At 41.4% G+C, this 60,948-nt stretch overlaps 1 protein-coding gene across 1 annotated transcript; it reads left to right on the top strand.

Moving 5' to 3' along the window:
* Positions 1 to 21,521: 21,521 nt before the first annotated feature.
* On the top strand, positions 21,522 to 60,730 carry EFCAB2 (EF-hand calcium binding domain 2). Its single transcript, XM_038396621.2, has 7 exons — positions 21,522 to 21,666; positions 40,426 to 40,510; positions 49,119 to 49,191; positions 54,807 to 54,886; positions 56,502 to 56,544; positions 56,651 to 56,717; positions 59,811 to 60,730. Exons 1-7 carry the CDS (start codon positions 21,615 to 21,617, stop codon positions 59,924 to 59,926), a joined length of 516 nt encoding a protein of 171 aa, XP_038252549.1. The 5' UTR covers positions 21,522 to 21,614; the 3' UTR covers positions 59,927 to 60,730.
* The last annotated feature ends 218 nt before the right edge of the window (positions 60,731 to 60,948 follow it).

The following is a 60,948-nucleotide window of genomic DNA, read 5'->3' on the forward strand; positions in this document are numbered from 1 at the left end:
GACTGCTGCTGCACATTGAGTAGATGTTTTCAGACAACTATCCACAATGACTCCAAGATCTCTTTCTCACATGGTAACAGCTAATTTAGACCATATCATTTTGTATGTATAGCTGGGATTATGTTTTCCAATGTGCATTACTTTGCATTTATCAACATTGAATTTCATCTGCCATTTTGTTGCCCAGTCACCCAGTTCTGGGAGATCCTTTTGTAGCTCTTTGCAGTCTGCTTAGGACTTAACCATCTTGAGTAGTTTTGTGTCATCTGCAAATTTTGCAACCTCACTGTTTACCCCTTTTTCCAGATCATCTATGGAAAAGTTGAGCAGCACTGGTCCCAGTACAGATCCTGGGAGACCCTGGAATTTACCTCTCTCCACTGTGAAAACTGACTATTTATTCCTATCCTTGTTTCCTATCTTTTAACCAATTACTGATCCATGAAAGGAGCTTCCCTCTTATCCCATGACAGCTTACTTTGCTTAACAGCCTTTGGTGTGGGACCTTGTCAAAGGTTTTTTTGAAAGTCCAGTATACTATATCAGTTGGATCACCCTTGTCCACATGCTTATTGATCCCCTCAGAGAATTCTAATAGATTGGTGAGTCATAATTTCCATTTACAAAAGCTGTGTTGACTCTTCCCCAACATACCATGTGTGACAACCTCTCCCCATATTCACCATTTTATAAGGTGATGATATATTTTGTACAAAGTATGTCTTGTTAGGAATCATTTGCAAAGGTATACTCTGCTGAACATTATTGTCCTGGTAAAATATGAGTGGCAAGATGGTATGTAAAGTTACAAGACTCTACATTGTTATAATATGCTCCAAGGTTAAGAAAAGCAGGCCAAACCAGTTTTTCAGGGACTGGCAGCTGAGCCAGGTGTTAAATGGCTATCACCTGTTTAAGCAGCCATTTTCCTGCAGGGGGCAGGGGTACACAAAAAATTTACACTCCATCACAGGGATGGTTTAAGCCGCACATCCACAAGAGACTGTTTTGTCACCATGAGGATGTTTCTAGCACAAGAAATAGAGTTATAAAGAGGGAGGAAAACGCTTGATTTCACTCTCCTCCTTCATCTGTGTTCATGACATCAACAACTCTTAAAGAACTAAACTTGTGGGCGAGGGAGTCCAGGCTGGGAGGCTTTTCAGCCAGTACAGATTGCTGTAAATGTATGGTGAGACAAAACCTTTTTGCTTTTAAGTTCACTTAGTTAAGTTAGGTATTAGCAAGTCTTCCACATAAATATGTTAAAACAGTGGTGAGCTCAAGAAAGGTTATTAACAGATTCCCAGGGACCTCCCTGAGGATCTGGGTCCCCAAATACAAGAGCCAGCAAGCAATGAAAATGTGCCAGTAGCAGAAAAGCTTCCTCCTCTTTTACGCTAGCAAGCAAGAACTTACTGACCTACTACTATGACATGGTGTTCTCCATCCAGCCAGGGTGAACACATCTTATGAAAACGACAAATCCAAACCAGCCCAGAAGTAAACCCAGAGCATGAGACTTATGTTATTGAGTTGCTCTGCAAAACCATGGAACAGAAGGTACAGGCCATGTTAGATCTTGGAATCATTGTGGAGTGCAAGAGCCCCTGGTGTTGCCTGGTGGTTCTGGTTCCCATATCTCAGGGGGGCCACTCAATTTTTGTGTGGACTTCAAGAAGCTTAACTCAGTATCACATTTGATGCCTACCCAATGCTATACATTGATGAACTCTTAGGCCACCTTGGGAAAGCTAAGTCTATAACCACATTTGATTTAACAAAAGGGCACTGGCAAATACCCCTGGATCCAGATTCCAAAGGAAAGACAGCACTTGCCTCATATCTTGGGCTTTTCAATTTACAGCCATTCCCCTTGGATTGCACAGGGCCCCATCCACATTCCATATACTTATGGACTATGTCCTATGCCACCACAGCCAGTTCGCAGCAGCCTATTTGGATGACATTTTTGTACAATTTGGCAGTTGTATCTGCTACACCTGGCCTCTGTGTTGCAATCACTGAAGGAGGCAGGACTCACTGCTAATCCAAAAAAAGGTATGTTTGGGATGCAGGAAATCCAGTGTCTCATCGGGAATTGGCTGGGTTCAACCACGGCAAGATTACACAGGAAGATCTCCAGTTCCCACCACCAAGAAACAGGTACAGGCTTTCCTGGGTCTACCCAGTTATTAGCAAAGTGTTGTGCCTCACTTCATGCCACGTATAGCATCATTGACAAACCTCATGAAGGCCAATGTACCCCAAGCAGTCCAGTGGATAACTGAGTATAACAATGCTTTTGACTAATAAAGGATATCCTCAGTCAACAACCTGTGCTATGGTGTCGGGATTTTTCACTCCTGTTTTATACTACAAATGGATGCCTCCACCGTTGGACTGGGAGCATACTGTCACAAAACTTTCAGAGGTTGGAACAGCCAATACTATACCTAAGATGGAAGCTGCAGCCACAACAGATCCAGTATTTTATCACTGAGAAAGAGCACTGGCCAACAAATGAGCTGGGGGGCATGAGGCTATTATCTGTTAGGGGTGCCTTTGATCTAGTAACAGACTATGCACCCCTTAAATGGTTGCAGATGAAGGACATTAACTCTCACATTACTCAGTGGTATCTGGCTGCCACACTTCCCTCTTCTATTTTCTCTTGCTTTCTAGGCAAGTTGATCCAAACTGTGTGCCTTAGCTACATGACCATCCTTCCTTTAAATTATGCTTTCAATTTCTTTGGTTGATTTAGTACAAACTACCAATAACTGTAAATGCATCTTTAGAGACTGAGATGAAACAAACACCAGTGCCAGATGATACTTAGGTACCACCGGATCATTTATACAGCAGGCAAAATAAAGTGTTGATTTCATTATATATAGTTTAATAACCAGCCACACACAGCTAAACAAACTGCAAACCCTGAACAGTAAGAAAAAAAATTAATGGCTATCATATACTGTAAACAAAAACATATTTATATAGGCAACCCATCAGTGATAGTAAATCATGGTGCACTTAAAATAAAACTGGAAGAAGTGTTTAATCTCTGTGGGTGACCAATCTTTAATCCAAGGTGAATTATTAGATTTGTATTTCAACACTGCAAAAGCTTAAATATCAATTTAAAACGTGTATGTGCATTGATTACTCGTTTACCTCCTGCCTGTATAACACACATGATCACAATATTCCTATATATACCTAGTTCTGTAAATATTTGCATACAGGAGTAATTTACTCATTCAACTAGTCTCACTGAAGTCAATAGAACTGCTCATGTGTTTTCAGGGATTGAGCACAATTTGATCACCAGAGACAGTAGAAATCTGTGACAGAATCCCTGACCTACCCTAATTTTATGGAATTACTGTATAAATTCTCTAGAGATTTTGTTTTTATTTCTATTCTGTTTGGCACTAGTCAAATATTTTAATGAGATACAATTCTGAGTCACAAAAGGTGACTAATTCATATAGCTTTATTAGGGCATTAAAGTGAACTATTTCTGCTAGGACAACTTTTATAATATGTCTGGAGTGTCCATTAGCAGCAGTTTATTTCATCTCCATCTCTGAGGCAACTCCGACACTATGGGTGTTACAGTGGCACAACTGTGGTGCAGTAGCTATGCTGCTGTAAAGCTGTGGTGTAGATGCTTCCTATTGGGAGGGAAGTGTTTTTTTCTTAGCTGGAGGAATGCCATCTCTCTGAGTGATAGTAGCTAAATTGATGGAAGCACTCTTCCATTAACCTAGCTTAGCTGTTATCAAACTATGGGTCAGGACCCCAAAGTGGGTTGTGACCCCATTTTAATGGGGTCACCAGAGCCTGTGTTAGACTTGTTGGGGTCTTGAGTTGAAGCCGAAGCCCGAGGGCTTTGGCCTGGGGCAGCAGGGCTCGGGCTCTGACCCCTCTTCTCCCTCCCTGCTGGGGTCATTAGTAATTTTTGTTGTCAGAAGGGGGTCACAGTGCAATGAAGTTTGAGAAATGCTGACCTAGCTGCAGAGGTTAGGTTGGAATAGCTACAACACTCAGGGGTGTAAATTTTTCATAGCTCTGAGCACTGTTACTATGTAGACTAGGTTAAAGCCTGGTCTACCTTATAATAGCTATACTGGTAAACCTTTTTCTGAAGTGACTGGCTTTTATTCCAGAATAGCATGTCAATACATAGAGCTATTCTGGACTAGCTATTGCAGAATAGTTTATTTTGAAATAGCTGTTCTGGTCAATTTCCTCATGTAGGCAAGCCTTAAAATTGTTTGAATATGCAAAGGAATATCAGATAGAATAGTCTACCCTTTGCATACTTAAAGGTTGTTCCTACACAATGCTCTGCCAAATGAAAAGACTGCCAGGACATTGGAAAAGCAAGTTAAAAACTAATAAGTTAACAAGTGGATTCATCCCAAAATGGTTTATAATTTTAACCTTTAAATAGAAGTAGTAAAAATTAGCTTCTAAAAACTCTATTGAGATGAATGAGGAAGTCCACACTTCACTTATCCTGTGCTATTCAAGTCAGTCTGAGTTTTTTCATTGATTTTAATGGAAACAAGATTGAGCCTGTCCCAAATCCCATTGTAATCCTCACATTGATTTCAATAGGCATTGGATCAGACCCTCAAACCGAAATCCTGTACCATTAAAGTCAATGGGTCTTACAGATTGACTTCAGTGAAACCAGGAATTCTCTTTGTACTATTGTTTCAGTCTGTCTGCAGAATCAAAAGAACATTGCTGCATAAAATTACATTCTGGAAAAATATCTTGCAAAAACAGATGGTCTAGCTTTAAAACAAAATATGAAAACCTAACTTCTGAGGAAAACGGTAAAATCCATGGGAAGAGCTTACATCTATGGCTTTTCTTGTGCCCAGATTTGTTAGGGTCCAGATGATCACTGTAGTAGGGTGGACACCCGCTTGGGCCCAGAGGGGATTAAGATAGCCCTGGGAGAGGGCTGAGGCAGGGGAAGGGCTGGGCTGATCAGAAGAGTAGCCACAGCTGTGGGCCATGCCCCAAACAGACCAAGCGAGCATTATAAAAGCCAGGAGCAGAAGCACACTCTCAAGCTCTGAGAGGGAGGGACCTGGCTACAGAGACCTGCATAGAGGACCTAGTTGGGAGCAGGGCTGGGAAAGGCCCAGGCTGCAGGCCTAGTGAGGTCTACGAGATATGGGGGTTGCAGGGGCAGCCATGGGAGGTAGAGGCAGCAGGTCCAAACCCAACCTTGCTGGTGATGAGTGGCTCATACTGCAGTCTGCCCCAGGGCACGGGGGATAGCTGGTGACTGGCAGGAGCCTATGACTGAGGTGAGGTAGGGATAGTGGGTGTGGGAGGTTCTCCTGGGAGGGGAGACCCAGAACTGTGGGGTACTGCCAGTAGACAGTACCCAGTGAAAGGGGCACTGGGTCCTGGGAAGGACATGGGAGCCAGCAGCAAGGCAAGACATGACACCGGCCTGAAGAGGGTGCTCTGGAGGCTGGAATGCTAATTCCCAAGTACAACCAGCAGGAGGCACCGCTAGCGAGTCTGTGCTCTGTGACAATCACCAATATAGTGAATGCAGCGATGTTAATAAGAGGCCTAATAAAGAACAAAAAAAATCCTTCTTCCACATGCCATGAGATTCTCGATAATTGTATACATGTTAGAGTGATATTCATGTTATGTAAAAAGCAAGTGACTTTTTTTTTTTAAAACTATTTACCCTAAAGTACCTACCTTTAAAAGTGAGAAGAATTTTCACTGTTCTAATCCAGAGTTAGGGGCACCTCTGACCCTTTCGGTGGTCTCTCTTTAACTGCATGCCCTTCCAGGCTTCAAGCTTTTTTCTCCTTGGTGTGGAAACTCGTGAGTCTACCATTTGCAGACTGTGTGTACCAACTGTGATTGCTCAGCAGACCTGGCTGTGTTCAAGCTCTGCAAATCTTCCCTTTGGAAACTGTGACCAGTGTGTGAATACAGGGACTTAAAAGAATCTTTTGTTGTTTAATCTAACAGTAGGAAGAAAGCATAAGAATGAAGGGTTTAACAACAGTTCACACGTATCTTATCTGACTTCCTAAAGCTGTCCTAGATAACTCCACCTCTGGGATTGGGGCACAGTCTGCACTCCTGCAGTCTCTGCCTCTCTCCATGACATGCTTTAATGGTTGGCTCTTTATCCATATCTAAATTCTTTGTCTTTCCCTGTGTCTCTTAAACTTGGTGACACTGCTTTATGTGCCCCAATCAGGGGTGAAGGATAGATTTAAAAGCGGTTGGCTTTTTTGCTTTGCTCTTTAATTATCAGTAAGTGAGTGACTATCAGAAGTGTGTTCACTTTCCTTTCCACATGCAGCCTAACCTATGCCTGATCCAATCTCTTGTGTTCATGGAGCAAACAATCAACAGGTGATCATGTAACATTCATCAAATATTACAGACCTCTTCCAGCCCTTTACAGTCCCATCTCATTATGGTTGCTTAATCGACAACCCAATGTGGATTACTTTGGCTATCCATCTATCTTTCTGTATCTATCAATTTGTATTCTTATATGGCCCGCTTCACTGTAGTATCTGAGTTCCTCCCACATATTAAAAAGCCACACATTCAATAACAATATATCTTTGTCTGTTTCTTCCTTCCAAGTCTGTACAAGTAATAGTTTGATTAGTTTATAGGATTTGTTTTCTTTTGTTTATCAGAGTTGGATTATGTTTGTGACTGGTGTGAGTGTGAAGAAGTTACTGAAGGAAAACTATGCTGAAGGAATGAGCTTTGCATTTAGTTATGACTCACTTGTAAAAATAAGTTCCATTGTCTAAGTCCAGCTCCTGTGAAAGTTCTACCTGCCTCAGTCATGAGCTTCCTCTGTGGGCTGACAGTTTCATTGTTTTGGTAGAATAGAGGAGTTATAGGAGGTCATAGAAGGAGAAGCAATCATTCAGATAGTTAGGCTTTGATTATTATTACAGGAAACTTCATTCTATATTCAATGGGGTGCCAATATAGAAAGTGGAGGACTGGTGAAGTGCTCATAACAGCCTATGTTGCTAAGCAGATGGGCTCTTGCATTTTGTTCCAGTTGAAGTGTTCTCAAGGGCTTAGTTTTCAGATATAGTGAATTACAATAATCATGTCTTAAAGGATGGGGCATAGTCATCTGGATAGTTGCAGGTTGAAGAGGAGGTTTTTGCTGCTATGACTACTTGGAATAGAGTTCAAAAGGACCCTAAGGCTGAGGAACCTCAGTAGTGGCCCTTGACAGTGAGGGATGTTAGTGAGGGGGCAAGTTCATTCAAGTGCTTCCCTCTGCCTATTACTATCACCCTGTTTTGTCTAGGTCCAGCTTTTGCCATCTGGGCTGCTTTTATCCAAGTGCTGATTGTGATAGGCATAGAGAAATCTGGGAGATAATGATGTTCATGTTTAATATGAAGGAGAGGGAATGGTGTTCTCAGCGTACTGCTGACACTTCAGCCCATGTTGTCTCACCAACTCTCCCAGTGTCTTCATGTAGACATCTAAGAATATTGGGGAAAGGATTGAGTCTTGTGGGACTCACTGAGACATTTGAAGGTAGAGGAATACTTACCCATAACTCCTCTCCTGGCTCTGTCTGAAGCAAAGGATCTGAGATTTTTGTGGGAGGGGGGGAAGAAAGAGAGAATGAGTCCTTGTGGCACCTTAGACTAAAATTTATTTGGGCATAAGCTTTCTTGGGCTAAAACCCACTTCATCAGATGCATGGAGTGGAAAACACAGTAGGGTGGTATAAATACACAGCATATGAAAAGATGGGAGTTCCCTTACCAAGTGGGTGGTCACTGCTAATGAGCCAATTCAATTAAGATGGAAATGGGCTAGTCTCAACAGCTGACAAGAAGGGGGAAGAGAAGTATTCAGAAATCAATAGGCTCAAGTGCTGCTGAAAGTTCCAGCAGTATAAGTATGGATATATATTTAACTTGGCACATGGCGGGAGGAAGTTCTCCAGCAGGGCTGTTTCTGTACCATTCCCTCACCAGAAGCCTGATTGAGAGGGAACTGGAATTCTGACAGCTTACAGGTAGCACTGTAGTGGTGTGTTTTTTTCCCCCCTAGTTTCTAGTTAACTTGCTTGGAAAAAGGAAGCTAGATAATCTGTAGTTTGGAAGGACTAATGTAAAATTTCTTTAATATTGCTTCTATAAAGAATGAGAGAGGTATGTTTTTTCTGAATACCATACATACCACCATCTGCTTGATATTATTCTGTGAGCCTGGGTGAAGTTACATCAAAGGAGGCTGTTGGGGGAAGCAAATAGGAAACAAAACAATGATAGTGAGCATATCAAGGATTGTTAGGAAAATGAAGAGGGATCTATTAACTGGGAAAAGCCCACCTACCCGGCTTCAGCCAGACTATCAGGTTTATTTTTCCCAGGTCTTTGCCTAAGATCAAATGGACACTAACCCACTAAAGCACTATTATAAATTAGTATAAGGGCCCTACTGTCGATCAAACCCTAACTCTGCCCCTTAAGCCCCACCCCTTGACCCTGCCCCTTTCACCAGAAGGCCCACCCCATGGGGTATTACGTCCAGGGTCAAGGCTGCCACATGACAGGAAGCAAGTTGTCATGTGACCCCTCTAACTCCTCACCCCACCTACCACCAATCAGGATGGGTTTTGTCCCGCTAGGTCTGCCCCCAAGAGGAGATTTGACCAATCAGGGTGAGTTCCAGGGTGGGGTGATCCACCCAGAAATGATTCGTGTGACCCCTCTAACAACTCCTCCCACCAACCTCTACTAATCAGGCCACCCCGAGAGCAGATTTGACCAAAATAGAGCAGGTTCTGGGATGGGGTGAACTGCCCAGAAGAGGGGCGTGTGACCCCTCTGCCAATCAGAGTGCAGCACCATCACCCCACAAGTCCCAGCGTCTGGCAGAAGAGGCCATCTTTTACCAAGAGCACGTGTTTTAGAAGTTGTGGAAACATGGACTCCTTCACCACTCCTGTGAGAACTTCGGACTTTGTTTTAGCCCCAAGCACCTTTGGACTTGTGTGGAGAAAGCGCTACATCAGTGAGTTCTGAGGAGGACCCTTTGGCCCAACAGTTAGTGAAGACAGTGGAAACCGACCCCGAAACCCAGCTGCTTGTGAGGCACCCCGATGAGCGTGATGGCTTCTTGTTGTCCACCCCCCTAGAGGTAGAAAGGGATCATGGCTTGGGGGAGTTACGGGCGGACAAGGTGAACGGAAAAGACGTTGCTCAGGTAAATAAATGTTTAAGAAGTGACTGTCAGGAGGGGGGTGGGGGTGAGGGTGTGTAATGGGGTTAGGAACCAGGGATTGTGTAAATCAAACCAAGCAGGGGGGTGCTTACACTGTTTCTTTTCTGAAAAAAAAAAAAACAAAACAACTCGACAGCTCGATGATGCCTTTCTAGAGGCCTTTGAGAACTTACATTTACTCCCACAGGGCTACGATGTGTATCATGCATCAGCTGTTTTTGAACATGTCTGAGACACAGATCTCAAGACGAAAAGGACAAAATGGAAGAATGAACAAGCACGGACTCCCTCATGTTAGGAGTCATGGCGTCCACTTTTACAAGCAGCTGTAGATGAATCTTTGTCAGAGAAACACTTAAAATTTTTCAGGCACGGTTTCTCTCTCAGGCCTGGACTAGGGATGTCTGGCTTGAGTGAAACTTGCCAAAAATATGTAAGAGAAAGAATCAAGTTCAGGTAAGACCCAGACATAGGCTTTTTGTTGTTTGGTTTTTCTCTGCTTGCTTGTATCTTTAGGTGAATAAAACAAATCATTCTTTTGAAGAAGCATTTTTAAGTCACTTTAATCAGCTGCCAGTAACAGGTCCTGGAGAAAAAGCTGTTTAGAGGTGCCAAACACAGTTGGGTCTTTTGTATTACTAAAATGGGTAGAGATTTTAGCGTGAATGTGGTAGGGCTGTGTGGTTCCACCCAGAGACAGGTCAAGTAGTAGCACCTCTCACAAGAGGGGGGCACTTGAGACGGACTAAAAAAAATCCAATATTCAGCTTGCCCTTTACCTGTGACAACTTGTTTAGGGGTGAATGGTAAATTCCCTATAAAAAGGAGGTATTGACGGCCTGCTAGTAGAGGTCCTAGGTGTTCGTTCTTTTACCATCCAGAAATTGCAGGGGTCAGTGTGAATGGAATAAATCCTCAAAAAGAGGGTATTCTTGGTGGATCAAAAAGGTGATCCCATGAAGTAAGTGCCATTGATGCTCTTCTGTCTTATCCTTCGTTGCATTTGCACAATGAGAATGTGAGGGGGGGGGGGGGAGAACCTCAAGCTTATTTAGCTCTTGATCCTTCCATTTTGGGTTACGACTAAATAGAGGCCATTTGTGAATGCCTAAAGTAAAGCAGCAATGAGCCATGTAGCTATGGAGAAATTAAGGGCTTGTTCTGAGAGTCTAGTGGAAAGCATAGCTTCTCCCACCTCTCAAAAAATCACTTATGCTCTGGTTGGGAAGAGGGAGAAATCTTCCCATCCCAAGTTTGACAACCAGTTCAGCCCTGAGCATGTGACCAAACTTTCATGGTTAAACCTCTAGTCCCATTTAAGCTCTGAGATACTATTGGTAACTAAGTTGTTCTAAATTGTTCATTTCCATGCCCTCCTCCCTTAACTCCTAGAGGGTAGATTTTGACAGTATATCTGGAGACAGAGGATTCCAAATGTTTGGACTTTGAGAATAAAAACCCTTTACTTATGGTACTTTAGTGAAATTGATTGGTTCCACATATCAGATCTCTCAAAGAGCTGGAACCCAAACTATTTCAAGTGAGCTGGGTTCTAATTTGGATTGCAAATCAACAGAATCATAAGTAGGTGACATTGGATTACAGAGCCAAATTCTATTCTCAGTTACACCTGAGAAAAGGAAAAAGCAATGAAGTTTCAATATAGCTAATAGCAGAATTTGGCCTGTAGACTATTATTTTAAAGTGGTGATGCATGAGCCCAAAAGAACCCAGCTTGACCTTCAGATCCTAGAAGGAGTTTGCAGAATTGGCAACTAGAAACGCATCCATTTACTTGTGAACGGAGTTTTTCTTGGTATGTATCACTGAGACAACGAACATGGCATTTCCATGATACCTATTTTAGAGTCCTTTTTCCACAACAGATTGGCTCTTTAAGCACTTGAAGCCTATTGTCATAAAGGCCCCAAACTCATGAAAGCATCTGATATGCTCTCCTCAGGACACCCAGAAGCATAAGCCACTGTGCGCTCTCTCTCTCTGCCTCAGCAAGAATGAGCTCTGCTGGGGCTTAAACTGTGTGTCAGCTCTCTGCCACACCAGTCTGTCTCCCTCAACAGCCAATTCCTCAAGGCACCACTCATCTGTTACCTGTAAGGCCAGGTTTATTCAGTGAACCCTTCTGCCAGAGTTCCCCAGAGACATCTCACCGGACATGCAAAATTATGTTCACTGACTCTAAAGAGACAGTACTCGTACCAGCCTGTTGGTCTAGCTGAGGATTCACCTTTTACTTCAAAGTTACAGCACTGAGATATTCTTCATAGTAAAACTAAGTTTATTAAGAGCATAGCTTTAAGTGATAGTTAGCAAAGTCAGAATTACAAACCATGTTTTCTAGTGTCCAAGACTCACTTTATCAAGCTACAATCTTTGCCTAAACAGCTCTCTCATTTGTCAAGTTACCAGCATTTCTAGCCCTTCTGTCAGGAGGATCCAGTGCTCTGAGAACTAGAGGGTGCTGTTGTCTTTATCCCCCAAGTAATAGATAATTTTTTGCTCCGCTTATATTTGCCAGAGTCCATTGCCTTTGCTTAAAGAGCTAGGAAAACCTCCTGTGGGTTCAGACTCTGGTATGTCCCTCAGTGTTCTCACCAAGTTGCTACCTCTGCTGTTAACTTGTTGCTTTGCTTGCCTTATATACAAATGTACTTTCATTGTCTGAGTTATGAACCTTGACCCAGACAGGTAAATCCACATTCCTTTGCCCAAGACAGGCTTATTTATCAACTCTCTCCACAACATATTTTAGGAACGTATTTCCAGCACACAACTCTTTATACACAACCTATAAACACACCAAGCAATGATATTTTTGACCAGCATGTCACTAGTTCTTATACCCTATAAGACACTGTTTGGACTAAATATTCTGACAGTGTTGAGTGTGCCCTTTGCCAGCTGGCATAAAAGGACTTAGGGTTACAGCATCCCAGGTCAGGACATAAGTATGTGCTTAAGCCCTATTAGGGCTTAAGCACGTTAAAGATTTCCCAGAATGGAACCCAGAGTAGGCAAATGCCATTTGCCAAGTTTAGTGGTTCCTTTCTATGCTTTCCTAGAATTTGTATATTAAATATGAAGGTAAAGTATCTATGCTCAGTGTAGTATTACTAGAGGGGATTCACCATGACCTTGTACAACTGTATAATTTGTCTTGTTTATAATTTAATGCAGGCCCCGTCATACCATTATTGGCCTTTGCTGCAATTGAATAGTGTGTTCCCACCTTCCATGTTACTGCTAACTAGAATCCCTAAATCCATTTCATAGTTAGTAATTTCCAATATTTTATCCAGCAATGTAGAGGTTGCCTTTTTATTTGTAGTTGCAGAATACAATTGTTCATGTTAAAATTGACCATCCATTTCATAGATCCTAAAACTGTCAATTAAGGTATAAACTATTTCCAATTTTTATGCCATGAACAGCTTTCTCCATACTGTAGCCACACCATAATTAATGAAGGAGAATGGAAAGAGCATGGAGAAGGGTGCCAGAAATGCAGTGAGTGAACTAAGCCAATGGTAGTTGTACTTAATTTCTCCTGCTGAGATATTCCCTGTTCACATGGATTATTCTGAAGGGTAGCAATGAATTTTAGACTGAAAGAGCATAAAATGGTTTTACAATCCCATTTTGTGTATTTCCTCCTCACAAGGCTAGCCTTTTTCAATGGACCTGGATCCACAAGTTGATCTTTTCCCCTTCAGCTATTAAGACTCAAGCTGTTTGCTTCCCAAATCTGTGTGATCACTAACTTGTCTTCCAGGAATGAAGAATGTAGTACAAACTCCCTAGTTCGTTTTGGTTTTTAGGAGGTAGAGTAGGTGTAAATTCTAACATGTAAAGACAATACACATATTTAAAAAAAAAAAAACACATCAGCCTTCTAATGTGTCTGGCTTAACTGAGGATCTAAATAGGTAAGCCAGTTCTGCACAGAATATAGGTATTTAATTTTATTATTGCCTCTTGTAGTGGTTACTAATTCACTTTCTCCATGAGGGAGAACACAGATTTTTTTTTCTTGCCCTTACCTGCGTGGATTTTTTAAAATTGTAATTGTTCCATCAGAGGGAGGTTCCAAAGTCAATGTCTTCTATGACAAACATTCAGAACAAAGTTTGGGCTTAGATACAGCAGCCATTCTATTGTATAGAGGTTTTTATACTATTCTTGTCACCATTGCAACTGAGTGCCTTCTAGTAGGGCATTAAGCAGTGTGAATAACTGTCACGTGTTGGTGGTTCTCTTCTTCTCTTCCTAGGGGAAGGAGAACATGCAGTGGTGTGTTGTTTTAGTAAGATAGCAACATGTATATTAAAAAACACAGAAAAGCTATCTGTTTGTTATAGAAGGCAAGGTCAAAAATGTACTTTGCACTTGGAGTGGAAGGTGATGAGGTTTGTGATGGTCATTAGTTCCTCAGGGAGATCATTCACCATATTCTTGGACTGGCCCCCGCAAAAGTTTTATCTCCTGCACAGATGAGTTTTAGCCTTGTTATGGAGCACTCCATTGTGCCAGAGGAGCAAAACTGTGGACCATGATCATCTTGGACCTTTTAGACAGTATTAAAAACCCTGGACGCAAGCAATGGAGCACTTTGAAAAGGGCTGAGACCTTGAACTTGATAGTCTACTGGAAGCCAGTGTAGAGACCAGAAGACAGGTTTGATGCACTTGTGGTAACCATTATTAAGAACCTTTGCAGCATTCTGTACTATTTGGAATATCCTAAGTGCTGAAGGCTTATTTATTATAGTGCACCAACATTAGTGTTTTAGTCCAGTTGAAAGGTGACAAAGGCATGAATAACTGAGGGCAGATCATCATTCACTAGGATGAGACAGACTTAGCCGAAAGTTATATAAAATGCTACTCATGGATGTTGCCATGTGGGAGCTTGGCATTAGTGAGGAATCTACAAGGCCACAGAAGATATGCCTACTCTGCAATAAAAGACCTGTGGCACTGCTGTGGCTGGCCTGGACTGCAGGGCTATAAAATTGCAGTATAGATGTTTGGGCTTGGGCTGGAGCCCAGCCTCTGGGATCCTTTCCCCTTGCAGAACTCTGCTCCAGCTCCTAGCACAAACATCTTCACTGCCATTTTATGGCCCCACAGCTGGAGCCCATGAGCTCATGGCAGGTGACCTGAGCCAGCTACAGTCTTATATAGCAATGCAGACATACCCAGAGAGTCTGTACTTCACCGCTAAGAACATATCTACTTAACATTTTGTTCAGCATTCAAAATACAGTACTAGTCTGTACGGAAAGTACCACCCAGGGTAGGTATAATAGGGCCCTGGAATGTGGGAGCCTCTGAGGGTTGTTTGTGATGCCATCTCTGGGCACAAATGGATAGAGTCAACACCAATAAACTTTAGTGGATTCAGTTCTTGTATCAACAATGTTAGCTTCTTCCATTAGTTCCTTAAATTTCTGACACCGTTTTTTCCTTTTTTAAAAAAAAAAAGCTTAAGGGTACATTCTTTTCAGAACTCTTAAATCGTGTGTAGCAGCTGACATTCCAAGCTGTTCAATTAGTTGCTCCAGGTTTCCTTTAGCATTTGTCTGTGCCAAAATATGATTAGTAATTTCAACCCACTCATACTCTAGTGAGATGTTTGTGCATTAAGTTTAAATGGGACAGTCAGAGTTTAGGTCCCAACACTTGATCACTATAATTGTTACAATTTTTCTACATGTCATTTTTCAAAGCATTGCCAGGAAGCTTAAAAAAAAAAATCCATGTTTTAAGAGACATCCAGCACTGTTCTGCTCTTGTAGTTAGCCAAGAGATTGAAGCCTTGAACATTCAGCACCCGTTTTTCTCCTGAATGTTCAAGGCTTCAATCTCTTGGCTAACTACAATAGCAGAACACCCCAACTCCTTCCTGGAGCCTACATCCAACCCCCCTGCCACAGCCCTAAGTCTGCTCCTGCACTTCAAACCCCATGGCCCCAGCCCAGAGCCCACTCCCCAACCTCCTCATTTCTGGCCCCACCCTAGAGGAAGCCCTGAGCTTCCATGCCCCACCCATGGGACTGTATGTGACCCCCCCCCAACTGATTTTGTGGGTAAGTCAATAGCCCCTGCCAGGAAAAAAAAAAAAAAAAAAGCTCTCCAACCCTGTGCTAGACCAATGTGATAAGTACTCTGGAGCTTCTGAATTCAGGACAGTATCTGTCCAATGAGTCTTTTATTGAATTAGGCAACCAGAGGAAAACATGCCAATGCCAGGGAAAGAGGAATAATAAAAAAAGTGAAATTGCAGAGCTGGGAACGGGGAAAGAAGGCAATGGGGAAGTCACTATGTTAGTTTTGAAATGATTTCTCACCATTTCCTTGTTTCAAGCATAACTGCTTGCAATGGGGTGCACTCACCTCTCACAAGCTCCACCTGGTCAAGTGTGTGCAGGCCTGCACTTTCTCTCCCTATACCCTCCTTGGGCTTAGGTCCTTAATTAGTCCCATAGGCTATCACTGTTCTCAGCACCATACTTCCTGGCCCTCCCTGGGTGTTTCAGGCCCCAACTCTCCTGCTGGGACACTAAAAAGTTCAGTTCCCCTTCTGGGATGCATTAAAATCCAGGCCACTTCCCCCAGTGAGTAATGGTGAGGGGGACCCAGGCCCACCCTCTACTTCAGGTCCCAGGCCAGGGACCTTGTAGATAGCAGCCATCCACCATGTCCCTTCATCTAAGCCACACCACTACTCTAATTCCCTGGACCACTTCCCCATGGCCCCACACCATCTTCACCCTTACCTCAGGGTCTTGTCCTTATGGAGTCCAAGCAACCAGGCCAGAACTCACTCTTGCTGGCTTGACTGCCCTGTCCAAGGAGGAGAGTGCAAGTGCACGCACTCACTCACTCCAGCAAGGAACTGATCTCATACTGGCCCTACAGCTAGTCTTATACTAGCCTGCTCAGCTGTGATTGGCTTCTCCCTGAAGCCTCTCTGATTGGCTGTGTCCCACACAGCTGCTCTAGGCAGTGTAGAGGACTTCTCTTCTGCCCTTTTCTGGGGTGGAGTGTGGCAGGGCTGTGAGCCCTCCAGCAGGGGGCTTCCAAACCTAGTCTACCCCATCATGCAGCTCCATTGCAGAAACCCTCCTAGTCATTTTCCCAGTGTGAATTGAGAGCTCTATTTTGGTAGGGAGGTGGGACCACTAATACTTAAGGCAGAGGTAAACTTTGACTGATGTCCGAGTGCTATGTTTGGGATTCTTCCTCCTTCTCCTGTCCAAAGAGTCCCTTTTTTCCCTCTGTCCTGCCACCCTCCTCAAACCACCTCCCCCAAAACTTTCATCAACTTCAGCTGGAATGGGCTCACACTCCTAATGAGGTCAATTTCTTTTTTTAGTAATATTTAATATTTCTGTGCACTTCTAGCATAGATCAGATAGACCACAACATCTCCTGCTGCATTACGGAGGCTATGGATGAACTCCTAGGGAAACAGATCCTAAAGACAAAACCTTGGATCTCGTGACGCTGGCAGACCAAGTGCCAGCTCATTCCAAGACCCCAGGCCTCACTGACCAATGCATAGCTGGAAACCAGTCTGGCTTACCAGAGTGTGTTTAGTATAGCTAAAATAGGTATTCTACTTCTAACAATGTGTTTAGATTCTATGAAATGCTTATAAATTGCTGCAAGCATTAATCTCATTTATGGTATCTGTAACCCATATTATAAGGCAATACTTAAGTGTCTATTTTGTAACTGTAAAAAAAAGTTTGCTCTGGAACTGTAAATCCAGTCAGGAAAGAAACATCACCAAGTGTGAAATACTGGTTTGCACCCATGAAGATGGGTTATCTCCAGCCCATCAGGAAGGCCTATTGAATCCAAATGGGCCATTGTAAACTATCAAAGAACAAGGACTTTGTTGATTACTCCCAGCACACCCATGAAGGGGGATGTCCAGAAGCACTCATCCCAGGAGCTTGGACTCTAGGGAGACAGGGATAAAAATCTCTGACCAGAAGAAATTTAAGTCTTCTTATGCTGTTTGGACTCTAAGGAGCAAAGATTCTTAAACATAAGCAAGAGATCCCCAGGATTAACCTGGATTAGCCCGGAAGGATTTAAAGAGCTGGTTTATTTCAGCAGCTCTATTGCCATCTGAAACCTAAGACTATAGCTCGTGTGTGTGTGTGTGTGTGTGTGTGTGTGTGCCTGTTTTAACCTGCTAGTCAATCCTATAGTAAACTAAGTATCTATTAACTAAGAAAAATAAATGAGTGGTATTTACAAGTGTTTTTGATGTGAGATCTAATGTGCAAATTGACCTGGGGCATGTGACTGGTCCTTTGGGGACTGCGAGTAACCTGAATATTTTGTGATCTTTGGTGTAGAATGACCATCTCTCACAGAGTTAAGCTTGCCTGGGTGGCAAGATAGATCAGAATGCCCAAGGGTACTGCCTGTGAATCCATGTTAAAGCTTTTGTGATGCCATATAAAAAGGAAGATGACTGTCTGCACTAATATAATGCCACTGTTACAAAATTGCAATAACTCTTATACAAAGTGTGCCTTGTAAGGTATCACTGGAAAAGTTGTGATCTATTGAACAATACTGTCTTGTTGAAATGCCTGTATTATCACTGGGTATGAAGTAATGAAACTTTGCTATGTGTTTGTCTCAAATATGTTGTGTTCCTGGGTAACACCCACAAAACAGATTTACATTGAGACTAGCCAGCCATGTGGTGATGGGCCATTAAGGAGAATCAACTCTTCCAGTGGTCCCCTCCTGAAGACTCCTCAAAGAGCACAGACAATGGATGCCTCCTGACTCAGCAAGGTACTAGAACACGTGATTCACGACTCCATGTTTGAGACAGTGTTTTTCCAGGTACATGGAGGTATAAATTGGAGACTGTGACATCACCTCTTTGCCTCATTCCTGCCTCCCATCTCTGGCCTGTGATTTCTAACAAAGGCAGCTTGATAATTGTATTGTGCCTGAGGAGTTTACACTTGTTTGGTGAAATCTACATACAGATTTCACAATAAGTCTGGGGTTTGTGCTCTTCTTAAGTCTGCCCTGTTGTTCTTGCTTGTGAGCCACTCCAGACAAAGACACACATGGAGAACATTATCAAATTGTCTGATCAATGAAGGAAGCTAAGAGAACAAAAGATGGATGAAACTGCAAGGGAGAAATATTCTCATATGACATGAGAAATAGATGCACTGATTACAGTGTCAAAAGAAGATTGACTTGGACAACAGTGGATTGATGTACAGAATCCTTTGCAGAAAATGCCATTAGGAAAGCCTACCAAACCCTTTTCAAAACTCCTTTGAAAGGTTTCCCTTGCAGGGAAAATACCATTTCACTACCACTTTTGTCAGTATAACCATGTTGCCGAGGGTTGTGAGGAAAAAACCACACAGGAGCAACGTAAGTTACACCAATAGAAGCACTAGTATAGGCAGGAAAGCGTCTCCCACCAATATAGCTACTGCTGCTCATTGGGGGCCGTTTAATTATGTCATTGGACGAGCTCTCTCCCATTGGAATAGAGCAGCTACATGAAAGATTTCATAGTGGTGCAGCTGTATTGGTACACCTGTGCCGCTGTTAGGTCTGGTGTAGACATGACCTTAGGAAACAGGACACTGAAGGCAGAAAGTCTCTTAAATTGAAATTCTACAGGCAATTGCTGTACATTAGCTATACAGTGTACCCCTGACTAATGAGGTAATTGCCCAAATTTACAGCATACCTGAAGTGATATCAAGATGATCAAAGAAAAATTGAGTTTGCAGGACATGTGGGTGGGATGAGCAGACGAAGAATGCTGAAACAAGTTTGCAGGACTGGTGCCAGGGGCAGGAGAGTGCTCATGGCAAACATGGTTTGATGTGGCTAACTGGATGGGATGCATTATGGCATTTTTCTCAAGGCTGTGTGATGACCAGGAACTGTGGAAGATTGCTGGCCAAAGACTTACATCTGTTGTATTTACTTTTAATTGTGATGTGACTCTGTGGTGCTTTGCACTAAGAGACTGTATGCATGTATGACAGGTTTCAGAGTAGCAGCTGTGTTAGTCTGTATCCGCAAAAAGAAAAGGAGTATTTGTGGCATATGAAATGGGCATAAGAGTCCTAAGACAACATAATTAGCCTACTGGGACAACATTTTATGCTCTCTGAATAAAATAGATGCTTTTGAATGGATTGGAAACATTAGGGCAAATTACTCTAAATATTTTAGAGTAATTTGCCCTAACGTTTCCAATCCATTCAAAAGCATCTATTTTATTCAGAGAGCATAAAATGTTGTCCCAGTAGGCTAATTATGTTGTCTTAGGACTCTTATCATGCCCATTTCTTAAATTTTACATTATGCTTGAGTAAAAGGAAAGACAAAAATAACTGGTGCAAGGGGTACATGATGTGGTCATTTCAGCAAACAACATGTTACAGTATTAGAAAAACATTTCTTTTATCAAGCAAAGAGGGCTGGCTTCTGTTCAATTTTATAGCTGAACTGGCTGTTCTAAGTTTCTATTATTTTGCATGAACTCCGAACACACACACACACAATATCTGTATGTTTAGGGAAAAATAATCATCCATCTCTGCTTTTGCTGCACTTCTACATTAGAAAGAGAAGCAGTGAGGGCAAAGACAAGGGTCTAGTTCTGGGGCTTTCATAATGAGTGTACTTGCTGTGAAATCCTTCATGAATACTATGGGTGCATCCTTGACTTGGCAAGATTATTTAGGGATATTAATGTTTTTTCTCATGTAAAAAAAAATACTCCAAAATAACAAGACACACCATTCTCACTGCCGCTTAATTAACCAGGCCCATGGCCTTTTCTTCAGATCATCAGTGGTGCAGATTCTGCTTTTAAATCACCATAATTTGTAAAGAGTATAGGAGGCTTAATGAATATTTACCAGCATAATGATGGCAACAATAAACAAAATTTCACAAATAAAATTCAGTATTTAGGAGTAGCCAGCAATTTGAAACTTTTACACAAAAGATAGCATGCTGCCTTCTCTATTGGCCTGTAATCTCCTGAAGAAGATAAAACACAGTGGTCAGATTCCAAGGAACCCCCATTTTAAAATATTTTATTCATTTTTATATTGTTTGGTTGTCGTTGCAGTGTTTGTGAAGAGTCATAAGGAGTGGGGCTAGGGAGAAACATAGGGAAGCAAGTTTATTTATTGTTCAAATTAATGGGAGCTGTGGTTACTAAATTAGACCTAGGTTTCAGAGTAGCAGCCGTGTTAGTCTGTATTCGCAAAAAGAAAAGGAGGACTTGTGGCACCTTAGAGACTAACAAATTTATTAGAGCATAAGCTTTCGTGAGCTACAGCTCACTTCATCGGATGCATTTAGACCTAAAAGGGGATTCCTCCAGCCTTGCTGCATAGACATGGAACCATTCGCACTGCAATGTAAACAGTGACCTATTTTTGCTTTGCAGTGTATGTGGACCTTTAACTGCACCCCAAAACTGTGCTAAAAGTTTGTGTGATGGGTTAAGGCAGTGGATCTCAACCTTTCCAGACAACTGTACCCCTTTCAGGAGTCTGATGTGTCCTGCCTACCCTCACGTTTCACCTCCCTCAATAACTACTTGCGTATAAAATGAGACGCAAAAATTCAGAAGTGTCACAGCAGGCTGCTACTGAAAACTTGCTTACTTTCTCATTTTTACCCTATAATTATAAATCAATTGGAAACACAAATACTGTCCTTACATTTCAGTGTCTAGTATATAGAGCGGTATTAACAACTCATTCTCTGGGTGAAAATTTCGTTTGTACTGACTTCACGAGGGCTTTTGCTGTCGCCAGGTGTAAAACTAGATCCATATCTAGATGAGTTCCTGGACCCCTGGAAGACCTCTGGGTACCCCCGGGGCTACATGTACCCCTGGTTGAGCACCACTGGATGGACAGACGGGGGCCCTGGGACCTCGGACACGTCACTGCCTCGCCCTTGGCCTGTTCCCCCGCGCTGCTCTGCAAAGTCAGGGGCTGCGCTCAGCAAGAGGACAGCGCGGGGCAGTGGCGCCCCGGGGCCCCGGGTCTTGTGAGCAGCGGGCCCCGACGGTGCCTCCGCGTCCTCCCCTCAGGCCCAGAGCGGACGGGAGGCGGAGGCGCTGCCAGGCGCCGGGCCGGGGTTTGGCCTGGCGGTGGGGGGAGGGGGCGCTGCGCAGGCACCGGGCCGGGCCGGGGTTTGGCGGGAGCTGGGAGCGCGCGGGCGCGGCCGGGTTGGCAGGAGCCGCCGGCGCCCCGCGTTGCCATGGTTACGGCCGGGGCCGACATGGCGGAGGAGAAGGAGGGAGCCGCCGCGGGTGAGAAAGCGCAGGAGCGGGGAGCGGCCCCGGCAGCGGCTCAGCCCCCGCCCCTCCCCTCCCCTCCCCTCCCCTGCACTAGAAACACCCCCGGTCCTCGGGCTCCTGGAAAGCCCAGAGACCCCGCCTGAGCCGGGGTAGGGCGGGGGAGGGGTAAAGATACTGCCGGGGGTGGGGGGAACACGCTGGGAGATGGGCAGGGCGGGGAGATGGGACAGTGGGGGAAGATGCACAGGGACACGGGGAGATGGGGTAAGGCAGGAAGACCAAACCTGCCCAGACCGACACATGGAAGGAGCCTCCTGGTAGGTTTGTTTCTTCACATTCTTTGCGGGGGGGGGGGGGGTCAAGAGTGTCCCTCCCCCTCCCCCCTTTTGATCCGGCCACTGTGCTTTTGGTTCCTGTCCTGATGCATCACCTTGCAGTTATCATTACTAACTTCAGGGAGTTCACAGTCCAGAATTAAAAGCCAATATCAGCTCACCTGTGAGCCAAGGATGAAATCCGCCTGGATAGTTTTAATTTTTGGATTTATGGTCTTGCTCAGTTTGGCATTGTGAAACTCCTGGTTTGCTAAATAAAAACAACCTTGCCCTTTGCAGGGCTTTGTTACCATAATAAATATTATATATATATATATATATATATATATATATATATATATATATATATATATATATATATATATATATCACCTTAGTTCATAAAATGATTTAACAAACTATATGTAGTACCATACATGATGAAAATAATTCATCTACCACTGAATTGTATTTGTCCGAGATGAAGGGGATTACATTTGGCCGAGTACTCTAGGGCAAACCTTACAAAAAGTGTCATGGGATTGTTAATGACCGTGGAGAGTAGACAGTGGTTTTGTTTTACCACAGTAGAAAGGCACTCACAGTAAACTATAAAGAAAAGGAGTACTTGTGGCACCTTAGAGACTAACAAATTTATTAGAGCATAAGCTTTCGTGAGCTACAGCTCACTTCATCGGATGCATTTGGTGGAAAAAACAGACGAGAGATTTATATACACACACACACACACACACACACACACACACACACAGAGAACATGAAACAATGGGTTTATCATACACACAGTAAACTATGCAACTTAATTTATCTACGTTGGATGAACAAACAACCAATCCCCTCTTGGGATCTGACTTTGTGTTTCCAGAGGATCTAAGTAGTTGGAATCAGATATTTCAACCAGTCAGCTGTTCCCTCTTTCTGTACAATTTGTTATACTTCATTTTCGAATATAGCTAGTAACCACTGCCAAGAAAAAGTCATCAGTGTGATAACATTAAATGAAGTGATAATGCTCATGGAATTTCAGTATAGAAGGCATTAACAGAGGCTATGTTTAATGAACCACAAGTATGATTTATAACCAGAATATTCAAACATCATGAATGCTGACCTCATTATATCCCAAGATAAAAGAACAATAACATTTGATTTCCCATAATTCTCAATATTTGTATTTATTTTAACCCTTATTTTTCCTTCACGCCCTACTAATAATAGTTGTTATTCATAATTTGCAAACTTTAAACATTGTATTTGAAATAATCAAATTTCAGTAGTGAACAATGTAATGTTTGTTGTTAATTATGAAAAACGATATGATCAATAGAGCAGTTCTACAGAAATATTTGTTGTTAATAGTTGTGATGAGAAGTTGGAAATTATTGTTATATGTATTTCTAAGGAACCCATCGCTGTTTTATGTAGGCACCATACATAAATTAAGAAAAAACATCAACCTTCCTTCAGAATAAAGAACTGATTTTTTTTTCTCCCTCAATTCAGTGTTATGGGGCTAATAAATGAGTAGTTAAATCTATGTAGTTCACTTCGTCCTGTAGTCAGGGCCACTTTATGCATAAATCTTAGGGGAATGCCTACCAAAAGGGAGAAGTCTTGCATCATGACCTGAAAGTAGTAAGACTTGGTTTTATCCTGATTTCTGCTCATAACAGTTTCCACATCTGAGAGCCTTCTACTTACTGAGCATTCACCAGCAAATCAGAATCTGGGTTATATCAGCCAGTGTTCATGTTGAAGCAGCTACAATGGTGAGTTGAAGAGGATCTTTGAAGTAGCTTGACCCTCATTTAGACACATAGGACTTTAAAGATAAGGACCAGGACTTTTAATAATAACTGGAATTTGCTAGTGTAGCATACAGAGTATTGTGATGTACTTTCATTGGTCCAGCGGACTAGCTACTGCATGTTGAAGCATGCATAGTTTGTGGGTAGATCTCTGGCTCAGGCAATTTGGTAGAGTGAGTTGTATTAATTCAGTCTCAAAATAATTACAGTGGCTAGTTCCACATCTTCTAATATAACAATACTTAGTTCTTATGTAGTGGTTTTCATCCATACTTAGTCTTTTCTGTAAAAGCACTTTGAGTTGTATGATTATTATTCCTGTTTTACAGGTAAGGAAACTGAGGCACAGACCAGCTAAGCAGCTTTGCCCAAAGTGACACAGCATATCATTGGCAGAACTGGGAACAGAACTCAGGGTACATGACTAAAAATCAGGAAGTCTAGCTACTGACCCATAATACCACTTAGAGAAAGGTGAGTGGAAAAGGTCTAGCTAGTGTCCTGGCCAACTAAAAGTAACAGGACATTTCTGGCTCCATATCTTTCTGGCCATCATTTATTAGGATATTGGGTTTTTGCACCATTTTGGCAATATAAGACCAGACAGAGGGGATGATCAGAGTTCCTGGTGGATTGTGTGGCTAATGTTATTCATGCTCATTCAGCACAGTTTTCACAGTGAGAATATTTTTTCTGAAGACAAATCAATGTGATATTGAAGAAATCCTGCACCTTTTGTTCAGTTTTGTTTTCTCAAGTTTTGAACATTGCCCAGAAAGTTATTTCTAATAGGACTAGTTAAGAATAATAATATCATCTTGTTTGAGAAAGATAGTCCAATGGTTAAGGGCACTAGCTTGGGACTTGGAAGATGTAGGTGCAGTTCCCTGCATTTTTAAACTTCATGTGTGATCTTGGGCAAGCCACTTAGTCACTCTGTGCCTCAGTTCCCCATCTGTGAAATGGAGATAATACTTTCCTACTTCAGAGGGTTGTGAGAATCAATACATTGAAGATTTTGAGGTGCCCAGATAATACAGTAATGGGGCCCATCTAAGTAGAGAGATTTTCAGCCATTCAGTGGGATTTTCTAATGTATCTAAGTGAGTCAGGTGCCCAACTTTCATTGAAAATCAATAGGCAATAGGGACCTAACTTGTTTTTAGCATTTGTGAAAATCTTGCTGTGATGGAGCTTAACCCCCATCACCTGCAAGGCAAGGGAAAGAACTTAGTCCTGCTCTGCACCTCGGGGGTAATTAAATAATTGCATCCTGGCCAGAGGAGGCGGAGGTATGCCTTATAAGTAGACTGAGGGAGCACAGTTAGGCAGAAGAAAGCAGGCTCTGGTATGGAGAATTTTTTGGGGGGAGATAACAGGAAATGATGGTGCATACACACTACAGAAGCAAGATAGCTCTTGCAAGTGAAGCTTTGAGTAGAGCTAACAAGGGAACTACCATGAGGCCTGAGGAGGTGGAAGAGCTGTTATTTTGATTTGTTTGGACTTATTTGTGCTACCCTTGAAGGGGTATAGACTTCTATGTGACTTGGCTGGAGACCCAAACCACAGAACATCTAGCAGGGGAGACAGGAGAAGATACAGGCTGAAAAGCTATTGCAGATCCGAGGGAGAGCCCCAGTAGGTGATACTAAAGCTTAAAAAGCCCATGCAATGCTGTGATCCAAGATGAGGGGAGGCTCATGAAGTGAGGATGTGCTACTGTGCATTTGCTATTCCTCATAATGCCCTTTTTACCAATGATGAGCTGAAACAGTGTGGTGAAGTGACTTGCCTCATTAGTCTTCAGAATTAATCCTATGCTGAGATGAATGGAAATGGTTTGCTTCTCTTTCAGATGAAGTGTTTCTGCAGACTCTAGGTAGGAATCAATTAGGGCTCTCAGAATTGAGGCATCTAAAATCACTAGTTGCTAGAGCTGGATAGAAATCTTCCTGACAAAATGTAGCTTCATTGTAAAATGCTGACTTGCTGAAGTGAAGGTTTGCCAAATCTATTACAGATTTGACAACATGTTTGCTGAAACACTAGGAAGTCCACATGGCAGGGCTGCTACAGACCCTAGGAGCCAGTCCTAGGACTCCCAGGTCCATGACAGGAACCATAGCAAAGCTGAAAGCTTTGGCTCCCTGCCAAGAAGCAGCTGAATGAAATTGACATTTTTTGTCAGTTTCACAACTGCTATTCATTCAATAACAGCAATAAAACTGAGAAGAATATCGATGTTGTATTTTATTTTAGAAATGCCATATCTTGGTGTCTTCAGAACAAAACTTCCAAATTGGTACAAAAGCAAATTTGTTAAGCAAAACTCCTGAGTTTTGGCCAGTTATACTAGTCACTTTTTAAAATCTTGGCCTTAGTTTTTCACCAATTAAGCAGTGCTCTGCACTATAAAATAGAAATTACAGTGTGGTTCAAAGAGCACAGTAACATTAATTGCATTGCCAAATTAGCCTTTGGGGTATTCCCAGAAATTCTTAGTTGTAGGCTTCTACTAGTTTTCATGGTTAGTACTTCCCTTGGGGCCTATTATTTTAAACTTTTTTCCTTCATCTGAGTTTAAGTTCCTGATTCTGTGTTTTATGGATGTACACAGCAAGAGACAGTATAGGACCAAATTCTGCCAATTCTTGTGCACATGCTGAACTTTATTTGCACAAGTCATCCTGTTAACTTAAATAATTATTCACAGGAACAGTCTCACTGAAGTTAATGGGACTACTTGTGTGAATAAAGTTATGCATGTGCCTAAATGTTTGCAGGATCTGGACCATAGTCTCCATGTCTGTTCTCATTATCTTTTGTTTCTTTATTGTACTGCTACTTTTTTCCTAATGGTATTCTGAAAATGTATTTTATACTCAGCTGGTTCTACTATTGCTCTTTTTTGCTCTTTACTGTTTCTGTTATATGTATGTTCCCTTCTATCATTCTGTTCTTCTTTCCCTTCTCATGGTGCTTAATTCAGTGGGTTTTTTTGTGTGTGTGCTGATGGCTTCCTTACACTTTGACATAACATATCAATACTCCCAAGCTTTAACATCTCCTAGATTAATGCTGCTGTTGCAAGAACCTGAAAGCAAGATGTCAGATGGTGCCCTACTAGAGCCTAATGTAGAATTAGTGAAAATAGGTCTCTTTTCTTCCAGTAATCATATAAAAGGCAAGTGTTGAACATCCTTATATCTTCATAGGAATGTCATATAATTGATCAGTCTTTCTGATATAATAAAGATGGTCTTGGGCGTGGGGGAAAGGGAAGTGAAGTTAAGATTCATAGATATTAAGGCCAGAAAGGACCAATAGATCATCTAATCTGATCATTTGCGTAACAGAAGCCATAGATTTTCACCAAGTAACAACTTGTATTGAGCCCAATAACTTGAGTTTGACTAAAGCATATCTTCCAGAAAGGCATTCAGTCTTTATTTGAAGACTTCAGGAAATGGAGAATCTACCACTTCCCTTAGTACTTTGTTCCAATGGTTATCAATTGCTTTTTTTGGTAGTTTGATTACTGTTTGAAATATGTAATCACCCTTGACAACTTTATTCCCCTACCTGTATTTTGCAATTTAACTTTTCACATATAGGATTACATTACATTTAAAATCAAATACAGAACATTGCCAACATAAGACATTCAGAAACCATGAGTGAGACCCCATCGCAAAATCATGAGATTTTTTAAAAAAAAAAAAAAATCACAATTTTTAAGCCTAAAATAACCTAGGGTGGTGGTAGTTTGCTTCTGGATTTTGACCCTGTAGGTTACTCTTGCATCCATTTCCCAGCTTTTTTTTGTAACATGAAAGGCTAGAAATGTACTACTTTTTTCAATCAGCAATACAAGGTAAGTGAGGTAATATCTTTTATTTGACCAACCTCTGTTGGTGGAAGTGACGCTCTTTCAAGCTTTACAGAGCTCTTCAGGTCTGGGGTAGGTTACCAGAGTGTCTAAGATGAAATCTGAATTTCTGTTTTAATGCCATGATTCCAGGAAATGGGGCTTTAAGAAAAGCACTACATATTGCAAAACTCACAATAAAATCACAAGAGCTGGCAACACTGATTGCAGGTAGCCTGAATTAGTGTGACATATCTTCTTCTGACTCCTTCCACATGTGTGTTACCTATGTCTACACTAGAGAGCTTACAGCAGCACATCTGTACTGATGCAGCTGCACTGCTGTAAGATCTCTTGTGTAGCCTTGGGAGAGACAGCAGAGAGCTCTCTTGTTAACATAATTAAACCACACCCAACAAATAGTGGTAGCTATATGTTGGCAGGAGAAGCACTCCAACCAACATATGCCAGCTAAACTTGCGTTGCTCTGGTGTGTTGTTTTTCCCCCCATAAAATCCACACCCCTGAGTGACAAAGTTATACCAATATAAGTGTGTAGCGTAGACCAGAACTCAGTTAGCAATAGACAGGTTGCTGGCTGCTATTGAAATTTTAAGCACTGTGGCCCAGAACTTCAAAGGTATTTAGGTTCCCAAATTTTATTGAAATCAATGGGAATTAAGTCCCTAAATATCTCAGGATCTAATCCTGTGTCCTTTAGGTCTTCTCAGGGCATGTAGAATCAATACACTGGTTAGGCCCTGATGCAGCAAACCACTTAAGTACATGTGTAACTTCAAGTAATACCACTGAATGGGAGTACTAATGCGCTTTAAATTACACATGTACTTAAGTGCTGATCTGCATCACAGCTTTAAAATGGATTATGCAGTTTTCTGCATGTTTTCTAATTTTGATAATTTTTGCACATTACAGCCACTCGATTCCCCCTGCTCTCACAGGCCTTGGGAGGCAGGCCAATACTCGCTTACAGACAGCCCCTGCCAACCTGAAGCAAATACTCACCAGCAACTACATATCACACCATAGAAACACTAACCCAGGAACCAATCCCTGTAACAAACCTCGTTGCCTTCTGTGTCCCCATATCTACGCTAGTGCCGCCATCATAGGACCCAGCTATGCTATCAGGGGCTCATTCACCTGCACATCTACTAATGTGATATTTGCTATCATGTGCCAGCAGTGCCCCCTACCCTGTACATTGGCCAAACTGGACAGTCTCTATGTAAAAGGATAAATGGACACAAATCAGACATCAGGAATGGTAACATACAAAAGCCAGTAGGAGAACACTTCAATCTCCCTGGACAGTCAATAACAGATTTAAAAGTAGCCATCCTTCAACAAAAAAACTTCAAAAACAGACTTCAAAGAGAAAACTGCAGAGCTACAATTCATTTGCAAATTTAATACCATCAATTTGGGCTTGAATAGGGACTGGGAGTGGCTGGCTCACTACAAAAGCAATTTTCCCCCTCTTGGTATTGACACCTCCTCATCAATTATTCAGAGAGGATCACATCTACCCTGACTGAATTAGCCTTCAACATTGGTTCTCCACATGTAAGGTAACTCCCTTCTCTTCATGTGCCAATGTATATTTATGCCTGTATCTGTAATTTTCACTCCATGCATCTGAAGAACTGTTTTTTTTTTTACCCACGAAAGCTTATGCCCAAATAAGTCTGATAGTCTAAGGTGCCACAGGATTCCTCATTGTTTTTTTGGATACAGACTAACATGGCTACCCCTCTGATACTTCATTATGGACTGTATACACACAAACTTTCAAGCTTAAAGGTTCAGCTTATATTTGAGACTGAAGTAGACAACAAAATGCAGTCATTTTTATAGACAAAGCCATGGCTGACTTTTAAGGCAATTGTGGATTTTTTGGAGAGAGAGATTTTCCTGTTTCCACAATGCATACAAGTGCAGAAATTTTGCAGATTAACTTTACCTCTAGCTCACTAATTCAACAAGAAATTAGCTGGTTTGTAGAAAGCTGTCAATAATATTTTGTCTTCTGAACAATGCCAGGTATCAGATTCACAAGCTAAAGGGGATTTGCAGCGCTCATACGAATATCTTTTCTCCAACCATAGTTAATATGCTGTTCAGAAGAATTTGGGTTTTCATTCCATATTTGTATGCTAATTTTTTCACATCCTAGATTTTCTCCAGTTAAGAAGTACAAATATATATTCAATGACATTTGCAATAAAATTTGGCAAAATGGAGTCCATGTGATGAGCTTGATCTACTGGTTAGTTTAGCACTACAATGGACCTGCTGTGTGAAAAGTTCCATCAATTTTTTAAAAGTGGTTTCTAATTCTCGATGCCCAGCCTTAAAAACCTAGGGTCTGATTTTTTTTTCCCCCCAGAAACTGTGAACACCCACAATTCAAAATGAAGTAAGTGGTAATGGTGGATGCTCAGAACCTCTAAAAAAAATAAGGCCACTTACTTAGGGACTCCAGTGTGGATTTAGATGCTGTAGAGAGGTGGTAACCCTGCTTCTGCCGGAAGGGGATAAAGCAGCCCTGGAGAGGGCTGCAGTGAGGAAAGCTGGGCTAATTGGGAAAGCAGCCACAGCTGTAGCCAGTGCAATCATGGCCCAGCTGACCCTTATAAGAGGACGGTGGGTCAGAAGGATTCAGACTCTCTGTCTCGAGAGAGAGAAGGACCTGGCTGTCTGGGAGCTGAGCAGGGTACTTGAGTGGAGCAGGGCTGAGGAAAGGCTAGAGGAGCTGGGGCGCTTCAGTCTAGTGAAACCCCAGGCTGTAGGCCTAGTTAAAGGCCTGTGAAAAGGTACTGGGTCTGCAGAGGGGCAGCCTAGAGATAGGCAGAGGCAGCTGGTCCAACCCCCCTTGCCACTGATGAGTGGTTCATAGACTGTAGTCTGCCCTAGGGAGCGGGGGCTAGATGATGACTGGCAGTAGCCACTGAGGAAAGGGAGGGATAGGGGGTTGGGGGTTCCCCTGGGAAGGGAGACCCAGACTGAGGGAGTGCTACCAGGGGGCAGAACCCTAATCTAGAAGGGCACTGGGGTCTGGGAGGGACACTGGCCTGCGGAGGGCATTCATGGATGGAAGAGCTAATTCCCAGGACAACCAACCGGAGGCACTGCACCGGCGAGTCGTTGCCCCGTGACAGATGCCTAACTTTAGGCTCTCATGTATGAAATTTTGACTTGGGTAGCTAAAGTACAGCACCCAAAATTAGAGGCTACTTTTGAAATTATTCCTTGTAGTGTCTGTGTCCCTCTGCTTCCATATCTGTAAAACAACCAATTCATTTGGCTTTTATGAGGATTAATTAACTGATAAATGTACTGCATTGAATATGTCAGTTGCGGGATGTTGTACAAGTGCAGAGTAATGTTCCGTTGTAGGCATATAGAAAACTTGGGTGCCATGTAGCACATGGGCTTCTAGTAGCCAGTCTTAACAAATGATGATACATAAGCAATAACACATGATGAGCTTTGTGTGTTGCTCGCATGCTGTAGTAATATAGGCCATAGTAGGCCCTAGATAAAAGCTGAACATACCAAAAGTTGACCTTCATTGCTTGACAGAGGCATGTGCAAAAAATATGGTATGGTATTTATAAATTTATTTTAAGACCAATTTTTAAAATTCTTAATCCTTTTGCTGTTTTTTTTCCTGCTTTACATTGATTTCCTCTGAAGGGCCAAAACCAGCACCTCAGAGAGGTCAATCTGAGATTGTACGCTAGGCAGAACATGTGTGTTTTACCATAGACCAACTATTGTCAGCAGAGCTCTAGTAGTTAAGATGCATATGTATACAAAAGTCATACTTCTAAAAACTTTGTTTCTTATAAAGTAATTGCATGAAATCCAATGTAGTCTTTAAAGAATATTTTTTTTGCAATATATTGTCCTTCATCCCAAATGAGTTTACAAAGTACAGTATTATAGCACAATGGCATCTCTTTATAGTCAAGGTTGAGAGTTGCTTATTGTTTAAAAGATGACTATTCTAAAAGCACCAAAATTCACGTGATTACTGAGAGAGTCTCAAAACATGCTATGCCTCATGGGCATGTGGGGTAAGGTTATTGGTGTGGGGATTAGAGTTTGGGGGATCTGCAGCAGCCCCCACGGTTTTACGCAGGGCTCTGCTCCTGGCCCCACACCCGGAGTCCCAGCTGCTAGCCCCATGGTAAGTGGGGGCACAAGGTAAAAATACTTTGCGATCCCTGCTTTACAGTTTCACTGGCTTTCAGCACCCCCACTGTAAAAAGTGTTCCAGCGCCACTGGGTAGGGCTTGTGCTCCAAATTTGGGATCATTTGAGCAAGGGATTCCTATGATGCTATCTCCCTAAAATCAGCTGTTTTCAAAATCACTTGGTTCTTTTAACTTCTTTTATGCTCAGCTGGGGCTCAAACTATGCTTTAAATCCTCCCCAAACTGATTTCAGCTGCTTAAGCTTTATTTCGGCCAGAGTGGGGCAGCTGCCCAGGGTGCAAAGCCACAGGAGTAGCTTGGGCTGGTGATGCCGGGCAGGTCAGGCCAGCCCTATGCGGGGGAGGGCATGGAGAGGACCCCCCCCACCTCAGCGTGCCACCCAGCCTGTCAGGGTTGGTGGAGTGCAACTAAAAAATCTAGGGGGGCACATGACTCCTGTGCATCGCCTCTGGTATGAGGTGCAGATATTCTTGCTTGCCCTGGATGCTAAAGTGCCTAGTTACAGCTTTGATGTATATCTGTGGAACACAACACAAACAATGCACTTTCTCTTAGTCCTTTCTTATGTCTACTTATTATGCCACCCACTTACTGAACCATTCCCAATAGCTGTTGCTGGCTCCAGGGGGAAGTGTTAAGGGTGAACTGTGGGGATGATCTGTACCTTAACTCTGTATTTCCTGGGTTTCAGAAGTTTGTTTGTATTGCCTTAACTCTTCAATTCCTGATTTTCTGTGATTTGAGTGTTGATGAACTTACCATGCTGGAAGGGCAAGGCATCACTGGGTAACTTGAACTCTGTATTAACAAAATGGGGGTTAAAAGACCTCTAGGTACCAGTGGCAACCACAGCTTCTCTCACATTGCTTTCATGTACTCTGAATGTTTCATTAAACCAAATTGCCAGGATACAGAAATATATTTACTTCTACATTTATCTCTAACAGACTGTAAATAGAAAATACAAATTATATCAAGAATTGGAAAAATATAATACTTTGGTTGGGTATAACTATGAGGAGGAGATGGAGTAACTCTTTACGTATGGACAATGTGACAATGAACTATTGACTAATCTTCTAAATTGCTATTCGTGTTGTTGCTCTCTAGAGGCATGAGGCCCTTTTAATTCTCTGCAGGTTACCCAAAGTGTAATTAGTAGGTGAGATGTATGGAAATTTCTTTACAATTATGAATTTACATTATACTTGTGACTTCATTAGGTTAATTGTTAATATAGATACACATCTGAATAATTTATATCCTATTTTCCCAATTCATGTGTGTGAATAACCAGTGTAAGAAGTTAATGTATATTGTATTTTAAGCAAATAAAGAAATTAATTCTGTGAGTTTTAAGGGTTCTGAGAAACCTGCATCACCTAGTAAAGTCTGTAGGAGCTGCGGACTCCCAGTGTTTCTGAAAATCCAGTCATAATTTAACATTTCGTATGTGGAGCAAGAACACTTCAGAAGGTAACATTGTATAACAAATTCATCAGGCTCTTTGAGACTGGACCTTTTCTTGTGAGCTTCTACTGTTACCTAGCATTTTAGAGGGCTGTTTCGTCTTGGTCCAACCTGCCTGCCTGTCGTCCTGATGCTGTTTTCTTCAAACTGTGACTTCTCAGTTCTGCAAAAGGAATGACAGGCTTTGAAATTGCCATGGCTCCATTGCATAGACTGTCAGAGCAATTGGCCTTGAAAAAAGAAAGGAAGAAAAAGCTTGTATGTCTAATGATAAAATATAGTGATTCTTTTTTTTAAGAGCCACTTTTTAAAGTTCTCATTATTCTGATGGAGGCAGAGCCACATCTGTTTGTTTTTCTTCTCTTCCCTGCCCTGCCTGCAGCAATAATTCTTTGAAGAAGTAATATCACAAACAGGACAGATACGCTGCTAAGGGGTAGGCTTAAACAGCCTCATCACTGTAGAGAACAGCATGGATCCTCTAAAGAGGAAAAATCCAGATTGAGAGCAGCTAGGAAAATTAATTTGGGAATCTCTATCCCCACCATTCTCAAAAAGTGGAAGTGCCTGGAGCTTTGTGTAGCTCTCATAGGAATGAGTTTAAAAATCCTAAAATATTAGGAAATCTGGCAAAGATGATGATAAATAGCTTTTGTTTAACATTTGATGAATGAATTTTAAGGCATCTTCTTTCCCAGTTGCTCAAGTCTTTTAAAAACTAATTGAACCTGAGAAAATGAAAAAATTGACAAGTATATGAAGCATTTTAATGATATAAGAGGTAATATGTCTTTTTTTTCAATGTGTGGCTTTGTTGGGGATAAGTAGTTGCATGCAATGGAATGTTCACACACCCTATAGATCCTAGGTTTCATTCAAGTCATAAAAAATATCTGCTGTTTTGTGCCATTATTACCCAGTGCTTTTACACATTGTGCCTTTTCCAGTTTGTATATTCACATTATTCTGAATACATATTGCACAAAATAAAGTCCTTGGTGTTCTACTTAGGCACCTGTTATGTATATCTATTTTTTGAAAATATTTAAATAGAGGACTAGCTCATACCTCTTCTAATCTGCACATAGTAAGGCTCCTCCATATACACAAAGATTTGCGTACATTAGAGGAGTAGTATAGCGTTTAATAGCCTGACCCTGAGAAGAGCTGAACACCTAGTAGGGCTATTTCTACACTTACAGATTCATAGATACTAAGGTCAGAAGGACCATTCTGATCATCTAGTCCGACCTCCTGGACAGCGCAGGCCACAGAATCTCACCCACCCACTCCTATGAAAAACCTCACCCATGTCTGAGCTATTGAAGTCCTTAAATCATGGTTCAAAGACTTCAAGGAGCAGAGAAGCCTCCCTCAAGTCAACCATGCCCCATGCTACAGAGGAAGGCGAAAAACCTCGAGGGCCTCTCCAGTCTGCCCTGGAGGAAAATTCCTTCCCGACCCCAAATATGGCAATCAGCTAAACCTTGAGCATATGGGCAAGATTCACCTGCCAGATACCCAGGAAAGAATTTTCTATAGTAACTCAGATCCCATCCATCTAATATCCCATCTCAGGGGATTTGGCCTATTTACCCTGAATATTTAAAGATCAATTACTTACCAAAATCCCATTATCCCATCATACCATCTCCTCCATAAACTTATCAAGTAGAATCTTAAAACCAGATAGATCTTTTGCCCCCACTGCTTCCCTTGGAAGGTTATTCCAAAACTTCACTCCTCTGATGGTTAAAAACCTTGGTCTGATTTCAAGTCTAAACTTCCTGGTGGCCAGTTTATACCCATTTGTTCTTGTGTCCACATTGGTGCTGAGGTTAAATAATTCCTCTCCCTCTCCTATATTTATCCCTCTGATATATTTATAGAGAGCAATCATATCTCCCCTCAACCTTCTTTTAGTTAGGCTAAACAAGCCAAGCTCCTTAAGTCTCCTTTCATAAGACAAGTTTTCCATTCCTCGGATCATCCTAGTAGCCCTTCTCTGTACCTGCTCCAGTTTGAATTCATCCTTTTTAAACATGGGAGACCAGAACTGCACACAGTATTCTAGGTGAGGTCTCACCAGTGCCTTGTATAACGGTACTAAAACCTCCTTATCCCTACTGGAAATGCCTCTCCTGATGCATCCCAAAACCGCATTAGCTTTTTTCACAGCCATATCACATTGGCAGCTCATAGTCATCCTATGATCAACCAATACTCCAAGGTCCTTCTCCTCTTCCGTTACTTCTAATTGATGCGTCCCCAACTTATAACTAAAATTCTTGTTATTAATCCCTAAATGCATAACCTTACACTTCTCACTATTAAATTTCATCCTATTACTATTACTCCAGTTTACAAGGTCATCCAGATCCTCCTGTATAATATCCCGATCCTTCTCCGAATTGGCAATACCTCCCGGCTTTGTATCATCTGCAAACTTTATTAGCACACTCACACTTTTTGTGCCAAGGTCAGTAATAAAAAGATTAAATAAGATTGGTCCCAAAACCGATCCCTGAGGAACTCCACTGGTAACCTCCCTCCAACCTGACAGTTCGCCTTTCAGTAGGACCCGTTGCAGTCTCCCCTTTAACCAATTCCTTATCCACCTTTTGATGTTAATATTGATCCCCATCTTCTCCAATTTAACTAATAATTCCCCACGTGGCACGGTATCAAATGCCTTACTGAAATCTAGGTAAATTAGATCCACTGCATTTCCTTTATCTAAAAGATCTGTTACTTTTTCAAAAAAGGAGATTAGGTTGGTTTGGCATGATCTACCTTTTGTAAAACGATGTTGTATTTTGTCCCATTTACCATTGACTTCAATGTCCTTAACTAATTTCTCCTTCAAAATTTTTTCCAGGACCTTGCATACTACAGATGTCAAACTAACTGGCCTGTAGTTACCCGGATCACTTTTTTTCCCTTTCTTAAAAATAGGAACTATATTAGCAATTCTCCAATCATTCGGTACTATTCCTGAGTTTACAGATTCATTAAAAATTCTCGCTAATGGGCTTGCAATTTCAGGTGCCAATTCCTTTAATATTCTTGGATGAAGATTATCTGGGCCCCCCGATTTAGTCCCATTAAGCTGTTTCAGTTTCGCTTCTACCTCCGATATGGTAATATCTACCTCTATATCCTCCTTCCCATTTGTCATGCTACCATTATTCCCAAGATCCTCTTTAGCCTTATTAAAGACTGAGGCAAAGTATTTGTTTAGATATTGGGCCATGCCTAGATTATCTTTAACTTCCACTCCATCCTCAGTGTTAAGCGGCCCCACTTCTTCCTTCTTAGTTTTCTTATTTATATGGCTATAGAACCTTTTACTATTGGTTTTAATTCCCTTTGCAAGGTCCAACTCTACTCGACTTTTAGTCTGTCTCATTTTATCCCTACATGTTCTGACCTCAATTAGGTAGCTTTCCTTGCTGATCTCTCCCATCTTCCACTCCCTGTATGCTTTCTGCTTCTTCTTAATCACCTCTCTAAGATGCTTGCTCATCCAGCTTGGTCTACAACTCCTTCCTATGAATTTTTTCCCCTTTCTTGGGATACAGGCTTCCGATAGCTTCTGCAGTTTTGATTTAAAGTAATCCCAGGCCTCCTCTACCTTTAGATCCATAAGTTCTTCAGTCCAATCCACTTCCCTAACTAATTTCCTTAATTTTTGAAAGTCAGCCCTTTTGAAATCAAAAACCCTAGTTGCAGATTTATTTTTGTTAATCCTTCCATTTAGTTTGAACTGAATTAGCTCATGATCACTTGAGCCAAGATTGTCCCCTACAACCATTTCTTCTATGAGGTCCTCGCTACTCACCAAAATTAAATCTAAAATGGCATCCCCTCTAGTCGGTTCAGCAACTACTTGATGAAGGAATCCATCAGCTATCGCATCTAGGAAAATCTGAGCCCTATTATTATTACTAGCACTGGTCCTCCAGTCTATATCTGGGAACTTAAAGTCTCCCATGATCATGCAGTTTCCATTAGTATTTACTTTATTAAAGACATTACAAAGGGCTCTATCCATATCTAAATTAGATCCCGGAGGTCTATAGCACACCCCAAGCACTATCGTAGGAGAGGCTTTACTAGTTTTCTTCCCCAATGTAATTTTTGCCCAGACGGACTCTGTCTTATCCATTGCATCGCTTCTTATTTCTTTACATTCTACCTCATCATTGATATACAATGCTACTCCACCCCCTTTACCTTTGTTTCTGTCTTTCCTAAAGAGCACATACCCTTCAATACCTGTAGTCCAGTCATGACTACTATTCCACCATGTTTCTGTTATCCCTATAATATCTGGTTTCACTTCCTGCACCAGTAGCTCTAGTTCCTCCATTTTGTTACCTAGACTCCTCGCATTGGTGTACAAACATCTTAATTTTTGCTGTTTGGACTCACTCACATTTTGTACCCTATTAGGCACAGTCATTCTACAGCCAGTATAACCTATTAGACTAGTATCCACACCACCCTCGCTCCTTATATACATTCTCCTACCCACGGCTGTATCCTTTCTTACTTCATCTTCTTCCCTCTCAATGCTAAAATCTGGCGTGGAGATTAAACTTAAACCACTTAAACCACTACAGCAGCACTTTAATGTAGCCACTCTCTCTACTGATGGGACAAGTTCTCCTGTGGCTGTAGTTAATCCACTTCCTTGAGAGCCAGTAGCTAGGTCAACAGAAGAATTCTTTGATTGTCCTAGTGCTGTCTACACCCAGTGTTAGGTAGGCTTAACTATGTTGCTCAGTGACATAGGCACTAACTCCGTGGATGCTCCAACACTGGAACATACACAGGAAAAAAAAATAGTGGGTACTCGGCACCAACTGGTGGCCCGGCTGATCAGCTTCTGTCCCTCCCCCCAGCACCTCCCACCCACCAGTGGGCCCTGCTGATCAGCTCTTCCCCCACCCTCCCAGCTCCTCCTGCTAGCAGAGGATCAGCTGTTCAGTGGTGTCCAGGAGGTTCTGTGGGGAGGGCCAGGAAGAGGTGGAGTAAGAGCAGGATGTGCTCGGGGAGAGGGTGGGAAGAGGTGGAGTGAGGGCAGGGCCTGGGGTGCCATGGGGGGGTCAAGCATCCCTGGGGAAATTAGAAAGTTGGTGCCTCTACTCAGGGGTATGGATTTTTCACACCCCTGAGTGATGTAACTGGGTCGATTTTAACTTGTTAGTGTAGACCTGGGCTTAGTTCGGTGGGAATTACAGGTGCTCACTAGGGGCCTGATCCAAGAGCCATTGAAGTCAGTGGAAAGACTTCTAATAACTTCAGTAGGCTGAGAATAAGACTTTAAGTGCTTGGCACCACTTAGGATTAGGTCCACCTAGGTTTTAACAACAGCTGAAAGCAATGATGAAAACAGTTTAGCTTTAAGTGGATACAAGTACAAACCACATTCAGGGTTTTAGCCAGTTTTTCAAAAGGTGCTGCTACGTGGTCTAGTTTTGTAGTGTAGAGAAGGTGTAAGACACCAAATGCAAAGTAATGTGTTTGGAGCCTGATCCAAACCTATTTCTCTGAATGGGAGTCTTTTCATTCCGTTTAGTGTACTCTTGATCAGACCTGTAGGCTCCCACTGTAGACCAGACTATACAATTCTTCATCACTGTAATGTAGTGACAACGGAAGAAGCCAAACTGGTAATAAGTTACAGTAAAGACAAATAAGATGTTAGTGCTTGATCCTCTCCTGCCTTTTATAGCTGTTTACACTTGTGTAGAACGGTGGCTCTCAACCTTTACAGACTACTATACCCCTTTCAGGAGTCTGATTTGCCTTGCATGCCCCCAAGTTTCACATCGCTGAACTATTTGCTTACAAAATCAGATATAGAAATATAAATTTCACAGCACACTATTGCTGAAAAATTGCTTGCTTTCTCATCATTCTATGGTAAAAATAAAATCAATTGGAATGTAAATATTATTCATTTCAGTATGTAAATTTCAGAGCAGTATAAACAAGTCTTGAAATTTTTGTTTATACTGACTTCACAAGTGCTTTTTATGTAGCCTGTTGTAAAACTAGGCACATACCTCGAGTTTTTGTACCCCCTGGAAGACCTCTGCATATACCTAGGGTACGTGTACCTTGGATGAGAACCACTGGTGTAAAATGTATATAAATGCTACCGAATCAGAATTCTCTACTCTCAGACACTTGTGATAGCATTTTACACCTATTTTCCCAGATATAAATTAATACACAAGGACCAAGACAGAGGAGAATTACAACAGTAAGTTGTATCAAAAACCATTAATATACACAAAGAAATAAAGTATTTTACCTATGTACAATACCATCATGAAGATCCAGTAGAGTTATTGCATCCATTTTGGGGAATTGCGCATATGTGTGAACAGACACACTTCTGGAGAGGGTCCAGAGAGGCGTTACCAAATTGATCAAAGTGGGGGAGTGAAAAAATCAAAACAAAAAACCCCTCATAAGTAGATGCAGAAAGGAAAAAAATTCTGAAAGAGAGAGAGAGAAATTAAAATGGAAAGAGACTGAGATAAGGAAGATAAATTGCAAGGGGGAGGAGGAAAAACGATGGACAACAGGAAGAACCGCTACTCTGCTGAGAGCAATGCAAAGAGGGCACTAGAGGGCAACGCATCCCTCCCTTAACAGATGGAGGGATTGTGGCTATGATGTGGGACCCTTTGAACAGAGGAAGAAAGTAGAAGGAGAAAGAGGAGTCCTTTCATCTCTCCTGTCCCAAAAAAGAAAGGGATCCTCAAACAAAGAAGGGTAAGATTAGAGAGGCAAAGAGTAAGATCTTTAAAGAAATAAAGGAGTGGAAAGAGAGACAGACATAAGACCTGGTGGTAGAATAGAATATGTGAAACCTAAATTAGGGTGAATAAGGGGAAATTCAGAGAAGTGAATCGTTCCATTTATGGTAGAGACTGTATTTGAGTCTTTCTTTCAGATGATACTTAAATTAGAGAGAATTCATTAGAATAGCTTGGTGAAACTTTTTTTCGTTTTGTGTTTTGCAGAAGCCGTAATAGCAGACATTCAGAAAAAGATTACAGATGCTTTTGAAGTGTTCGACCATGAATGCAATAAAACCGTGGATGTCAGGTTTGAAAATCTTTTCTCAGAAATATGACATGTTTTTGCAGACCAAAACACTGCCCTAAATCCTAAACCACTTTAACAAGAAACAAAATTGAAATAATGTGCAGTGACCTTGATTCTGTAAACATTTATGCACATGCTTAACTGGACTAGTGTGGGTAGTCCCACTAATTTAAGACTGATACTGGATTAGGAGGCAGTAGGCTGGCAGGGCAAACAGGCTTGCATAAGGAGCTGGAGTTGGGGAGAAATTGGGTTTGGTTGGGCAAGGAGATTGGGATGAGGAGCCCAGGAAGGGGAAGACTGAGATTAGATGACAAACTGAGTGGGGAGAGGGAGGGCCAGACTGGAACAATGTCAGGTTTGGGTGGAAGAGGGGCAGAAGGGTTTATACACACTGAAGCACACATCCCTCCAGAACCTGAAATGGAACCCAAGAATGACATTCTGCGGTGCAGTCCAGACCAGTGAGGGGCTGTGTCACCCTTGCCCTGCAACCTGGGGTATCTCACAATGCTTTGCTACTGTAGCTCCTACCTGAGCTGCACACAAACCGCCTACCAGCATGCAGGTCACACCCTGAGTGTCTGTATAGCCAGAGCCCTGGTCCGCCAGTGCTGACTCCAGCAGCCTGTCGGCAAACACCAGCTACACTCTGGCTTCTAGTAGCCTTGGTTACTATTTACAGGGTTACCCCAACACACTCCCAGTCTCAATTTTTCCTCCAAATACGTGTTTTCTGCACTGTCCAGCCTTCTCCTGCATAGTTCAGATATATTAGGCCCATTGCCCCTCTAAAGGGATCAATATATAACCGTTTACTATCCCAAATGGCATTACTCACACAGTTCACAACACTGGATTAGTTTTGATTACATAATAAAACAAGTTTATTTAACTAAAAAGAGATGGGTGTTATGTGAGTGCAACTACAAGGCATTAAACCAGAAATGGTTACGAGAGAAATAAAAATAAAATAAGTTTTAGTACTGTCAATCAACAAACTAAAATTAGTTCAAGATAAAATTCTTACCACATGCTCCCAGCAACAAGGCTGACCAAGTGACCAGGATCTCTCCCAAAGTCAAATGGGCTGATTTCTTTTTTCATTTTAGGGGAAACGGCAAGAGATGGATGGGGGAGAGAGCTTGGGGTGTTTTTGCCCCTCACTTTTATAGTTCAGTCATACTCTGAAATGCATTTTCATGAGGGTTACCCCTAGATAAAATTCATTCTTGCTGTGAGAATGGAGACAAGGACTCTGGTGGTGAAAGAGGTTCCATGCTGCTGTTTGCTAAAATGCAAATAGATCTTTTCATACACCCCTTGTTGTCAAAGAATGGCCACTTGATAGGTGATTAACCATCACCTTTCATGCCTGACTAGAGGGGTCAGTTTATCCTTTGTCTTCTGGAAACAGGTTTATCCACTCCCCAGACTTGTCTGGTGAACTTCCTTCGGTCATGTCAAGTTGTATTCATAACTTAACATATAATGTTACTACATACATGTCACCATGGTATTATTGACCAGCAAGTTATTGGATATCTTACAAGGGATATTTGGTACAAAGATTATTACAATGGTGTGTAGGGTGTGAATACAAGGGTGTCTTTGGTCACACCTAGGTTGCCAAGTCTCAGTATTCCTCTGCTGTCAGTAAATATCTGTAAAATCCACTTGCATAGGATGTTTCCTTCTCTTAGAATGCTGGCCCATGTAGAGGGTGACAACTTACTCTTGTAATTAGGTTTCAGAGTAGCAGCCATGTTAGTCTATATTCTCAAGAAGAAAAGGAGTACTTGTGGCACCTTAGAGACTAACAAATTTATTTGAGCATAAGCTTTTGTGAGCTTCAGCTCACTTTATCGAGCTGTAGCTCATGAAAGCTTATGCTCAAATGATTTTTTTAGTCTCTAAGGTGCCACAAGTACTCCTTTTCTTGTAATTAGTTTCTCTATTAGCTCAAGTGGCAGAGGTCTGCACTATGGATCTAAAGGTCCAAACTTGATGATGATCCATTTGGATGTCAACATGAAGCCACAGATGGAATGTCAAGTTTTTAATTTGCTTTTTTAAAAACCTAGGAAGTTACACACACACACACAACCATTAAAAGGATACTAAGATTGTAAATGAAGCAGTTAAGTTAGGAAATACCAAAATTAAGGTTGCCTGTGCAACCCAAAATTGATTCCCTTGTGTGTATGCATTATGCTATAGTCGTGAATTACATGTTCACACACTGTTTTTCCCACAGGACCTGTGCTTCGTTCACTGTACAAGATGGACCTGGTTTGGGGATGTATGACATGTCCTGAGGTACAATTTGGACTGTGGAATTACTGTGCCTCCTTAATTCTCTCTCTAAGGGTGCCTTTTACTCAGCTCTGCTAGTGACTAGCAGCCCCTTTAGGCTTTGCTCTGTGGAGGCATGCCCAAAGTTGTATGAATGCTCTCAAGCCACTCATGAGGTGAATATAGGGAGACCCCAGCAAATTGCCCCCACCTTGCACCCAGAAATGTGTTCACTCTCTCAAGCACTTGAGACATTTACTGGTTTAGATTAAACATCAAAATAAGTTTAACAACTAGAGAGAGATTTTAAGTGATAGGCATAAAGATCGGAGTTGGTTACATAACAAATAAAAGTAAACTTGCATACTAAATCCTCAACTTTATCAGGCTAAGCAAGATTTGAATCCGTTTTTCTTACCCTACTGGACATTGCGGCCAGTTTTCAGTTCATACTAACTAGAAAGCCTTCTAATTAGGACCATCCCTTTCCTCCAGTTCAAGGAGACTTCTTTGTCTTCCAAATGATCTTGCTTCCAGATGTTGAGATGGGGAGGAGAGAGGTGAACTGATGATGTCACTGTCCCTTATTTTATACTCTCCTCCAGGTGTTGGAAAAATCCATGCTGTCATGGGGGTTAGGCTACCTCCATTGTGTACATGAGCTGCTGACCATCCTTCATGCTGGTGAATGGCCAGTGATGGTTACTTAACACCTGGCTGGGTGTTGGTACTCTTGCTGCTACTGAAGAGCTAGTCAGTGGGAGTTTCCCAGACTCTTAACATGTTTCAGTACAAGCATATAACAGTCTTATAACTTCATATATAATGATGCACACATTTAAACAGAATAATGAGGTTCATTAAATTAAGACGTTTCAAATGATACTTCACAAGGCATACTTTGTACAAAACATATTATAATCATATGATAGTGGTGGATATATGGGTACAGAAGGTAACATGGGGTACAGTATGTCACAGGGTGAACCAGGGTTGTGTAATGAAGGAGTCTGTAGCACCCGTGAATCATTTGTTCCAGAAGTTGGAAGGTGTGTAGTTACTGAGGTGAGGAATTCCAGGAAAAGAAAGGATGGCCACATGGTTAAGGCAGTTGACTGCCACCCTGGAGAGTTAGTTTATCCCTGCCTCTGCCACAGAGTTCCTAAATGATGTTGGACAAATCACTAAAGCCAAACTTTGCATAGGTGGTCACTAATTGTGTCATCTTCATTTTTCTTGGTGCCGAACTTGAGACCTGGGGTCTGATTCACAGAAGTTCTGAGCTCTCGCAACTGAAATTAATGGGGAGAACTATGTTTTGCATATATAAAATGGTGTATAATGCTAAGTACTGTGAAAACTCGGGCCCTAGATTTCTCAAAATTAGTGGACGCATTTAACCTTAATCTCTCTGTAAAATGGGGATAATATTATCTTTCTCACTTCACAGGGGTGTTTGTGAAAATAAATTGATTAATATATGTGAAGCACTCGGATACTACAGTGATAAGCACCATTGAAAAGTCCATGAAGAAATAAATCCTTCTGTCCTCAGAGCAGGATTTGAATAATATGGAGTAAATAAGGCATGGGGTCCATGCATGGAACAATGATGATTTAAAAAAAAATATTGAATAGCTCCTCATTCAGTGAGCACTGTCCATCTTGTGCCCAGACTGAGACAGGAGAGTTGTGTAAAAAATGGAATGTGATCAGGTAATTAAAGAGTGTATCATAATGTATACTCATAAGGTGGTCAACTAAAGGGTATACAAAATTAACTTTAATTCTGGCACTTCCTAACTTTTGAGTCCTTGGCTTTGCAACCTTTCATTCTTTTAACGTATATATTAAACACAGGATCGAGTTTCAGAGAAGAGACTTCAGAGAGAGGCTATTATCATTAACACTTTCAGTCATGCATCTGATGAAGTGAGCTGTAGCTCACGAAAGCTTGTGCTCAAACAAATTTGTTAGTCTCTAAGGTGCTACAAGTACTCCTTTTCTTTTTGCGAATACAGACTAACACGGCTGCTACTCTGAAACTTTCAGTCATGTTCATTTTCATATTTTCACTAGTGTGGATGCACTGAATTTTTTTTTTCTTTTTCTTCAGTAGTGGAATCTCATCAATTCAATTACCAGGAGTTCAGTTCTCCAGTGTAAATATAGCTAAGGGTGACTGGAGAGCTAAAGAAATTATGATATCAGAAGAGACTGGAGGCTGAAAGACTGAAATTGATAGTGGAAGAGATTTTTATTTCAGACTTTTTAAAACCCTTTTTTCCCCACCCCATTTAATGTCAATGTCCAATAAACACTGGAGAGAGAGAGGATTTTTTTTTTAAAGATTCACCACCCCAGCCTCTCCAGTTAAGGGGTGAGGGCTTACAGTACACATCTCTGAAGAATCACCCCTCAAGAAGCCTTACAGCAAAACTAGGGAGGAGAAGACTTGACATTCCTGATATTTGTAAAGTAAAACCAGAGAAAAATCCTTTTAAAAAACATTCCAGCCTTCTTTTATACAACCTAAAGAAAGGAGAAAAACACAGGGGGACATGAACCCAATTTAAAAAAAAAAATCTGTGAGGAGTACTTGAAAATACTCTCATGAATCCAAGGGTGTCTATTTTTAATACTTTATTTTGAAAGAAACATGCCCTTATGCTGGAACACATTCATACATATCTTTAAGTGAGTATTTTCCATTACTTTCACATACCACATTAAGCATGTTTGTAGGGTCAGGGGCAATAATGAAAGATTGTGGATTTTTTTTCACGCATTTACCCAATATTTATTGGATATAACCATCTAAAAATGATTTAGTTAGTGATTTACTCATTGATCTAGAGACAGGGAAAAAGTTATGTAATTAAGTCATCTATTTATATTGTTTGCACAGTCTTTGTTGTTAAATTTCTTAATATTCTGATGACCTAAATCAGTACTTTTTCAGCAATACACATCTACTGTAAATTCTGTAGAGTAGCCATAGCCTTTGTAGCTACTCCTGCTTCTGTAGAAGTATTTGAGAAAAGTGTATTAGAGCATAAGCTTTCGTGAGCTACAGCTCACTTCATCGGATGCATTTGGTGGAAAAAACACTCTGTTTTTTCCACCAAGTGCATCCGATGAAGTGAGCTGTAGCTCACGAAAGCTTATGCTCTAATAAATTTGTTAGTCTCTAAGGTGCCACAAGTACTCCTTTTCTTTTTGCAAATACAGACTAACACGGCTGCTACTCTGAAACTTGAGAAAAGTGTGCTCTTTCATTTTGAATACCAATGAGGAAATCAGCTTACACCTTGTTGTCTTTCCTGGCTTGGCTAGGAAAGAGCTTTCACATTAGTCTTTTTCCTTTTGATATTTCTATCTACTAGGTGCTCATTTTAACTGTTTGCTTCTGTGTATTCTGATATACTTTTTGTATTACTTTAGGTGCCCAGGAGCCCTGACCCCATTGTGACAGGCACTGCACATGTGCATGCACACACACAAAATTACCAGTCTCGTCTTATACTTTGCTTTAAGCAACTTGGGAGAGGGACAACAGATTAGATATGGACAGTCAGGGGAGTACAAGGAAACAATGAGCCAGTGTTGGTCAGTATGACCAATGGACAGTGGTCAAAGCATGTTACCAGCCATGAAGTTTGCTAAAATCTTAATTTTTTTTATTGTATGTTGGATGTGTATTTTGAGGGAAACGCTGGGACAATGAAATGATATGAATAAACTTTTTTGACAGTTTCTTTCTTGAGATGATAAACTATGAAAGAGGAGGTCAGAAAGTCTATTAAATGTAATAAACTCACTACTTCATGTCAAAATTATTACCCTATAAAATCATTAACAGTATTTCTTCACTCAGCCTTCCCTGATTCATAAATGCAATTTCTTTTATCTCAGTGTTTTATCACATTCATAATAATAGGTGATTATGTTGTGTCAGAGGGTGGAAGTACTGCACAATTCTTAACCATGGTCATAAAAGTATTATGAATATTATCTCTTGAAACATCAGATACCTTGAAGAGAAGGTGAGATTTTTAACCTATTTGCAGAAAGCCAATACCAATATACTGCCTGACCTTTAAGCATGCATGTACAAAACTAAAAAGAAACAAGCTTTGCATTGGAAGATGTTCTGCTCTTCTCCTCACAATATAAATTACACAGAGGTTTTTTTTGTGATTTATGCAAAGTTTGTCCTGCAAAATAGTCACTTTTTATTTGATAAATGACATTAGGATTATATTTCATCTGCAGTATAAACTCAGATCAACTAGATGAGCATTAAACTGTGATTCACTAATTCAGATGTATCAAGTAGGTGAGCATTATGCTTAGATTCACCATCACTTCTGTGTGCTGGAAACTATGCTAGCAGAAGCCAAAGATGGTGCACCAAGTGGGAGGGGGAGGCTGGCAGGGAAAGATGGTGATTCAGCTGGGTCTCTAAAGCTTCTTTACTCTATGCCACCACTAGAACCTGGTATTTAGCTTCCTTTTAATCCTGGACACCTAAAACAACCTACATGGCCTTATTTTTAGAACCCTTGTCCACCCATTCTACTATTTCCCATCTGCTGCTGTTACTTTTCATCGTGTGTGCGATTTGAATGTAAGCTCTTCAAATCAGGGACTGTCTTCCTCTATATCTGTACGGTGCCTAACACATTTTGGGTGTTACTGTAATAATGTGATTGTTTTGTAAGTGTTTGATTTTTATCTATACAACTTCCAATAGAAAACTCTAATTGTCTGTTAGATGCAGTGGCAGTGATGGATGAACCTCAAAAGTTTAAGAATCCTATAGCATTGATGTTTATGCAAGATTATCTGAACTTTGCTCTGGAATTGGACTGGAAAAATTTCAAGAAACGCACACTAGTTCCTGTGTTTCTTGATTTACATCACACCAGAAATATGAGAAGTCATCTTTGCAGTATTTCTTTTTGCTTCTGATCATAGGCCACTACAAAGTTTGTATGTTGATCAAGGTGTGAAAAAACTACACCCCTTACCTGACACAGATTTGCCAGCCAAACCCCAAATACAGACGCAGTTATGCCAACAAAGGCACTCTTCTATCAGTATAGCTAATGTTGTTCATGGAGGAAGTGTTAATATGCTGACAGAAAAACACTCTGTGTTAGCACTTACGCTGTGGGGATTTGTGTCAGTATAGCAATACCAGTATCGCTATACTGGCAAAGCATTTTTAATATAGGCAAGGCCTAAGATGCAATTGGGAAGTGCAAAGATGGATGGATTTATTTTTTTTAAATTCACAATTTTTTCAAAATTAAGTTTGAGGTGGTTCAGGGGTGTGTGTGGTGGTTTTTTTTTTAATCAGTTGAAACCAGTTTGCCCATCTTTCACCTCTAGAAACCTCAGGTGAATTCATATGTACACTGTAAAAAGAAAAGGAGTACTTGTGGCACCTTAGAGACTAACAAATTTATTAGAGCATAAGCTTTCGTGAGCTACAGCTCACTTCATCGGATGCATCCGATGAAGTGAGCTGTAGCTCACGAAAGCTTATGCTCTAATAAATTTGTTAGTCTCTAAGGTGCCACAAGTACTCCTTTTCTTTTTGCGAATACAGACTAACACGGCTGCTACTCTGAAACCTATGTACACTGTGATACCCTTCTAAATTTGTCAGATAGCATCTCTTGATATTTAATTTTTTTGTTTGGTCCTAAATTTTTTATTGGGAACTTCATAACAAGAGCACTAGATTTGATAGTAAGGTCTTCTACTCATGAACCATTAATGTGTGCATGCAACATAGAGCCAGGATGGTAATCTTGACCATGTAGTGGTGTTCAACTTTGAAGCTCACTCAGCAGTGCTACACCCACCTTCAGTCTCTAGTAACCTTAATGTATTATGGATAACTTTAATATCATTTTACATTCATGTAGGACTTTTCATCTCAATGGATTACAAAGAGCTTTAACTATGGTATACAGTATAAATATAGACCCTGCTGAAATCCAGCCATATTGGGAAAGAGAACTGCAGTCAGGAAGCAACCTGCATACAACACACTGCACTGCAACAGGGGGAGAGGAGATTTTGGGTTAAGGCCACAGGGCAAACCCATACTCTTTCAAAAAGTGCCATGAGATTTTTAATGTCCACACAAAACAAATAGGATCTTAGTTTTAAGGCCTCACTATAAACCACCACCCTCCTCTTCCCCCCCCCCCCCCACTTGCTCTGGGTTGATAGCTGGTTCTGCCATAGGTTTTCTTGTACTCTAGATTTGTTGACCAAAATGTTTTTTCTTTTTCAGAGAGATTGGTACAATCGTCAGGTCATTAGGATGCTGCCCAAGTGAGGGCGAATTACATGATATGCTTGCAGAGGTAAGCGGTTTGTCTCTTGTAATTTTTCTTCAATCTTACAATTTACAAAAGTTTTAATCTCTGCATTGCTGTGTGGGAGACCTTAGCTTGTTTCCCAGAGGTTGGAAATGTTATGGAGACAGGTCACTCAGCAAGGGGATCCCTCAGATTGCCTGAGCTACCGCTAAGGCTGATATGGGAGCAACACTGCTAGACTACAAAAAGGAATCTTTCCAGGTCTGGCTACGCATCGGCTGACCGTCTTGGGCTAGCAGGGCTTGCACCAGCACTCTAAAAATAGCTGTATAGACAGTACTTTGAAGTTACAGCTTAAGCTGAAACTTGGGATCTGAAGCCCACCCACCTCCGTAGGTTTCAGAGTCCAAGCTCCAACCCAAGCCGCAACTTCAAAGTGCTGCCTATGCAGCTATTTTTAAAGTGCAAGCCCCACAGCCTCAAGTGTGCCAACCTGGTCTGGGACGCAAAATACTTTTGTCTTCTGCCAAGGATGGTTACTGTGACCCAGTGCCAAGAGGGCGGGGGAGTTCTTTGTCAAAAACCAAGGAAAAATATCCCTTTGCAGATGGAAAAATAAAAAAGTGAGTTCCAAACTCATCAGGTTACACAAACTCCAACTGAATTAACTTCTTGACACAATCGGGCCAAACAGAATGAACACGCAATACCAATTAACTCATGAAATAGCATTGAAGTTGTGACTTTAACCTCAAAGAGCTTCTGAGGGAAGACCTACCATGTATTCTTCCTTTATCCCCTGATTCCTACATATTGCACGTCTGATGCATTATTTAGTCTATTTCAATGCACCTTCCTTTGTTTCAGCAGTTCAACATAATCGGGGGGAGCTAAGGATATGGTTCTACCCATAATGGTGATTTTTTTCCCCCTTTTCGTGGGTTTGTAATAACATTAATGTTTTTTTTAACTGGCTTTTAAACATTGTATTGCCTTTTCTGTAGTGCTAGGTCACAATTATTTGAACAGTATGAATGTGAGATACAATAGGCTTATTAAACCAGTTTCCTTGATTATGGTGATGCTAAAAATGTATTAGCACATTGAACTTCTGTTTTTACAATATTTACCAATATTGTATGGCTCAACCTCCTCATTCCAACCCTTTTTTCCTGATTCTCTTTGAGTCTTCATCCTTTCTCCCGTACTGTCTTCTCCTAAAGTTGCTATGCAATCTTTATTCTTAAATATAACATTTAAAAGGGTTTGTTTTTTTCTAAATTAATGGAGTTGTACTAGTGTAATTAAGCAGAATTTGGACTAAGTAAATTTTGAAACTAAAAATTGCATCCCACAAGTCTAAATTCAGGTTTAAAGAGTAATACCCTACAGTTTAGCTATTTACAAAACAAGAGGTTTTGAGTACTCATGCAATGGTCTGAACAAGCAACTTAGTTCCTCTGCGTTCTGCTTCAGACAACAAAAAACTGAGGTAGTTGGAAGCTGCGGCTCTATATATAACCTGGTGCTGAATGTTCAGTGCCATGAGGTGATGCTTTTGTAGCCCCAACAGACATGGCTTTCTAGAAGGTTCCAGAAATGCCAGTCCTATGAGTGTGAATGTCCAAAATTTTCTCTTGAAGGTGCACAGTAACTAGTCAGTAATCTTTTCTTGCTGATTTACTTCATCCTAGAAGTCCAGAGTTCCCACTCCCTGAATTGTGTGCCGGGAACTTCTACTGGTAAACACCAGTCCAATGGTTTTTTATTGTTTTTATTTTGAATACTTTTATTTTAGATTGTAATTTGTCCGCTCAGTCCCTGCTCTATTTCCACTTCCTAGTAGGAAACTGGGGTCACCACAGTGATGCATAGGGTGGAGCCAGAGTGCAGGACACAGCAGCAGAAATATTTTCCACCACTGCCTCCTCTTCTTTGCAGGTGATATCAGGTTGAAATGCTACCTTGTGGGAAGGAAAGATCCCTTGATTTGGGAGGATTTCTTCCCTTGGAAGTAGCCTGGGGCGGGGTGTGGATGTGTGTCATTATATATACACACACACACCCATATGTCATGATGCTGGAGTTTTGGCTCTCACTCAAAAAATTTTGCTATCCCTACCTCTTATCAGTATGCCAACTCCATCCCCCCTAGAGTCTCAAATAGCAGTTGTTCCACTCCCTGGCTCAGCTAACTCCACTCTTTAGACGAAGAGAGAGTACAAAGAACCAGCAGAATAGAAAGTTGTCTTGCCTGCTACTGCCTGCCTGCTGTGATTTTGCTCCCCTTATTAGCAGAGTTCCCCAACTCCTATCTTCAACCAAGAAGTAGAAGACGGTGTGAGGAAAGAGAAACTTATGCTCCAAAATATAAATAATACCAAAAAACCCCCCACATGGATTGTTTACTGATAAAAGAAAATCTCCGCATCCTGGCCTGAGATTTACAAAAGAGAAATGGAAGGAGATGGAGAAAGGATGGTCAAGAATTAGGACACTGACCTGGGACTCTGGAGACCTTGGGTCCAAACCTTTTCCACCATAGAGTTTGTGTGACTTTGAGCAAATCATTTAGTTTTCCTTCCGTAAAATGGGGAAAATAGTACTGCCCTATCTCACAGTGGGCGGTTAGTGTAATAATGCTCACAAGACACTAGTGTTCAGATACAATGGTAATAGAGGTCCTAGAAGTACCTTGAATAGATAGATGAGTATAATGCTTTAAATATTTCACCCCACAGTAGCTATTACTGTCATAGCCCCCATAAATAGAGCAAAAAAATACCAGCAAGAAGATGAAATTTTAGTGAAAAGCAATTTTAAGATAGGAGTGACTGACAGTGGATAAGATGAAGATAAACATCTGCAAAACTTGAAGGACCTAAAGCAAAGCATATATTTGGCCTCTCATTACCTCCTGTCCAGTGTTAGGGAAAGAACCTATTTTCAGTCTTTCTGAATTTTAGAGTAGAGAAAACCCCAAGACACCTTTGGGCCTACAGTACAAATGAATTGGTGGGTGCTTCCCTCACTTTGATGTCAGTAGGAGTTGAGGTTGCTCATCACCTCACAGTAGCGGGTCCGTTATCAGTGATGAAACACTTTTTACCAGGAAATGATTTATTGGGATAAAATGCAAACAGTAAACCTATAAAGAGACAAATCTAATACTTTATTTTGTAAGTCACAAATACATGTTTTTGTTACGTCGTGGATTCTGGAGTGGTTATTTGCTACTAATGTGTTTTTTCTTCCCAGTCTGAAAATTAGGACCACATTTAGCCCTGTGATGAGCAGCTGCAAATCCCATTGGTGGAAATGGCAGTTGAGAGTGCTTAGCACCTGATAGGATCAGACCTAATGGTTTTGGCTTTTAAACATGATTTATTTGCAGTATGATCTTTGTGCCCTTTGGGACCTTAGTTAATGTACAATATAAGATGTCTCTGTATAGCACCTATAAATAGTTACCACATTAGTACTTCTGTCTTTTTGGTTTCCTGACCTACAGCCCGTTGGAACATAGCTGCTTCATAAAACAACCTTACTACAGACATTCTCAATATTTGTGAAGCATGAAATAGTTTGGTTTATTGACTGTTATGTCATGAGAGGGAAATTAATTTTTGCCATCCATTTTATTGCATCTTTGCAGTGATTCAGCATTAAAATAAACAACCCTGTAATGATAACAGATTTATTCGTGTATAGAACAGCTTCATTTTCTAACAAAAGATTCTCTGGTATAAGGCACAGCAGACAGAGGGCAACACTAACTTCAAGACATTGTCTGAACTGAAGGGGTGGGGAATGAAGATGGACTATTCATTGGTGGCTGCTACTAGAAGCATTGCCCCTGAGGCAACCAAAATGCCTCTCAGAATACAGAGAGTAAATGCAGCAGCTCCTGCTACATGCTTTAACTGGGTGCTGCATATGGTGATCCCTCCTCTGGCCCATCTCAACTGATCATGCAGAAAAGGACAGCAGGAGCCTTCTTGCCCCATTCTTTCCTAAGGAATTTAGAGCCACTGCTTGTGCTAGACTTCTTCCATTCTTGCCTGCTAAGAGTGCAAGGACTGAATGTGTCTTGTCCCCATATGAGGTTGGTTTAAACCCAGTTGCTCTGTACCCACCTTTGTATGGGCACAATGTAGCCCAGAGTGTTCCTTTCGGGAGTGAAACTTGAAGATTTCAACACAAGCAAGTTCCTGAACAATTAGGAACTTTTTGTTCATGCTGTTTGACCCCTATGGAAGTGTAGGAATGCAGTGAGATCCCTGCTAAAAGTCCCTGTAGTCTTTCCTACAAGGTGTAGAAAATCTTTCATTAATATAACTTGGTTGGCAAGAAAAGTCTTTTCTTTGTATATAGTATTTGTCATTTTCTCCACCCTTTTATCTGTTTGACTGCCTTGAACAGAGAGCCTCTGCCACTTTGGCCTCTCCCTTGACGGCACTGTCTGGCTGTAAAATATCTGGAAACAACCATTCAGTCTTTGGGAGAGAGTACTGTATGCCCTATCATTAAAAACACTTTGTACGATAACTTAGCATCGGTTACTGAGTATTTTGCACAAATTTCTAACCACTAGAGGACAATATTGAGTCGTTCAAAGCTCCCACTGTAGCTGTCCTGCACCTTGTCAGGGGATATAGTCTCTTCCTTTTAATTTTTTTTTATTTGATCACAAGTATTTCACTCAGATGCTGTGATGAGTGAGTTATAAAAAAAAACTACATAAATTGCTTAGAAAATTAAAGTGAAAAATCTATTATTGCACACTCTGGCACACTCTTGAGCTACATCTACATTATGAGCTAGGGGGTACAATTCCCCTGCTCGTATATGCATACCCAGGCTAGCACTCATCAAGCTAGCAGGAGTATAAATAGTAGTGTAGCAGCAGCAGCCTGGGCAACAGCAGTGGAGAACATGGCTAAGCCGTGCTGAATACAAACCTGCCTGAAACCGGTGGGTATGTATTTAGCTAAGACGTGCTGCCACTGCCACTGCTCCATGGTACTGCAGCTACACTGCTATTTATACTCACACTAGCTCCATGAGAGCGAGCAAAAATTTGTGTACATGAGCAGCAGAATCATACCCCCTAGTTAATAGTGTAAACATGGCCTTGGTTAGATACTAAATTTGCTGCCTGACACTCTTGAGAACAAAACCAGTAATATTCACTTACTTTGTATGAATTACTTAATTGATTAAGCTATCATGCTATTTATTTATTATTGGCTAGATTGAGCCTTTATGATCAGCCCTGTGTATGGGCTGGGGTTTAGCCATGCCACCTGACAAGGAAAAAAAAATTGTGACTCAGTCTCCTGTTCCCCTCTTGCTCTACAATATGGGGGTCACTGAAAGTGCAGCTTACTTCCACCTGTGCTCCCCTCTTGCTACACGGGAGTGGAGTGCAATTTACATCTCCTCTGTCTGTCTGGGTTCTGTCCCTACTCATCCACTTCGCTTATGGCCACTCAGGGAGTGAGGTCTTATAGATCCAACCACTTCTTTCCTGTCTGGCAACTTAGGACTAGTCAAAATCTAACCCTACTATTTTAATGCAGGAGCCAACTGGTTTTCTTTTTAGTTTTCTAATGTGTCATCTAAGATTTAAATTTACTATCCTTCTGTTTTAAAATCAGGTAGAAGAAGAAGAACCTACTGGGTATATTCGTTTAGAAAAATTTCTTCCAATGATGACCAAAGTATTAATGGAAAGAAGGTAATGGGAAAAATAGTTTTGGTTGTGTTGTAGCTTTGGTTCAGATCCATGGGTGGCTGATTTTGACCAAATATATCAAATATGCCCTTACGTAACTGGTGTGACGGGGCAAGGCCAGATGACTACAGAAAAGTATTGCAAGATATTAGCTCCAGGCTAAACAAATCCCTGGTACCAGGATAAGTGAAATGGAAGCTGCTCCAGGTCAATAAGAAACCTGGGGCCAATTAAGAACTTTCCAGAAGGCAGGGAGAATGCTATGTTGATTGGGACACCTGAAGCCAATCAGGGGCTGGCTGAAACGAGTTAAAAACCTCCCAGTTAGTCAGGTGGGGGTGCATGTCCGGAGCTGTGGGAGGAAGTTGTGCTGTTGGAGAAGCTGAGTAGTACATACTATATCAGGCACAAGGAAGGAGGCCCTGAGGTAAGGGTGAAGTGGAGCTTGAGGAAGTGAGGGCTGCTGTGGGGGAAGTAGCCCAGGGAATTGTATATTTTGTTTTTTCTAAAAGGTCAGCTACCATAGCTGATACTATTAGGGTCACTGGGCAGGAGCCCAGAGTAGAGGGTGGGCCCAGGCTCTCCCCCGCACCTTTGCCCCCTGATTAATCTCACTGAGACTGGGAGACAACAGACTGTGCAAGAAAGATAACTTCTCCTCGCCTCCCTCGCTGGCTTATGATGAAAATGGCTCAGTAGACTGTGACCCTTGTCTCTAGAGAGAGACGGGTTACGTGCAGGGTCACCGTGAGCCTCTGAGGCTAGCAAAATCCGCCAGGAAATGCGGGACCCACGGAGGCAAGGACAGAGCTTTGTCACACTGGAAAAAGTAAATATTTTGATTTTTTTTTAACTCTACCTAAATTTGGTAGTGATGAGCAATTTAGTTCAAGCTGATTTAATCTAAAAATGTTTTACAGTCACTAAAACCACACAAATAATATCACATAGTTTATAGTCGCTGTGAATTATGATGATGTTGCTTCGCTTGTTTTGTATAGTGTGAATCAAAATAAATTTCCCATTCATCTGATTTTGTGTATCTCAAGAGATTTTATCAAAATAAAGGTCTTTAATCATCAGGTTTTTGCAAACCTGAGTTTCATTTATGAGTAGACATAGCGTGTTTCTAATAACACAAATCAGCTTCATATTAATGTATTAACAAAATAACAGCCATGCACAGTAAATATATTAGTCTAAAAGGTTAACTGGTCTGGAAGTAGAAGGCTATACTATACTATACACTATTCAGAGGCATGCAGTGGTCTTTGCATTTACAGGTGGCCTTGATGTGTTTTCATTTGTCCTTCATTGTAACAGTATTACCTGTAATGAACTTATTTTTATTCTTAAAAAAAGGTGGCAGTGTCTTTACTTAAAAGTTTTGTGAACCCCACAGTTTTATATCCTATGCTGCAAAGTTCTTTTGCATACAAGACTCCAACTGACTTCAGTGGCATGTAGTTCTGCATGATTAGGTTAAATTGTTTCTTTGCATATGTATTCTTATAGCATACGTAACTTGCAAGCTGCAAGTGTGTTTAAGTAAATTTTAATCCAAAACTGCATAGCCCTCCAAGTCATGGCACTAATTGTCCTAATTCCATGATTTCAGATACCGGCCTATTCCAGAAGATGTACTTTTACGTGCATTTGAGGTCTGTAACCACAATTTTAAAGCATCTAATTAGGGGGAAAATAGTTATTGAATCTTGATTCCATAAGGTTAAAAACCAAAAGGTTTTATTTATTTCTTTTCTTTAGGTTTTAGATGCAAATAAATGCGGACATCTTACTAAAGAGGAGTTAGTCAAATATATGACGGAAGAAGGTAAAGATTTTTGCTAATTAACATGTAAAACATATATTTAATAAAAGAATACTCATTTGAGTAAACACTGCAGAACAAAACCTTTCAGTTGCAACTTCTCCAGGGAAAGAATGACGTTATCTCTTTAACTGTTTGTACCATATCATATACACCTCTGGTACTTGAAAAATACAAATAATTAAATTAATAATCATGAACAGTTCTTTGAGATGGCATCTGCATATTTCCACTTGTGTCAGGCACCCTGATACCACTGAGCTTCCAGAACTTTCTAGAAAATCAGTGCCCAGATGAGCATCATCTTGTGGCATCAAATAGTCAAACTTATAAGAGGTTGTACGGTTTCCAACCCCTTCATTTCTTTCCTTTCCATGGCTACCTGTACATAGACCTTTTTTTAACCAAAGATCTTCTGTTAATATGTTTAGAACTGTAGTTTTTTAAGTAGCTTCTGTGCCAATTCACATCTTTTTTGCAGGACCATCTCTTTTCTGGTTCAAGAGCATTATGTCCAACCCGAAAGAATCAGAGAGACCAGATTTAAGCAGTGTATTTTTATGCCCTTCCATCTTTACAAAGTTTGATGCACATATCTGTTGCCTGAAGTGTTTGTATTTTATTGTATGGGTTGTTTGGCATACCAGCTCTTTACACCTTGACTTCAAAAAGACACATATACTTCGCTCCTGACTCTCCCAGGCCTTTCCTTGGTTCAGGGCCCAAGTCGCATGCAGGGACAGAGCAGCCCTTCATCAGCTCTTAAGCCATCTGCAGCAGGAAAATGGAAGACTTTGGTGCCGGGGTTTGCCCTTTTTCTGGCACCAGCTCAGTGGAACACTATGCTCCATCATCTAGGAGGCCAGCTCCATCATCTAGGTCTCTCAGTGCCAAGACATCCTTACTGCTGTGGACTTGGACAGTGCCTCCTCCCAGACAAGAACTGGATGGTACAGCCAGGGCAATTTCCTCAGTTCTGGAGTCTCTCTTAGCACCAAAGGAGCCTCTAATGTACTGACCTCTCCTTGGATCAGGGTTTTCAGTTGAGCTTTACATTTGTGGAGGTCTAGATTCTGTTCTTCTTTGCCCTCAAGTGTGGGGACCAGAGAGCTTCTCCAAACAGGAGGAGTCAGTGGCACCACAGAGAAGGAAGAGGAAATATCACGATGGATCTAGGAATTGTCTGGGTGACATAGATGCTGACTCTCTGGGTGCTCTGGGGCTGGAGCACCCACAGGGAAAAATTAATGGGTGCTCTGCACCCACAGGTAGCCAACCTCCCTGCCCTGCTCTCCCACCTCACCACCACCTCCTACCTGCTCCTAGCATGCTGTGTCTCTGAGCACTTGCTGCCGTCAAACAGCTTTAGCAAGTGCTGGGAGGGACGGGGAGGAGGTGAGGAAGAGGCGGGGCTGGGGTGGGGATTTAGGGAAGGGGTTGGAATGGGAGTAGGAGGGGGCTGGGAAGGGGTGGAGTCGGGGCAGGGCTGGAGGCAGAGGGGGGTCAAGCACCAACCAGTGCCAGAAGAAGTTGGCGCTTATGCTGGGTGGATTCAAAATGTTGGTCTTGCTTTTTGGCTCTCCCTCTCTGGCACAAAAGGACCATCACTGTCTCCAAATGTGCCTCTATTTTTCACCATGTCCTTTCTTCCTAGAAGAGAGTCAGTAGACTGAGATCTTCAGATCTGGACGATGTAACTGTCTTTTTCAGTGCCCCAGTTAGCCTTGATGCTCTCCATGATGGATTTGAGGCACACCTGAACATTTCTTGGAATGAGGGAGCAGTGTCTTCTGATAATTCACTTTTCCCTTCAGGCTCCACTAGGAGCTTCTCTCCCACAAGTCTGAATATGCAGACAACACTGTTGAAGAATTACAGTACTGACAACTTTTTCTTATAGCATGTGGAGTGACTGCAAGCTCAAGCTCTTGCAGCATGTCTGAAAACAGAGTACCCAACAGGACAGTAACAGAGAAAATACTGCTCTATCTACAACCTAATTTGCCTTTGGTGTTAAGATCCAATCTATGACTGAATATGTGGGGAAAACAAACTATGGTAGTTTTAGATGGGAGAGTTTTAAACATCTCTAGTGCAGCTGCTGTTGGAGGAAGGAGTTTAACGCGTACAGTGCACTGCTCACCACAGGGACGCTAGTCCTGTGCAGGGATAAGGAGTAAAATCATTTCTCCAAAATGCCTGTAACTAGTTGGAAAATGCGTTATGCTAATGTAGGAAAGATTTACTGTTCCTTGGACAATCAGAAGCTAATGTTTATCAGGAAATCTCCCACCATTTCACTAATTTCAGTGCCGCTCTTCCACCAGTGGTGGCAACAGTGGGAGAGCAAGTGTAGACAGGGTACAGCCATGGTGAAAATGGCTGTGCCCTATCTACATTAACAGTCCCACTATTACAATCCCAGTTTAGCTGCACTGGTGCTAGTGAAATCGTAGAAGGTTTCCTGGAAGGATGGTGTCCCTAGCCTCTTTGCCAAAGCTGGAATGGGCAACAGGGAATGATTACCTGTTCTGGTCATTCCCTCTGGGGCACCTGGCATTGGCCATGTTGGAAGACAGGGTGCTGGCTAGATGGACCTTTGGTCTGACCCAGTATGGCCGTTCCTATGTTCCTGAAAAAAGATGCTGCCTATAAGAATTCATCCTGATTGACTAGAGCTTTTGTTCTGAAATCACTCCCCATTTCAGGGAAGTTCTAGAAAAATGAAAAGACAAAACCACCTTATTTTATGTTTATATCATTTTTTTAATCATCCATGGGTGAACACTTTTCACAAAGTGACCTTTTCCAGACCTCAAGAAGAGCACTGTGAAAATTGAAAGCTTGTCTCTTCCACTAAACAACATTGGTCCAATAAAAGATATTATCTGACCCGACTTGTGTCTCATTCTGGAACCAACACAGCTTCAACAACACTGCAAGTAACTGGTGTAAGTGAAAGAATTGGGTCCTGGGTCTGCCTGTCTTCTGCCTGTGTACCGAAAGGATTTCAAGGAAGAGCCCAAACATTGTCTATTGGATAAGGTTGAGTAATATATAGTATCAGGACAAACTGACACTTCTGTCCTCTTGCAGGTGAACCTTTTACACAGGAAGAAATGGAGGAGATGCTGTCTGCTGCTGTAGATCCTGAAACAAATACTGTTCGTTACAGAGATTATATTACAATGATGGTAGTAGATGAAAATTAAGGTCATCCTGTAGAACTAATGGGCCACTTAGTTACACCAGTGTAAATTTGGAGTTAGTCTGGATATACAGTGGCATCATAGAAATCAGAATCTGACAGTGTTTGTAATTCCATTAAAATCTTTGTGAAAGCATTTCCTTGGATTTTGTATCTTTGAACACAAACATTTAAGATGTCTGAAAAGGGGTTATTGAAAGAAATATTATATAGGAGATGGGAAAGAGGAGATATGGAAAGCATGGAATTCAGATGTATAAGTGAGACACAAACAGGACAAATAAGCAACAAGAAACAATTTTAGAACTACATTTGAACAAGTGAGGCAGGGAAATGGGGACTGTTGTAGATCAGTGAGGCTCTTAAGATGGCTGAAATTTTAAAGGGATACTACCAAGATAAAATTTTCTATTTAAAATATCACTTAAAACTGAAAGTATTTTACAACTCTAATTTTCAGCATTTTTTTTTTACTCACATTACCTAATGAAACCAGTAAGTTCCATTTCAGGTTCTCATTCACCAGTACATAGTATTTTTTTTGCTTCAGTTTTAAAAAGAGCAGGGAAATTCAAAAATGCTGCTAATTTAAATGTAAAACAAAAAATCATTAAAACATTTTGTTTAATATGGGAATTGACAGAAAAAATGCACCCCTTTTTACCATAACCTAAATGTGAGGTCTCAATTATCTAAGTGTCTTTTAAAAAACAATTATGCTCAGTTTTGAATGGAAAGATAATGGTGAGGAAATCAAATCTTTGTGTAACAACAGGGAAATTATGGAAGAACAGTTGAGGCCATTGTGAATAAAGGTTATGCTCTTATAATTTTTTTTACTTTTATCTCTGTTATTTGTTAAGCATGAACAGTAAGCTTGGTTCTCTGATACATATAGAAAGAAATGGTCCTTGCTCTGGGCAGCTTATAGAATAAAGTATACAGACTAACACGGCTGCAACTCTGAAAAGAATAAAGTATTTTTCACTCATTTCACCTTTCATCTAAAGAGCTCAAAGTACTTAG

This window comes from Dermochelys coriacea, chromosome 3 (genome assembly GCF_009764565.3).
Source record: "Dermochelys coriacea isolate rDerCor1 chromosome 3, rDerCor1.pri.v4, whole genome shotgun sequence".
Lineage (NCBI taxonomy): Eukaryota > Metazoa > Chordata > Testudines > Dermochelyidae > Dermochelys > Dermochelys coriacea.

Excerpts from the sequence above, each read along its gene's own strand:
- EFCAB2 (XM_038396621.2), top strand. The coding sequence starts at position 21,615 with ATGGTTACGGCCGGGGCCGACATGGCGGAGGAGAAGGAGGGAGCCGCC. Across the intron at positions 40,511-49,118 it reads AATAAAACCGTGGATGTCAG|AGAGATTGGTACAATCGTCA; the intron begins GTTTGAAAATCT and ends TTTCTTTTTCAG. Across the intron at positions 56,545-56,650 it reads TACTTTTACGTGCATTTGAG|GTTTTAGATGCAAATAAATG; the intron begins GTCTGTAACCAC and ends TCTTTTCTTTAG.